The 72,089-nt window shown below is 39.9% G+C and overlaps 1 protein-coding gene and 2 long non-coding RNA genes across 3 annotated transcripts; all 3 read left to right on the top strand.

The window, feature by feature from the left end:
- The first annotated feature begins 13,202 nt into the window (after nt 1-13,202).
- Nucleotides 13,203-46,456, top strand: FAM204A (family with sequence similarity 204 member A). Its single transcript, XM_035030003.1, has 8 exons — nt 13,203-13,442; nt 18,215-18,456; nt 19,168-19,255; nt 19,614-19,644; nt 19,801-19,900; nt 30,745-30,834; nt 45,622-45,728; nt 46,076-46,456. Exons 2-8 carry the CDS (start codon nt 18,223-18,225, stop codon nt 46,125-46,127), a joined length of 702 nt encoding a protein of 233 aa, XP_034885894.1. The 5' UTR covers nt 13,203-13,442; nt 18,215-18,222; the 3' UTR covers nt 46,128-46,456.
- A 3,137-nt stretch (nt 46,457-49,593) lies between these two features.
- LOC118026926 lies at nt 49,594-60,614 on the top strand. Its single transcript, XR_004683717.1, has 3 exons — nt 49,594-50,804; nt 51,482-51,559; nt 59,320-60,614. It is a non-coding gene; the product is annotated as an uncharacterized LOC118026926 (long non-coding RNA).
- Nucleotides 60,615-65,050: 4,436 nt separating this feature from the next.
- On the top strand, nt 65,051-67,999 carry LOC118026929. Its single transcript, XR_004683719.1, has 2 exons — nt 65,051-65,102; nt 65,499-67,999. It is a non-coding gene; the product is annotated as an uncharacterized LOC118026929 (long non-coding RNA).
- The last annotated feature ends 4,090 nt before the right edge of the window (nt 68,000-72,089 follow it).

Here is a 72,089-nt window from a genome sequence, read left to right as displayed (position 1 = left end):
CCTAAAGAAAGGCCAGCTCCTTTTTCTTTGAGGGAATTCCTGCCTTTTGTAACTTATTATGCAAGTTTTTCTCTGCCTCTCAGGACGCATTCTTCAAACAATCAAAGGGATACCGAAACTGCTATATTCAAAGGAAAATCAGTTTTAATTTTATATGACAAATTTTCACAATGCTACATATAATTGCAGTACAAGGATAAGAATATAAAAATAGTGACAGGATCAGAATAAAACAATTAAAAGGAACAGAGAGAGGGCATCTAGCGTAAGTGAAAAGAGGAAAAGGTTCCGGGATGAAATTGACCAGTTTATAACTGCATGCTTTCATATAAAAACCTAAAAAACCCAAGTCTTCCCACTCGACCAATTCCCACATACATATGAATAATATTGGGACAATAAATAAATATATAAATTAATTAATTTTAAAAATCCTGTTGGGGAAAAATTAGAACACTTCAAAAATTATTTTTTGTCTCGGCATCTTTAAAGTTCCATTACCATTTATGATTATATTAAAATATAATATGTCAGATAATTGCCTTTATATCAGCAACAAAGAACCCAAAGCTATACCATACTGACATAATAACTGTCATCTACAATCTGGTTCTGGCTGTTTCCATTAAACTCCCTGTGTTTCACTTCTTTCTTGCATAAAATATGTTGCCAAATCCTGTATGTTTGTAACCTCTTTTTCATATTTTTCTTGAAATAGAAAACATGGTTTTTGTTTCTGGCTGTTGCCAGTACTTGTCACCTAGGTCATTGTACAACCTGGTCACCAGCTTCCTGGCGAGAGCCTGCACACTTCCATCAGCCCGTCTTCATGGTTTGATCTTTACTCAACTTTCCTGTTTTTTTCCAATGATGATGAAACAGGTTCAGGTTTAAGAACTTTAAGACGTTGAACCTAGTCACAGGTATCTTTGTGACTACAAAGTCCAAAGTCTTATTCTTAAACCATGTTACTCTTCCCTGAGCATGACCCAAATTTCCCTAAAGTGAATTTTCCTATCAGATACACCTATTAAGTTCTTTACACCCTCCTAAGACCAGCTGGTAGCCTTCCTTTACCAAGAAACTCACCTGCCATACCTATCTGTTATCATTGTCTCCTACTTATTGCAATACAACACTTTGTTCTAATCTCAAAATAGCACTTACCATTGTCTGCTTTATATTAAGGTTATTTACATCTGTCTGTCTCCCTGCTCGCTTTTGGATTCTTGGATGGCAGAGACCATGTCTTATCTGTCTTATGTAATTATCCTTCCCTTTTATCCTAAAACAGTCAGTATTTCCCACAGTGCTTTGCATCTAATAGATATTAAATCAGTGTTGGATAAATTAAATTAAAACTCCATTTTAAAATATAAGAAAGTTGGGTTCTGTGTTTTTGAAAGAAATTTCAGTGTTTTCTTTCAGTTCCAATGGCAATTTTTATGAAAAAATAGCAATTATTAACTAAATGTTCCTGTATAGAATTTTTCTCAACAAGACTATATTTTGTATTCATTCTGAATGTATTCTGTATAGGTAAGGAAAAATTTATGCTATGTTTACTCATTATTCCTCATTTAAATATTTACCAAGGACCCAATATATAGCACTGTAGGGCATGCAGCAGTTAAGGTGGTGCCAAGTAAAAAGTATCAGTCCTTGATCTGAAAGACAATAACCTAAGATGAATAAACTCTAACAACTATAATAAGATTCCATGAAAAACACAAGGCTGTTTAAGAACATATGCACCTGTCTGGGGGCGCCTGGGTGTCTCAGTCGTTAAGCATCTGCCTGAGGCTCAGGTTGTGATCCTAGGGTCCTGGGATCCAGCCCCGCATCGGGCTCCCTGCTCAGTGGGGAGTCTGCTTCTTCCTCTTCCACTCCGCCTGCTTGTGTTCCCTCTCTCGCTGTATCTCTCTCTGTCAAATAAATAAATAAGATCTTAAAAAAAAAAAAAAAAGAACATATGCACCTGTCTGAATTAGATATGCTTCCACTTCCAGTCATGGCCAAGTAAGCTCTGTCAGACCAATCTTTCCACTGAGACTCTGGAAGAAGCAAGATGACTTCTTGAAGACACTAGAGAGTGAACAAAAGCAGTCATACTGGAGAGGATGGTTACTTGGAACAAAAAGATTTCAGGAGAAGTTTAAGTTTGTTTTACAGCTCTTATTCTGAGGGGAGGCTGAAGTCAGCACTGTGTAGGAAATTTAGATATTGGACAGAAATCTGGTCTTACCGGGGAAAGGGTTTGGGTCAATCACAGCTACTAGAAAGTAAAAGGGAATCTTGAAAAGAAAAGAGATAGAGAAGGTGAGCCTAAATTCTACATATAACTTATGCTGAAATCTCTGGATGACCCTTGAACTATGCAAGTGAAGGGCAGACTCCAAGCAGCCCAGCTAACCTAAAATAAGTGAGCTTGTATTTGGGCTTCCACCTACTATGGGGAGACAGAGCTTGTACACTGGGCTAAGCCATTAAACTGCCTGTTAAAAAAAAATGGCATTCTTTGGAGGCACATAATATAATCTAGAATTTCTACAACATATCATTCACAATTTCCAGGATGAGATCCCAAATTCCTTATTATATTAAAAAGAAATGGGAAACCAGCCATTTCAAGAGTGGAACTTAATCCTGGGATGACCCATGTTTGAATAAAGAAATAAGAATTTTAAAATAGTTATGTTGAAGGACTAAAAGGAAAATATAGTGAATGAAAACATGGGAAGCATCATTCAAGAGATAAATAAAAATTTTGGAACTGAAAAATAAAATACATAAAATAAAAAATGTGCTGTATGGTTTAAGAACAGCATGGATATAACTTAAAAGAGAATCAGATGACCTGAAGATACACCATTATAAATGATATAATCTGAAGAACAGAAGAAAAAATTTGTAATAAATGATCAGAGCCTCAGGGTCCTGTAGACCAATAACAAAATGAGGAGTGGAATGAGAGAATGGATGAGGAAAGACTATTTGAAGAAATAATGGCTGAAAGCTCTCCAAATTTGGTTAAGGATATAAATTTTCTAGTTCAAGAAGGTCCAGCCAGCTCCAAGCAAAATATGCAAAATATAAACTGCATGTCTAGAAATATTATAGTCAAACTGTTGAAAACCAAAGATAAAGAGACAATCTTGCAAGCAGCTGAGAAAAGTGACACATTTCATACTGGGTAGGTTGATGGACCTCTAACCTCTCATCAGAAACAACAGAAGCTAAAAGCAGTGGAACAACATTTTTTAAAATAATGAAAGAAAAAAATCTAGCAATCCTTTAAAACTGAAAATGAATTCTACTTACACCTTGCATGTGGAAAGCTGGAAAGAGCATCATTTATACCATAAAATAAGAAAGTGCTCAGGAGACTAAGTTTTCAGGGGAAACAAGTAGCTGGAGATCTAAGGAATGACAGAAGCCATTAGGGAGAGATGAGCACTGGCTCACTTGAATAAGGAACAGAGAAAAGCACAGAAGTAAGGGACAAAGTGTGGAAGAAATAAAACATAACTAAAAAGAGAGTAGATTTAAATCTGACCACGTAAATAATTACATTAAATATAAATACTCCAATTACAATTAAAAGAAAGAGATTGATAGGATAAAGAAGAAAGAACTAGTATATATTGTCTACAAGAAACACTTTAAATGTAAATGCATCAGTGTTTTAAGAATAAAATAATGGTAAAAGATGCCATGAAAATACTAGTAAAAAACAAACAAACAAAAAAACTGGAGTGGCTATATAAATATCAAACAAAGTAGACTTCATAATGGAGAATTTTGCCAAGAATAAAGGTAGCTGTTACATAACGACAAAGAGGTCAAATGACAAAGAAGTCATAAAAACTCATATATGCACCTAAAACTAGCTTCAAATACTAGAAGCAAATTGATATAAATGAAAGGAGAAATAGATATATCCAAATTAATAGTTGGAGATGTCAACATTCCTCTTCAATAATCAATTGAACAAGTAGACAGAAAATCAGTAAAGAAGTAGAAAACCTAAATATCACTATCCACTAACTTGATCTAATTGACATTTATGGAACAATCCACACAACAGCAAAATCCACATTCTTTTCAAGTGCATGATCAAAATTTTAAAATTGCATTTCTATTTAGTAGAAATGAACAGTTGGAAATTGAAATTAGAAACAATACCATGTACAATATAGCACAAAAACCGTGAAATACTTGAGCAAAATCAGAAATATGTACATGACTTATAGGCTGAAAATCACAAAATATTCATGAGAGAAATTAAAGCAAACATAAGTAAATCAGGAGATAAACTGCTCATGGGTTTGAAGACTCAGTAATGTTAGGATGTCAGTTCTCTCGAAATTGATCAATAGATTCAATACATTCCTGATCAAAACCTCAGCAGTATATATATTTTTAATACGAGTTGAAAAACTGATTCTAAAACTTGTATGAAAAAGCAAACAACTAGAATAGCCAAAATAATTTTTGGGGAAAAAAAGAATATTGTTGAAAGACTCACATTACCCAATTTCAAAACTCACTGTAAAACCACTGTTATTAAGAGAGTGTGTTATAGAAAAAGTCTATACATATAGACCAGTTGGGACAGAACTGAGGGTCCAGAACAGAGATGTACATAAATGTGGTCAATTTGATTTTCAAAAAAGGTGCAAATGCAATTCAGTGGATGAAGTAGTTTCAACAAATTGCCCAAAAATCAACCTTGATTGATTTTTTGGACCATGTAAATAATTAACTTAAAATGGATCACAGGTCTAAAATCTAAAACTGTACAGGTCTCTAGAATAAAACAGAGGAAAAATATCTTTGTGACCTTGGGTAAGGCAAATATTTCTTAGACATAACACAAAAAGCACAAGCCATGAAAGAAAATATCAACAAAGTGAACTGTATTAAAATGGAGAACATTTGCTCTTTAAAAGACACTGTTAGGAAAATCAAAACACGAGTGACAGACATCACTATCATTAGGAAAATTAAAATTAATACCACAATGAGATACCACTATACACCTATTTGAGTGGCTAAATTCTTTTTACTGTCCCTGACAAGAATGTAGAACAAGTGGAACTTCTATACATGGCTGATGCGAAGGAACAATGGCACAATCACTTTGGAAAACAACTGGCAGTTTCTTATATAGTTAAACTTAATCTTACCATACAACCCAGCAATCCCACTCCTAGGTATTGACTTAGGAAAAAGGAAAACCTTTGTTCATACAAGAACCTATATGCGAGTGTTTTAGCATCTTTGTTTATAGCTCATAATTGCTAAAGATGGAAAACAAACATCCTTCATCTGGTGAATGAATAAAAAAACTACGTTATAGCTACACAAGGGAACACTACTCAGCAATACAAAGGAACAAAGTGCTGATGCATTCAAAATGAATGATCCTCAAATTCATAATGGCATGTGAAATAGGCCAGAGAAAAGACTACATACTATTTGATTTCACTTACATGACTTCATTCTGAAAAAGGCAAAACTATGAGGACAGAAAGCATCTCAGTGGTTTCCAGGACCGAGGGTGAGAGGGTGGTTTCCTGCAAAGGGGCATAAGGGAACTTGGAGTGATGGCAATATTCTGTATATTGATTGTGGCAGTGGTTACATGATTATATGTAATCTCACAGATTGTACACTATAAGGGGTGAATATCATTGCATGTAAATTCTACCTCAATGAACCTGACTTAAAAAAAAAAAAAGAATGGGAGGTCACCTGGGTGCCGCAGTCAATTAAGCATCCAACTCTTGGTTTTGGCTCGACTTTGATCTCAGAGTCATGAGATAGAGCCCTGAGTAGAGCTCCGTGCTCAGCGGGGAATCTGCTTGAGATCTTCTCTCCCCCTCTCCACCCTGCCCCTCCCCACTGCATGAACTCTCTCTCTCTCTCTCTAAAATAAATAAATCTTTAAAAAAATGGAGGTGAAATAAAGGTATTTTCAGAAAAAAGAAAACTAAGAAAATCCAGTGCCAGCAAAACTACACTATAAGACATACTAAAGGAAATTCTTTAGAATAAAGGTAAAGGAAAGCAGATTAAACTCAGGACCACAGGATGAGATGAGGAACACTGGAAATAGCAAATATGTGGGAAAATATAAACGACTATTTTTTTGCTTTTTATTCTTTTATTTTTTAAAATTTTTAAAAAGTTTTTATTTGACAGAGAGAGAGAGAGAGAGAGCACAAGCGGGGGAGTGGCAGGCAGAGGGAGAGGGAGAAGCAGGCTCCCTGCTGAACAGAGAACCTGATCAGGGCTCCATCCCAGGACCCTGGGATCATGACGTGAGCCGAAGGCAGACGCCTAACCAACTGAGCCACCCAGGCACCCCTGCTCTTTAACTTTTAAAATATATATATCATTTAAAGTAAAACAAAACACTGTATTGTGGTATTTACAATATATTGGGATAACATTAAAGATGTGTCAAGAACAATAAATGATACTGTCCAGTTTCAAGATTTCTCCATTTTACATGAACTGTTAAAATATTAGTCTTAAATAATCTGTGAAATGTTAAGGATGGATACTGTAATTCTTATAGTGACTACTAAAATATAAGACAAAGAGGTAAACGTAAAAAGCCAATATATAAATGAAAGTGAAATTCTAGAATGGACTAAGAACATGTCTATTATGCAAGACCATAGAGTGGAATGTGCTTTTTAACTGGAATAAGACAGGTAAACTCAGCCAAAGTTTAAAAATAGAATGCACTTCAAAACAATTTCCAAGATAGAACTTTACAAGGGTAAGATTTTATGAGGCAGATCATTTAGGATGTCTTCAATTTAGCAAATACATAGTTTCAAGTATTTATTTCCAAAGAATTATAGGAAACTCAGAATCATTATTTCACTGGAGACAGTAGCCTAAATGTTGATTAGATTCCCAGGCCTTAGAAGATAATGTCACATTGCAATAAAATCAAACAAAATAAATAATAATGCCGAATAAGAAATGACTCTTTCTTACTCTGATTAGTGGAAGCTTTGGAAGACATTCTTTTTTTTTTTTTTTTTTTTTAAGATTTTATTTATTTGAGAGAGAGATAGGCAGAGAGGCAGGTAGAGGGAGAGGAGAAGCAGGTTTCCCGCTGAGCAGGGAACCTGATGTGGGGCTCGATCCCAGGACCCTAGGATCATGACCTGAGCCGAAGGAAGACGCTCAAACCAACTGAGCCACCCAGGCACCCCTGGAAGACATTCTAAAAAGTTCTTTTGGACACATTCAGGTGAGATTCTACTTCTTTATTTAGTTATTTCACTTTAAACTTACAGCTTTCTTTTTCTTTGCAAGCACATCATCATCTTATGCTTGGCAGTTGGAATTAGTGTGGTGGGTAGTGGTGTTTAATAGGTCACAAAAAAGATGATGGAGAGCAAGACACCAAAGTTACTAGGCTACAACTGGAAAGAGGTTTCTAGGTAGTGTACCTGTATCTGTGAGGAAGAGATTAGTTGACATGGAATTTCCAGACTCTGGACTGTAAGGATCAAAGGAGAAGCAGAGATCACTTTTTACATTTTCTCTGCACCAGGAGGAAAATGTGTTGGGTTGCTCTGGAAGCAGACCACTAGGAGGCCACCTACATGACCAGTACTCTCCTGGAACAGCTTTGTTATTCTTTTTATTTATTTATTTTTAAAGATTTTATTATTTATTTTTAGAGTTATCCTTAAGAGTAAATTGAGGATGTGGTGTTGACGGTGGAAAGGAAGCGAAGTGGCATACAAAAGCTTGTTTGCGGGGGGTATTTGAAAGACTGATTTAACTAAAATTGTTTTATGGGAGTTCATAGTTCATAGTAAAGGAGGTATCCCTGAAGGTTGGGTTGAATTTATAAAACTGCAGAATATGAATTTTGGAGAGCAGGGAGCAAAAATAAGGTCAAAGGCGTGCAAGCAAGAATGAAAGGAAATGAATGGATGAATGAATGAATGAGTGAATGATGAAAATATTAGACTTGATGCTCAATATGCCCCCATCCTCCATGACCATTGCCTTTGTCCAGATGCTGATCACTTATTCCATCATGGTCTTTCAGCTGCGTGCCTTTCATGTTGGCTCAACTACCTCCAAATTCATCTTTCCTATTCACAAGACTGTGAATTTTAATTTCCCTGAAGAATCTGCATCATCATATCCTTGGTCAGAATTCTCTAATTCCCTCACTGTATTAAGACAGAACTTGTCTGTTTGCCTGACAGAAGACTCCCATAGTCTGACCCAACCTGGTTTTGTTTTACCTAAACAAGGTAACATGTAATTCTCCTATGTCACTTTCGCCATTTCTCTTCATTCCATGTAGTGACATTTTCGCTTCTGTCATCCATTCATCCTCTCCACAAACATTTACTGAGCACTCACTACTTGACAAGGACTATGCCTTCAAAGGAGCTCACAATCTATCAGGTAGACTGACCTATGACAACTAATTGTATCTCAATGGAATAAAGCCCTAGTTGTGCTATGTATCAAGTATTATGAAGACATAGAGAAGAAAAGCATGAACTTCATGAGTCAAGGAAGGTTTAACTTAGGAGGTAATATTTGATCTTGGTTTTGAAGGATGAAAAGATGTTCCACAGGTATAAAAGAGAAAGGGTGGCACCTGGGTGATGCAGTCAGTTAAGCGTCCAACTCTTGGTTGGGCTCAGGTCATGATCTAAGGGTTGAGAGATCAAGCCCCATGTCAGGTTCTATGCTCAAAGCAGGGTCTGCCTAAGACTCTCTCTTCCTCTCCCCCTCCCTGCCAGGGTCTCTCTCTCTCTCTCTCAAATAAATAAATAAATTTTTAAAAGAGAAAGCTATCCCAGTCAGAGGAAATAGCATGTGCTGAATCCCACCTAGCTTACATTTCCATTCTATTGGACTTCTATAGTTTCTACTTACATCATGCACCTCACAATTTTAGTACTTATGGTGTAAAATGTATAATTTATAATCACATTAGATGTCTCAGACTACAAACTTCTTGACCAGCCAGTTCATATACTTCATTTGTATTCTCCTTGAACCTTAGCTATGTGGTATCACTGGGTACATAGTAAGGACCACAAAGATGTTGACAGGTTAACCTGGTAATCTATCAACATTTATGGATTCCTTATTTTTTTGTGCAGGGGTTCCAACAAAACTTTATTAGGACACTAAAATTTGGATTTCATATAATTTTCAGCAATAATGAACTATTGTTCTTTTGATTTTTAAAAGACTTAATTTTTTTAGAGCAGCTTTAGGTTCAGAGCAAAATTGAGGGAAGGTACAGAGATTCTTCCACATATACTTTGTCCCCACACATGCACAGCCTCCCCTATAATCCATATTGAGTGGTACATTAGTTACAATTGATAAACCTACATTGATACATCATCATCACCCAAAGTCCATACTTTACATTACAGTTCACTCTTGGTGTTGTATATTCCAAGAGTTTAGACAAATGTACAGTGAGATGTGTATCTATTATTATGGCATCATACAGCACATTTTCAGTGCCCTAAAAATCCTGTGTTCTGCCTGTTCAGTCCTCCTCCCTCCAACACACACACACACACACACACACACACAAACTCACTCCTTAGTTTTTATGTGTAAGGGAAGGAAACTAGTATTTATTGTAGTAAACTGTTGACTACATGCTAGGTTCTGTGTTAAAAGCTTTACACATGTTCCTTCATTTAGAGAGATTAATCAGGCAGTGGGCTGTTTTGGAAGATGAAGTTATTGGGGAAAGGGAGACAAACATAGACCTCAATGTAGCAAACCAGAAATGATGGAAGAGGATCTCTCTAATGGAATTTGATCACTTGCTATGTACTAAGGCGGATGGAAAGAGAAGACGTATTTTGCACCTGAAGCCTCTCTTTCATAAGCTCCCACCAAGTACGTATCCCACTCGGTAGCAATGATGTCTATACTTTGCTGACTGTGCTAAGCTGGGATTCATTAGAAACTTCACCTTAAAAGGAGCCGTGTGTGACAATGAAAAGAGCATGAGCTTCAGAGTCCAGTGAAACTCCCCACCCCGGTTTTCCATGTTACTAGCTGTGTCACATTAGGCAAGTTTCTTAAACCCTTGAAGCCTTAATTTCCTTGTCTGTAAAACAGATACAATAGTAACTACCTCATAAAATTATGTTATCAGTTGCAAAATACCTAGCGTACAGAAATGCTCTAAAAACCTTCCTCTCTGGCCCTCCCCCTCTTCCTACGTTCAACCGATTAAAACTGAAGAAGTTGAAAGTACCAGATATGACCAATAAGTAAAAAGTGCTTTTCTTTGGCAACATCCTTTATTACAGAAATTTTGTTTCCTCAAGTGTCAACTCTTGCTGATGTCATAGTGTTAGCTGTTCAACATACTCTTGGAAGGCTAGCACTGTTTATAGATGATTCAGTTTGCAAATTTAGAAAGCAAATCCAGGTGGAGAAATTGTCACACGTTTTCTAAAATTCAGAACTCCTTTGTTTCTATTCTTTTGTATTAAGTCACTAGACTACTTTTTCTTTAAGGCAGAGCATGAAGCATTTTGTACAGACCGAAATTAACTACTCTCTTTCTCAGTTTCAGCCAGAAGGACATTTATTATATGTTCTACAAAGTCATATTCAGCTTTCCAAACTGAGAAATATTTAAGGGATTTCATTATATTTGGGGAAATTTTCATCATCAGAGATTTAACAGCTACCAAGAAAGAACTCCACAATTAATCTTTTATAACATGAGTGTGACTTGTAATCTCCACACTAAGAAAAAAAATTACTAAGTATAGGGGAAAACTCTTCATAAACTATAATATTTCTTGGCAAAGAAAAACTGCTTTATGATTTTTAAGATATGTTTGAGGATTTAAATGAAACGTACATGTTTGAAATTAGGGCCAGATGCAACACAATTCAAGTCCAATTCACTAGCTGCATCACATTTACTGTGATTTAGTAAAAGGTATTCAATAATTCAATAATTCTATGTTTCATAGAAATCTCACAAATACAAGTATTTCATTCATAAAGGGCATGGTTTGGCAGGTTTCCAGGGCAGGAATTTGCTGGAGGAGAGGTAAATTTATTGATTAAAATAAATCAAATGACTGACATTTCCCCCAGAAAACTGGCAAAACAATGATATTCGGAGACTGGAAGTCTTACAACCAGAACCAGAAGAAAATTTCGAGCTATTTACATTTATTTACATTTATTATAGGAATCCTATAATATGATAGAGCAAACAATCAGACATTTGAGAATTCTCAAATTTTAAAATACATATTTTTGGAGTAGGACATTCCAAAACCTTTAATATGAAGTCTGGTGTTTGTAGCTCTTTGGATTAGTTATAATTATATTCCTCCTCTGTCCTTTGTACCTTTATATGCACTGAATAATGAGTACTCTGATGGAATATGTGCAGAAACAGTTCTTAAACAGGTCAACATCACTCAGCTCCTACCCTGTGTCTCAGTGCTTCCCCCTCTGTGCTCTCTTTTCCACTCTGGTCACACTTCCACCAACAGCATTTGTTATGAACTGAATGTTTATGTACCCCCAAATTGCTGTGTTGAAACTCTAACCCACAGTGTGGCTACATTCGGACATGGGGCCTCTAAGGAATTAATTAAGGTTATATGGGGTCATAAGGGTGGGGCCCTGATGCTCTAGGATTAGTGTCCTTATGAGAAGAGGCACCACATAGCTTTCTCCTGTGCACACGCGTCCTTTCTCTACAAACACATCAGGAAGAGATCCTGTGAGCACACAGCAAGATGACTCCTGCCTACAAGCCAAGAGAAGAGGCTCCCGAATGAAACCTACCTGCCAGCACCTTGATCTTAGACTTTCCAATCTTTAGAACTGCGTGAAATTAATTTCTGTTGTTTAAGCCACCCCGCCTGTGGTATTTTGTTATGGTAGCGTGAGCAGACTAAGACAGTAATTAAGAGGCCCAAATGCACCAGCCATAGTAGCACTTTTATACACATCCTTTCTTTAACTGCCTGACTTGTTAAAGATCTGGATTGGGGGAAAACGTTATTGACACCTGGACACAATTGGCCAGGAGAGTTGCACACAGATCCTGAAATCACTCAGACCTGCTTCTATTCTAGAATCAGAGAAGGTCAGCAGGAGAAGGGCTTGAGCGACCCAAGCTTGTCAATTCAGGTTTTATTATGATTCTGGGGTTACAGGAAACTATGCCATACACCTGGCGTATCCTTCTGGAAGACACTGGGAGTGAGGTAACAGATAGTTACCTAGAAAGCTTAAACATCTAAATCATGATATATTAGAGCGCAACGCAAAATTCTTATACATTTTTAAAGTGCTTCAAAGAAAGGCGTTATAGATAATGTTAACAACAGTAACAAATGGCTAAGACTTAAAATTACTGTGGGCTAGATAATGTGTTAAGGACTTTATGTGTATTTTCTTTCATCATCCTCATGAAAACAGGAACGTCGTCTTATCATCATTACAGAGCACTATTTCGGAAAGTGGAAGCATTTCTAAAATAGCCCGCGCTCTCATCACTATCACATTATTCTGCTTTGTATTCTTCACAGCACCTTCTTCTTTCTTTTTTTCCTTACTTATTTTCTGTGCTCCCCCAACCCCCTCCTCGGGGCCTGAACCAGTGGCTGTCACGGAAAAGGGGCTCAATAAGCCTTTAGTCAAGGCCACACATCTGGTCAGGGTAGCAGATGGAAAGCACCAGGAGAGCAGGAGTTGGGACTGTTTTCCGCCAAGCAGAGGCTGGCAGGGTGCCTGCTCAATCAGAAGGAAAAAAGAAAGGAAGGAGGAAGGGAGGAAAGAGGGAGCGAGGGGGGAGAGGCTGAATGAATGGAAATGTTCCCTTAAGCGCCTAGAGAGCATCTACCGCAAACCTCCCTCCTAGGAGGAATGAACTCAGTTCAAGGTCTAAGCCAGCAGTTTCCTCATTCCCAAAACCAGCGAGCAGCAGGGAATGGGGAAAAGAACAAAGCCTTTAAAAACGTCCAGAAGAAAGGGAGGAACGGTGAGAGAAAAGAAGCAGAAAGAAACGAATCCGGCGCTGTAAACAGATCTGAAAGCGAGCTGAGCCCGGCCGGTTGCCATGACGACCCGAGGCCAGAACGGCCCCAGTCCATTGGCTGAGATGCCGGAGCCAATGGGAAGGCGCGGTGTTGGCGGGGTCTTAAGATGGCTGCCGGGCGGCCGGCTCCTGCCGGGTGAGTACCGCGGATTGCGGGGCTGCTTCCCGGCCGCCGCGAGCTCCGATTTGACGGGTCCGGGAGGCCCGGGTGCGGGGAGCCAGCGAGCAGGTGCGGGCGGCCTCACAACCTGACGGCCGCGCCAGCGAAGCCCCCGGCCGGGCCCACGGGAGCGTTCGTGGGGCTGGCCTCCGCTTTGCTTGGAAGGTACGTAGCGCCTTCCCGAGCCTGTTGGTGGGAGAGGGGTTCTCCGTCCCGCCCCGGCCAAAGTGAGAGGGTGAAGAGGCTTTCTATCGGGGAAACAGGCTCCTGTTTACAACTGCTGTAGCCCGGGGAAGAGCTGCAGTTAGTGGGAATGTCAGCGGGCTAGACGTCCTGCACCCGAATCTGCGGCGCTCAGTTGTGTCCCCGGGACGGGATTCTTCCCGTTTGGGGATCGGAGGGTGGCACTGCCGCCGGCGAGCCTGCCGAGCTCCGGGTCCTGCAGCCCAGCAGGAAGAGGTGTACCTTTTAGAGCCGCCCTTTTGCAGTCTTGAACCTTGTAAGTATTCTCACAGCGGCATCCGACTTAAAATGAGCCTCGAAATGTTATTGGTTAACTGTAAATCTTTCCATGCAGGGTCTTGGGACGTATTTTCCAGGCCTTGACGAAACAAATAGTGTCTTTTTATTGGAACATATGCATACATACAACTTCCTGCCAAATACATGGTTTGGGTAATCAGACAGGGAACTTAAATTCGAAGTCAGGCCTCTGATTCAGTTGTACTTTATCTTTTTGAGAAAAGACAACATATTTCATGAATGGGACCTTTACATTAGCGTTCATGAGATGTGCTTAATAAGCATTTTAGTAAAGTAATTCCGAGTCATGGAAACGGACTATTGTGTAAATTATTTAACATGATGGTGGGTGGTGGTTTATGATTATTACGCAAGTTAAGATTAAATTCAGATCGGACAAAATTCAGGTTTCTGTGATTATTCTAATTGAATACAAAATATGGGAAATAAGACAGCTTTGTATGGTGAAAATAGAATTGAAATTCTGGAATATTAGAGACGGGAGACATTTACCCATTAAACTGCTCAGATTGGGTTTTGGTTATAAGCAGTCGCCTGATCTTCCAGAAAATGTGACATTATTACCCAGACCTCTGAATGTGATTTTTATGTACACATTTTAGTATAGCATGTTACATAAGTTTCTGCTTTGAAAGAGCAAGACAGATTTTTTTCTTAAGCAAATTTTAACAAAATTACAGGCTAGAGTCATTCTTTAGACCCACTCTCAAATCTTTGTCTCCACGAATATATTACTACTTAAATTGCATCCTCTAAAAGTTTCTCAGTTGAAGCCCTAGAGTTCTGCTTTTGTAAAATAAGCATATCGCAATGCCTTAGGCAAGTCAGTTACCTCACCTGTGAAAGGGGTTTCGATAGTAATTTCTAGTGGAAGGGTTGTTGTAGGGATTAATGGTAAAAGAATTTCTGTCACATTGTTTGTATGTGACATTGTTTATATGCCATACACATCATTGAGTTGCTTTGTTTTTCTTTCTGGTTCTGTTTCTTCTCTGTAACTGGGGTCTCCTTTGCTTTCTCTAGAGCACCTTTCAGGTGTTTTGTCTGACATGCAGTCTTACTGAAAACTGGAAATCTTGGCCGTGGTGGCGGGGTTGAGGAGAGAAGCCTTATCCACTGGGGTATCAGGGTTTAATCAGTATTGCATCTGACTGGTATATCACATCTCTTGAGAATGGCTGAATAATTTTCACATTTAAAGGGTAATTTGGAATGATTTGCTTTAGAATAAAGGCATGGGGTGAGAGACATTTCAAAGAATTAGAGAATCATCTTTAAGAGCAGCCAAAACAGGAGTAAGCACCAGGCCTAACCTAGTACCAGTTGGTACCATAGTACAATTGGAAATGTATGAGTGACATGTATATACTATGAATTCAAAGACAGTGTTTTCAAACATGAGCCCAAAGCAAGTCACAGAGCAGCCACTCCATATTGGCTGGTTTACAGTTGAGCTGCTGCTCACGTGGGCAGCTCCACTTTGCAGTCTTCTCGGTGAGTTATCTGTGTTCATCAGTGGCCATGGAGTTGCCCTTGTATATATTATGTATTTTTGCAGTCACAGGAGAATGGCACACCACTTTAAAGATGTTCAGGAACTGAGTTCAGAAACGTGTTATTTGAGTTTTGCCTTATTTTATGGATTTGGATGTAGAATCTAATTTCTAAAATTTATTTTAGTTCTTCTTTTTTCTGTGGGCATGCACAAGAAATTATCGTACCAGCCAATGTCATACTGAAGACAGGTCCAAAATGTGATCAAAAAATGCTTGAGAGCTGATGGGGAAAGGCAACTTCAGGGCACCCGAACGTGCTCCCCAGAGTGAAGCACGTTTGGGTGCCCAAAGCAGAGACACACCCTGTAGGGATGCTGGAAGCAGTGTGCTCCCGTGGGAGAACTGTGCTTGTCAGAGAGGCACATGCCTTTCATTAGCAGCCACAACTGAAGTCTGGGCCGAGTGGTACTTACTTGGCTGCTGATGGACAGACGCTTGCCATGCGTGTAGAGTGTTGGCTCCATGAGGTTAGATATTTTTGCCTGTCCTCATGTCTTAAAGAGTGCCCGGCACGCAGGGGCCTTGCACAAGATGCTATGGACAGGGAAAAGAAACAGTGGTTTCAAACATAGAACCCCAGTTTTGCTAAGAATGCTGAATCTGAAATTTGTTACTGTCCTTAAGTTCTGAAATAGATACGAGCCTAAAGGTATATAATGTGTCAGTGGCAAAGTCATGTTGGAGCTTATTATCATTCCCCCTCCATTTACTCCTCAGAACAGTTAAAATAGTTTTACTGATGGCATAACATCTGTTTTTCAGTATTGGCATATTTCACATGATGTCTTTTGTGCTAACAAAGTATCTAAAGGTTACCCATTCCAACTGTTAAAATCCTCAGACCAGGTTTAGGGGTGGATCCAGGTTTTATGGGGCTTGGAGCTTATATAATTTGGGGTCTCCTCTTTAAGAAAAGGAATGCAAATTCTAAATAGAGAATTAGGTATAATGCTTTGGAAAGATTTGTGCAAGAGGAGCCTTGACACTTAGGCTCCATTATCTTCCTGCCTTTGGTTTTATTCCTCCATTCAGAAAACCAGACACCAGAAACTTAATGTTAGACTGTGGAAATCAGGGAGGTAAATGAGTTGCATCAATTGCTAAGTGAATGCACCTCAACCTTAGAAACTTCAAAACTACCCTGTGAATGCTGCTACCCGTAATAGAAATTATAAAAACATAATATGTGGCCATAGAAATACTAATAGCAAAAAGAGCTCAGCATCGATCAAGCCCCTAGAACCTCCTAAACATTGTGGTGAGTGTTTTCATAGCTTATCTCATTTAATTCTCAGAATAACCCTGTACACAATATGACTATCCTTGTATTACAGCAGAAAAAGCTGAGGGTCAGAGGTGGTAAAAATGATTTCCTCCCACTGCTAGTATATGGTGGGGTCAGGATTACAACTGGAGCAGTGAGATGTCAGAGCCCTTCTTCTTAACAAGCCAAAAGAGTATTTTGGTGAGGTTGTTTCGGAGGGCTAACAACTGTGGAAGCTGGACCTAAACTGCCAAAAATCAGATCTGATTCTTTGGACCTGGGAGGAGGTTCCTAAAGGTTATCTGGAATCCGTTATTCAGATTAATGCAAAATCCCGTGGCATCTTTGTCTCAGAGACAATGGTGGTGGTTTTCTTATTAGGTTAATCACAATAGGGGCCAGAAAACTCCGCAAAAACAGTTTCCATCCTTGCATTTTATTCCTTCAGGGTTGATGGTAAATCATGAGCAGTACAATCAACTTCTCTTTTTTAGGCATCTTTTTGTTTTAAAGATTTTATTTATTTATTTGACAGAGAGAGACAGAGAGAGAGGGGACACAAGCAGGGAGAGTGGGAGAGGGAGAAGCAGGCTTCCCGCTGAGCAGGGAGCCCGACGCGGGGCTTGATCCCAGGACCTTGGGATCATGACTTGAGCCAAAGGCAGCTGCTTAACCGACTGAGCTACCCAGGCGCCCCTTTTTAGGCATCTTTTGAATGAAGTGGTTTTGACTCAATATGTATGCCATGTGATTAATAGTGAAAATGTACTCAATTATCATAATTTTAGCAAATGATTATAACTCCAGTTTTTAAAAATAATTTTTGATAAACTTAACAGTAGTTAATATTCTTTCTACCAAGGGGCCATATAGCTAATGACAGATATTATTCTGAACTTTAACCTTAGTTTCCTAAACACAATATTGGTATTCAAAAAAGCTGTATGTTTTTGTTCAATTGTTAGGATTAACATTTAATACTCCATTTCTTATTATTTTAGCAAACAGTGTAAAATTTAAAACTAGGACATTCTTTTTACTGCCACGCTTTCCTCAAACTACTTGCACAGCCTAAAAATTTTCCTTTGAATAATTGTTTTCCTACTCCTTGGACAATAAGTCCCTTGAAAGTTCAATTCAATACCAGTGAAACATCTGACTCTCTTTTTTAATTGTGATAGCTTGAAATACAATATTATAAATCTTAAATTGTGTGAGATATATATTGTTAGGCTCTTAACATTCTTGAGCAATGAATGCTTTTACTGAATTTATTTTTTTTTTTAGACAAAATTATCTGTATATTAGAGAATCTAGGTCCTATCTTTCTTTAAGTCATTCACCTGTAGGTATGTCTTATAACAGACTTGCTTAAACTACTTTGTACTTTTTGAAAAATTTTATACAAAGATTTTAATTCTTTTAATATGGAAGGTACATCCCATTTTAGATTAAAAGAAAAAAGTCTAGATGGACTGTTCCCAAACCATTGGGATAATTACTAGACTCTTGGGGTTTTAAATTTCTTTCCGTGTCCACTTTATATGTCTGAATTCATCTTTTTTTCCCTTTAGAAGAAAAGATGTGGAGTGGGCTGCTACCTCCTGGCCTAAATGAAAGCGATATTGAGTTGAATTCTGAAGATGAAGCCCCATTAGAGAACTCTGGATTTAACTTACAGGAAGATAAAGAAGATGGGGCCATTACAGAAACAGAGGTCTCAGATTTCCCAACTGATGGACCAAAGCCTGGAGTAGAGGCAAATGTAAATGCATATGAAGAATGCCCCTCTGGAATTCCCTTAACTATGTGGCATGTAGGTTTTCTCTGATGTGTTCTTATTAAAGCCTGTGTGCGTGTGTGTTTGTGCATGCTCCTGTGTCTGCCATGGTCAGAATGCTTGTTCTTGGGAAGTAATAGGGAAGATTGACTCAATACTCTGGGTCCGTGGTCAACCCATTGGGCACTCAGATGCTTGCTTTCATCTTTGTGTTGTTTTTTATAAAGAGAGGAAGAAAAACATTTGATAGGATTAGCTACTTTGCTTAACATAATACATTAATTTGATCTCTTTGTCGTCTGTATGAGTCACTGAATTTTACTCTCAGATAATCAGATTGACTTATGTCGAAATAAATGAAGGTAAAAACTCAGGTTGTGAAAGAGTCTTAGAAAATAGAGTATCTCAAGAAGAACTGAACTACTTTTGTTAAATTTGTATTTTTTTTTTTTTAATTTATTTATTCATGAAAGTCAGAGAGAGAGAGAGGCAGAGGCAGAGGGAGAGAAGCAGGCTCCCCGCCTAGCAGGGAACCCGATGCGGGACTCGATCCCAGGACCCTGGGATCATGACCTGAGCCGAAGGCAGACGCTCAACCATCTGAGCCACCCAGGCGCCCCTAAATTTGTATTTTTATAAATGCTAGAGTATATTTTTATTACTTAACATGTTATTTTTTGAATGTATGCTTTGCTTCAAAATATATTTACTACTTTTTCTCTATCTTTTTTTTTTACTTTTATATAGAAATTTCAAGAATTGCATAAAAAACATTCTGAACAGAAAACCTCAACTTCAGGATTCAGAGGGAAAAAAAGAAAACGCTCCAGGAAAGGTGTTTTGTTTTGTTTTGTTTTTTTAAAGATTTTATTTATTTATTTGAGAGAGAGAATGAGAGAGAGAGAGAGAGAGAGCATGAGAAGGGGGAGGGTCAGAGGGAGAAGCAGACTCCCTGCCGAGCAGGGAGCCTGATGCAGGACTCGATCCCGGGACTCCAGGATCATGACCTGAGCCAAAGACAGTGGCTTAACCAACTGAGCCACCCAGGCGCCCAAGGTGTGTTGTTTTAATTCAAGTTGTCAATAGTGCTGATGTTAAATTGTCACTAATTGAGCTCAACAGTTTTTAATAAGCATTAATTTTGAAATAACAAATGAATACTCAGGTATTGACACTTTGTGAATTCTTTTCAGGTAAATTGAAGAATGAAGAAGATTCTCATAGGTAGGTGGAATTTAAAATATTTGTTCCAGACAATATTGTAAAACTTGTACCAATAGTTGAACTACTTATCTCTGAAACATAAGAACTAGTTTTTGTGATTTGTAATTGTAATAACCAATTAAAAACACTAAGAATAAGTTATCGTCTGTCTTGCAGTGAACAGACCTCAAGTGAAACCCAGTGGAAGGAGCTTACTCAGTATTTTGGAATCAATGATAGGTTTGACCCCCCTGTTAAAAAGAAAAAAATTGACAAGGTAAGATCTTTTTTTATCGCATCTTATATTAGCCAGTAGAAAATGTTTGTAATTAGCCTTACCTAAGGTGTTCTCCTCATTAATTAATTCAGTGAAAAAGTTAAAATGTGTACTGTATGTGAAACAAGATGCTAGGTAAACAAGTAAATATATAGTTACAAATCATTAAAAAAATGGCATTAAGGAAATGAACAGGATGTTGTGAAGAAATTAAAATGGAGGCCTCACTTTAGTTTAGGTGGTCAGGGAGGGCCTTTCTTGGAAGATGCCACTTCAATGAGACCTGAAGGATGGGAAGGAACCATCTATATACAGAATGCTCGTGTAGAGGTACTAACCTGGGTAAAGGTCCTGGGGAAAAGGAAAATGAGTTATCATGGGACATTTGAGTAACTGTAAGAATGTCAGCCTGGCTGGAATGGAGTCAACAAGGAGGAGAGTGGGCCAGGATAGGATCAGAGAGGCAGGCAGCCAGGGACCAAACTATGAAGGACCTGAAGAATAAGGAATTGGGTTTTAGTTACAATGTAGTTGAGAGTCATTCAAGGGTTTTAAGTTAAGGGAATGATATGATCGAAGTTATGTTTATAAAGATTGCTCTTGTGTGGAGAATGGGCGAAAAAACAGCAGCAAAAGTAGACAAGAAGAGAACAGTTAAGAGACTCTTCTAGGCTCAAGAGGTGGGGACTTGAACAAGAATGATGCTGCTGAAGATGGAGAAAAGTGGATGGATCTGGGGTCTATTGTAGGAGGAGAATGGATAGTATTTGCCTCTGATGCTTTGTGAAGTGATGGAGAGGATTTGGGGAATGAGGAGGGGAAGAGAACCATTCCGGGTTTTACCTTCAGCAGTGGTGTGAATAGTGATGCTAGGTACGAAGATGGGAAGGCTGGGGGGGTGGTGGGGGAGAAGATTTAGAGTGGGTCTGTCCAAAGTTCATTTGGGGCATGCGTGATCTCAGTGGGCAGGAGTAGAGAGATAGTTGGTAAAATGAGGCAGGAACCTAGAGGAGAATCTGAGCTGGAGATGTCATCAGTCTATAGATGATGTGAATATTTAGTAGAGTCTTGAATGAATTTGAGTAACTTACATATTAACATCAGGGAGTGTAGACTCCAGGAGCATGAAAATTGAGCACTGAGTGGTAGGGCTAGAGGCTCAGGAGCCTGCCTGGTTGAAGCCCAAGTATATTGTATCCTGCCTGTGTAGACAGATTCCTCCTTCAGGGATCATTTCTGTAGACTGCTGTGTGTACATAGAGACCATTCTGATTAATCAATATTTCTTGTGAAACAAACCTCAGATATTAAACCCATCATCGGGTATTACTGTGTCTTCGAGGGCATGTGCATTAAGGAACTGACAGAGTAGAATTTTGCATGTGAACCTTTTGATTCCAGTTTTGCTAAGAATTGTTGTCATTTAGTTCCTAGAGCACTGGGGAATTGGAACCAGCACCACTTTCTTTTCTTTTCTTTTTTTTTTTTTAAACATTTATTTAAGAGAGAGCACATATATGCCTGGGGGGAGGGGCAGAGGGAGAGAGAGAATCTCAAGCAGACTTCCCACTGAGTGAGGAGCCTGATATGGGGCTCGATCCCAGGACCCTGAGATCATGACCTGAGCCAAAATCAAGAGTTGGACCCTTAACCGACTGAACCACCCAGGTGCCCCAACTAGGATCACTTTCTGCCATGCTAATTGCTGCTACTGAGCAATCTCTGTTTTACAAATGTTCAACAGGTGCAGAAATGCTTACATTCTTAACAAAAAAAGATCACTGGTAGAGTTGAAACTAAAACCCAGGCTTTATGACACCACGCTCTGTTCTCTAGCTTCACTGCACAAGGGCCGGTCAGCACTTTAAAATGCAGTTGCTATGCTCTTGACCTCTGTGATTCTGGTGGGCTGGCAGGAGGGATCTTGTTTGAGAAGGGTGCTCTGGACTGCAAAAACCTGTTCTAACGCATGAAGGGGAGTGGGCTGGTCTCTGGCCAACCTGCTGTAGAGTCCCCACTGCTGATTACATTGTTGTTTTGAGGGAAGGAATGGCTAAATATCAGTTCTTATAGGAAATTTTTTTTAAGTTTTACTCATGAATTAGGTGGTCTTTGATCTTCCATTATTTATAGTATTTGTTGTGTTTTCTCAGAACTGTTGACTTCAGAATGTCTAAACTGTTTCTTGGTGAAGTTGTTAACCATTCCAAAAAGTAAAAAAATTTGAACGATTTTTTACAATCTCTGAATTAGAATTTTCTTTTTACCCTACGTATATGAAATTGTACCTTCTTGATACTGGCCAGATATGGCTAATTCTTATTCATTGTCTAAAACTTGAGATTTGTATGGAGTAACCTTAGTAAAGGTTAGAATGACATGTGAAATCTTTTAAACAACTCAGTTTTATGAACTAGTGTTCTGTTTCACATAATACATTAGATGGACTCTAGGAAAAGAAATTTAAGTCAAACATTTTAAAAACAAGATTTCTGTTTAAGGGAAGTCCTCTCTAAATCCTTTTGTGATTACGCAATCTATTTTATGAGTTTGGATTTTCTTAACAGTAGACATTGCTCTGTACGAATGACAGCTGACTAAGAAAGTTATGGCATTTTTCTAAACAAGGAAACTGGTGCTGGCCAGGCTTGCCTCTGCCCAGGATTTTGCCAGCACTTACTATTCTATAAATAAATGCAAGCATAAAAGGAAAAGAAGTGTTTAGTGAGGCCATATTGTGTCATATTCTCTTGGTAGTTCAGCATGAGTGCACGCCCACAGATTTGCGCTTCTCCTTTGGTTTGGGATCACTGTCTCCCTGTTTTACATGCACCCCTCTTGCTGTCATGCTAAAATCTACTGTGAATCCAACAGAGTAAATAGACATTAAAGAATGTCTACATTGGAGGCACCAAGATAAAAGCTAAGAATAAATGTAAGTCCAGCCGATAGTAGTTACTGCTCAAGAAATCCAGAGAGGATCATGAAAATCTGTGATGCGGTTTTGACAAAATTCACATGGATTTCTAGTCCATTATTTTATTTCTCTGGAGCAGAGGCTCATCTGTTACCATAGCTGAGAGAGCCCTTTTATTCTGTATTCTCTCAGTCCTCAAGAATGGTAAAACAAAACTTCTTAATCTGTGTCTGTTGTGTAGTACCCCCCACCCCCATGTTTTCTTTCCTTTTTTCTTTGCTTGCTTCCTTTCTTCCTTCCTTCTTTTTTTGGAACACTGCCAAGCTAAAATTTGCTCAACCAAGGATGTGTATTTACAATACTGCTGTCACCTGCTTTCCTGACAATGCAGAGAGGATTTTTTTTTTAAATGAAATTTTCTTAATATCCAAAGCTGTTTTAAAGTGTTCTTTGTGTTAATTACAGCTATAAGAGTGTTTCTGTAGTTCTGGGATTTATTAATAATTCTGTAATCACAACATAATTATTTTGAATCTTTGTAGGAATTTCTTTAGAACAAATTTTACTCATTAATTTCATTACAAATATCTCAAGTATTCTTTAGTTGAATCAGCTTGATTAGTCAGCAGTCATTATTGAAGTGGTTTTATATATACTTAATGTATACTTTTTGGCCTGAAAAACTAGAGTTAAGTTTTAAGAGTTTTAAGAGTAATTGCACAATGTCTTTGATAATTTTTTTAGTTGTTTATGAGAAGAAACTTTAATTGTATAGTGTAGCTTTTTTCAAATTTATTTTTTTAGTAGAATGCTTTTTCCAACCAAAATCTTACTTGGAACTCCAATACACAGATGAGATAAAAGACTGCCTGGGTAGGGGGTAGGGGGTGGTGGGGGAGGGATGTAGGGTAGTGGTCTGGAGGGGGCAGAAGTGGTGGTGGTGGAGGGGAGGGTTGGAGTGGTACCATGACTTCCCCTGGTATCAGTTACATAATTACAAAGCATTATCTTTTGATCCCCAGGTGGTGATTCAAATAATTTAAGTAGGGGCGCCTGGGTGGCTCAGTCATTAAGCGTCTGCCTTCGGCTCAGGTCATGATCCCAGGGTCCTGGGATCGAGCCCCACTCGAGATCTCTGCTCAGCGGGAAGCCTGCTTCTCCCTCTCCCACTCCCCCTGCTTGTGTTCCCTCTCTCGCTGTCTCTCTCTCTGTCAAATAAATAAATAAAATCTTTTAAAAAAAAAACCCCAAATAATTTAAGTAGGTATGATTTATACATAAAGGTAACACCGCTAATTCTTAGTTCTTTATTTTACCCCCTTCTTTATGGAGAGATTGCCTAATTCTTTTTCCCTTAAATATTAGGTTTAATTAGTCACAGCAGACTTCAGTGGATAGTTCATTTGTATTAAGCTTTAAAAATAGAATATATTATCCAAATATTTAGTAGCAAAATTTCTATAGAAATATATTGTCGGTTTGACTGAAGGAGCTTTAATCACATGTTGAAAGAGATTTTGCATATGCACATGTGGATGATTGGTCCTTCATGTTAAACCTCATACCCATACATTTCTTTGATATTTGTCTCCTTGACCCATTTGCAGCGAAACTGTTAATTAGAGGTTATTTATGGCCTCATGGGAGCCCGTTAGATACTGGCCTTGGATGTTTTTCCACCTATGGCCAAAGTGCCATCTCTAAATTTGTTTGACTGTATTGAGGTGTATATATCTTAAGCTAAATTCTGATTCCTGACAAAAAGCACACCGAGGCCCTGCAGAGTATCATCAGTCCCACTCTGTGCTATGAGAGACATCAGAGATAATTCCAGTAAAGGTACTCTTGGGTTCAACTTAAGATTTTTTAGAAGACTTAAGTAATCAGACCTTACTTCATGAGACTACTTACTGACTCAAAGTTGAATTCTTGCATCTTATTTATGCTTGGGGCTGAGGCCTTGATGAGTTATGATGAGGTCTGTAGCCATATGGAGCTAGGCCTTCTTTTGGTTTTAATGGTATCCTGATATTTAGATAAAATAATATGAACAGCTTATTTATCAGATGATGCTATATTCTAAAGTTTTGCTCAGTATTTTACATATATTTTCTTTGACCCCTACCATAAACTTGCAGAGGATGTGGTATTACTCTCTTTTTGCAGGTGAGGTAACTATAACCTGTAGAGGTTTAGGAATCACCAAGTTTCTTGGCCAGTAAGTAGAGGAGCTAGAATTTGAACCCCTGGGTCTGACCTCACCAGCCATGTTCTTTGTAAACCGTTATTAACTTACGGTTTTAAGATGACGGAAATGTTTTACCTTAAGATTTTTTTTTTCTTTTTTACTAATGTTAGCATTTTGAGTGTATTTGCAATGTTAATATCTTCTTATAGAAGCAGAAAGGTGTACATATGGAACCAGACATTTTTCAGAGCCAAAAGGAACTGTTATATTTTACTTAAATAAATTGTCCAAAAAAAAAAAAAAGAAAGAAAGAAAAAGGAAAGGGGAGAGAAAAAAACAGTTCTATCTGATGAAATTTTGTTGAATTAAAAAAAAAAACTTTTAGAAGAGCTGAAAACAAAGTTGAATATGTAAGTGGAATTTTATATCTAGGAGAGAATTTTGGTTATCAGGCCTGTCGTCTCATTTCCTTGAAGGAAACTGAGGCTTTGCTCTTCCTTTAAGGAAATCTCATTTGCTGGGAGCCGTGACCACCTCTCCTGACTTCTGTTCCAGTGCTCTTTCTACTCTATTGTGCCAGTGCTCTGAATGGCTGGGGGAATGGGAGTTGGGTTGATGGTGAAGAGATAGATTTGTAGTTTTAGCTGACTTTTTTTTTTTTTTTAAGATTTTATTTATTTATTTGACAAAGATAGAGAGGGAGAGCACAAGCAGGTGGAGCGTCAGGCAGACGGAGAGGGAGAAGCAGGCTTCCCGCTGAGGAAGGAGCCCAATGTAGGGCTCGATCCCAGGACCTTGGGATCATGACCTGAGCCAAAGGCAGCCGTTTAACTGACTGAGCCACCCAGGCGCCCCTAGCTGACTTCTTTTTAAGTGAAAATTACACTTACAAGCTCAGCAGTTCATATAAGTTTCTAGAAGAGGGGAATATTTTTGTTTTCTACCTTTGGGACATTAACTATAAACGGTAGCTCCATGATAACCAAAGGTAAGTTCGCAAGTCGATGCAGCAAAATGACCTGATAAGCAGACCACTGGTTTATTTAGGGTATTGGTGGTAAAAATAGAGTGGATTCCTTTTTACTCATCTGTGATTACTCTGTCCTGGAGTGAAGTAGTACAGCACCCAGGTCTAACTAATCTTAGGAAACCTACATAATTGGAGGGAAACATATAGAGCTGTTAATGTGGAATCAGCTGGCAGGCCCGAGAATGGATGCCATTAGTGACCAGGTTGCTGAAATGAAAGGTTGGGACAGATTAAGTCTGGGTTGATGTAACTGGCTCCCCCAGAATTGGTGGTTCAGGGAAAATTGAAGTTTGCTGTTAGTATTTTATTTTCATATGTGTTTGAGGAGATACCTAATATTCTGTGCCGAAGGAGAGCCCATTTATTATCATTTCTAAAAATGCTTTATTTCTATTGTAAAAACAAATAATAAAGTTCTAGAGACAAGGACTGTGCTAAGCTCTGGGAGTCCAAGATGGAGAAGATACTCTCCATGGCCTCAAAGAAATGCATATTCCAGTAGTGGGAAAGATTTATACATCAAGAAGTACAAGAAAATGTGGCTCTTGTTTAATCATAGGGGTACTATTACCCCAATATTACTGTTGTGGAATTCTCTTGGGAACTTGTCAAAGCAGTGGTTAGGTAATGAATGTTCCTCATTTGGGTGGGACCCTTTCAGTATTAATGCAACCATGGATTACTGCACTGTGACTGTTAACTCAATAACAGAGGCTGACTGAGTGCCTCCTGTGTGAGAAGACTGGGCTAGGTGCTGGGACACACCAGGCCAGTGACGTACAGGTCTGCCCTTGGTGAGCCTGGAACCCAGGAGGTGAGACAGACCAACAGGTGCTGAAGAGAGTCATGGAGTGCAGTGACAGCACAGCATGAGGAGAGCAGTGTAGAAGGCACTTTGGTACTGGGCATGGGGCAGAATGAAGCAGGGTCAGTGGGTGTATACTGGTGAGTGAACCTGCAGAGGTAGGGAAGGTAACATTTGACATGGGACGTACAAGGATGGTTAAGATTTTTTCCAGTAGAAACACATCAGATGCACAGGGGACAATAAGAGAATGGTAAATGTGACCAGAGATTGGGAAGTACAGCACTGCCCAAGATGGGGCTGAGAAAGCATTGTGGGAACCTATTGTGAAGGGATTTGGGTGCGATTCAAAAGGAATAAAGAAATGATCATGTTTTCAAGCTGGCTAATGACATGGTATCTCTACTTCAGAAAGATAGAAAACTAGTTTGGAGAAGGTTATCATCTTCCAAACAGGAGATGATGAGGCCTTGAAGAAGCCCAGAAAGGAGACATGAGACACCCTACAAAAAGAGTTAAAATAAGAACAAAGGATTGGAGGCATTGAAGACCACTCAGGATTCTGTCTGGGGTGACTAAGTGGGTGGTCAGCTCTGAAGGGGAAGCAGGGCAGGAAGTGATGAGCTTATTTTTAGGCACAACAAGAAGTTGGAGACCCTACCTTTTTGCAAGGCTTCAGTATGAAGATAACTAGCAAATAGCTGGAGATAGAGATCTTGGTATAGTTGAGAGGTCAGATGTTTCGAATTAGATAGAGATCTATAAAGCAGCTTATAAGAGGTAATTGAAGCCCTAGGACTGAGTACATTACTGAGAAGAAGGAAGAGTGAGATGTGAAATTGGTAGAAACAAGTGCTTGGGAATAGCCAAAACAAGGTAAGATGTGGGAGGAAGTTGAAGGTATCGCTTAGGTCAGTGGTTCTCAAACTTCCGGCCTGCTTAGCATCAGCGCATTGCTGGCTCTCGACCCCAGTTTCTGATTCAGAGCATGTGTATTTCTCACAAGTTTTCAGGTAGTGCTCATGCTGCTGGTCCAGACTTAAACTTTGAGAACTCCTGGCTTAGAGTTTGAAAAGGTTAATCATGGGCGGCAGGCCAGAGAGGGAGGCTAGGAGAATCCAGGAAGGGACTGAAGGACTCTGAGAATAAATACAGTGGTGCCAGGGCAGGGTTACAAATGAAGACAGCGCAGGTTCACTGGCTATGAAACTTGGGATAAGTCAAAGGACAGAATCTTGAGTTCAGAGAGAATTCCAGATTTTAAAAAGCTTTGGAACTGGAGCTTTCAGGTAATGTCTATTGCATGGCCCAGAGCAAGCCTTTTCAAAGTATTGGTCTTCCAAGAGATACAGAGCTTGTATCTGAATATAGTTCAGTGTACTACTTCCTGATTTGAGAAAGTCTTGTTGTCCTTCTCCCCTAAAAAAAAAAAAAAAAAAGGTCAAAGTTGTGTATAGTCATGTAGCTGGGTATAGTCACATAGTTGATTTGCATTCTGGCACAAGCTCAGTTCATAGACTGGCTCCGTTCACAGACCTGAACAGGTGCACAGACCACACTTGGAGTGTCACTGGCCTAGAGTATGGACTCTGGGGTGGGGTATTAGTTAGAGGTCCCTGAGGATGAAGGATGTTGGGAAAGTGAGTCCAGGATATTTTTTGGACGGTGAGAAGAGTTCTTCAGAAATACAAAAAATAATTTTTTTTTTAAGATTTTATTTATTTGAGAGAGAGTGAGCAAGAGAGAAAGCACAAACTGGGGGAGAGGCAGTGGGAAAGGGAGAAGCAGATTCCCTGCTGAGTGGGGAGCCTGACGTGGGGCTCGATCCCAGGACCCCGGGATCATGACCTGAACCAAAGGCAGATGCTTAACTGACTGAGCCACCCGGGCGCCCCCAAAAAAGAATTTCTGGACACTGATTGGTGATCACAGGACCAGAATGGGAAGAGGACAGGAGAGCCACATGGCCTAGGATCAGAGACTAAGGCCTACTGAATGATGGTCTCAAGCTACAGTTGGGAGCAAGGATGATAAGTGTGTCATCCTATCTAGTCCTTAGGTGGGATGAGGGATTGTGAGAAGGGATGATCTTCACTCAACAGGGACACTAGTGATAACCTTACTGGTCTGTGTTCTGTAATCTTTTTGAGCAGATTATGTGTGGGCATTTTTTTTTCTTTTCAAATTTTTATTTAAATTCTTTAGTTAACATGTAGTATAATATTGATTTCAGGAGTAGAATTTAGTGATTCATCACTTACATATAACATCCAGTGCTCATCATAACAAGTGCCCTCCTCCTTAAGACCCATCACCCATTTAGCCCATCCCCTACCCACCTCCCTCCATCAACCCTCAGCTTGTTCTCTATCATTAAGAGTCTTTTATGGTTTGTTTCCCTCTTTGTTTCACACCCCTCCGCCCAATCCCATATGTTCATCTGTTTTGTTGTTGTTGTTTCTAAGTTTTATTTACCTGAGAGAGAGGGTGTGAGTGAGCAGGGGTTGTTGGGAGAGAATCCCAAGCAGATTCCCCGCCCAGCGAGGAGCCTGACATGGGGCTCGATCTTAAGACCTCAAGATCATGACTTGAGCCAAAATCCAGAGTTGGATGCTCAACTCACTGTATCACCCAGGTGCTCCTCATGTGTTTTCTTAAATTCCACATATGAATGAAATCATATGGTATTTGTCTTACTTTGACTTATAATACACTGTGGCTCCATCCACATCATTGCAAATGGCAAGATTTCATTCTTTTTGATGGCTGACTAGTATTCCGTGTGTGTGTGTGTGTGTGTGTGTAAGTGTGTAAATAGGCATTTTTAAGCCTTGTTTCCACAGAGGCTGCTCAAGAACAAAATTTCTCTTGGTTAATGGGTATAATCAAGCAGTGCACTGACAGGCAGAGGCATTCTTAGGGTCCCTTTTACTAGATGAGGGAGAAATTGGGAACTGAAAACACGGAGGACACACTGGCTAAGCCATTGTTAGGGCAAAACTTTCTTGTGAGAAGCATACATTAGACCATTTAAATATTTTTTTTTATTTTCTGTGGTAACTATTTCCATAAGCTAACCTCAATTATTTAAGTCTAAGCATCTTTCCATAAATGTATGATGAATCCTACCTCATCTGTTTGGTAATCGCATGAAAATTTTAATTATGATTTCCTGAAGCATCTTTACCTAGTAAATAAAAACATTTCCATAGGAAAATAAAATTTGTTCTCTTATGTAACATTCTTCCCCTATTTAATATCCAACTTAATACCCGTCATCAAAGACTAGAGGGGCTGTTGAAGGAGGGCCTCAAGCTACAGGAAGGGGCAGTAGAGAAAGGAGGCAGAGGAAAACAGTGGTTGAGAGCACGGGCTCTGGGCAAACCCAGAGTCCTGTGATGGCATTACCCCTTCCAGACTCTGACCTTGGCCACGTTAGTGAGTCTGAGGCCTTGGTTTCCTCATGTTCAAAAACAGGATAACAGTATTTTGTGAAGTTGTTAGGATAAATGAGCTTTCTTATAGTAGTAAGTTAGGGTCTACTACATAATAAGCATGCCATCATTTTAACTGTTGTTATCATTAATATTATATTGTTATTAAGGGAAAGCCTAGTCCTTGAAGTTGTTATCATTAATATTATATTGTTATTAAGGGAAAGTCTGTATTGGCATCTCCTTTATCTTAGTTCAAGAAGTTATCTGACCTTGAGTAAGCCATTTGGTATCTCTGTGTGGCCTTCTCATCAGTAAATTGGAGTGGTACCAACTACCACAGGGGTCATCGTGAAAAATAAATGATTTACGTATATAACGTGTTCGGTGTAGACCTGTGACATAGTCTTTGCCAGCAAATGTTTGCCTTTTTTTCCTGCTTTTAAGCTTTAGGTTTCTTTGCTTTCTAGTCAGGCCTTGAAAAGAGCATAGACCAGGCTGTGGAAGAGTGGAACATTGAGAAGGCTGAGGAACTCAGCAACCAGCTAGCTACTCGAGAGGTGAGTCAACTGTAGTATTTCCAAGTTTTCTAAAATGAATGTACATTCTTTTTGTGACCATGAGTTAAGTTTGGTATTCAAATATTTGATCTTAGCTTTATTTGTTTGTTTGTTTTTTAAGTAGGCTCCATGCCCAGTGTGGAGCCCAGTGTGGGGCTTGAACCTCACCACCCTGAGATCAAGACCTGAGCTGAGATCAAGAGTCGGATGCTTAACCGACTGAGCCACCCAGGCGCCCCTCAAATATTAGCTCTTAGATTTTCCTTTCTGCCCATTTTCTTCCCTCTCATGCTGCCATTTATTTTGAAGTGCTGGGTTTTATTTTTGTCTTTAATGTTTTTAAATTATTCTGGTCTAAAACTTACGGTGGAAATAATCCATGATTGATATTCAACCCTAGATTTCACCTAGTTCAGAGAGTTTTTTTGCCAGTTATGATTAAAAGACCAGCTTTCTTTTTCTGTTTGCATCTTTAATTCGGTTTAACTCTCCCTGAAGGCAGCTGTGTGTTCTAATGTCACATCTCAAGGTTTTCCTTGCCCTCCCTTCCCCACATGCTTTCTTACTGCATATTCTAAACTTTTCCCTCAGCCCTAAATAATGTTCAGCTTTTTAAAACTTATAGTCTACAATATAAAACTAATAGATACATTGAATATTCTTTTTCCAAGTACACAAGTCTTTCAGAAGATTCTGACTTGCACCTTTTGGGGGGGGGGTGGATATTTCTCCCATTGCTGCTGGGTGTCACTAGGCAAAGTCACACGTAGAATAAAGAGCTCATATCGGCATTGTTGTGTTGTTGTTGTTCTTGTGTTTTGTGATTCCTTTTTGTCCGTTTTAGGGAACAAGTTCTACCATAGCTTTCTTAGTGTATCCCTATGTTCTTCACCTTACTCTTAAACTAGACTCCCCGGGGTTTAATTACATGGAGACACTGTCAGTCATCTGTGTAAACAGCTGGCCACGTGCCGTGTTCTTTCTTACTCACTTGCAGGTGAGCTTTTGTTTTAAACTGAGACTAGTGACGAACTTAACTATTTCAGTATATTCTTCTGTGGAAGCACCATTTTGCTCTTCATCTACCGATGACAAAAAAATCCACTATTGATTGCTGTTTGTTGGTTTGTTTCCTATTTTTGGGTGCTGTCCATAAGTATCTTGGGAGGTGTATGTTTTTATGTAGGGAAATCAGCAAGTCCAGAAGTGAGGCTTCGGGATTCAGAAGTTATCTTTTTTCCCACAAGCCTTTAAGGTCAGTTGTCACAGTAAATACTTCTGTTTGTAACATGTCTGTGTATGTGTACTTATTTATTAAATGGCTAATCTACAGGAAATTATGAAGCTTGGAGCTTAAGTTTGGGCCTTAGGCAAGAAGCAGCACAAACGGCAGTTTCAAAAAGTGACATTAAAAAACAATTAATGTTTACTTTTTTCTTGTAAGATTCATTCTTCCCTTCCCAGCTTATGATATTTCTTATGCTTTAAGTTTGACATTTGTTCTCTTTCATCTTTAAAGTAGCCATATTTTGATTTTATTGATTATAACATTCATTGGATATAATAGCATTTTATCACTCTGTTTTCAAATAGAATGATTTAGGTGTTACATTTTTTTAAAGATTTATTTGGTGAGAAAGAGAGCACACGTGCGCATAGGTGTGCAAGCGCGGCACGGGGGAGCCGGGGGAGAGGGAGAGGGAGAGAGAATCTTAAGCAGATTCTGCAGAGTCCCACGTGGGGCTTGATCTCATGACCTTAAGATCATGACCTGAGTCAAAACCAAGTTGGACACTTAATGACTGTGCCACTCAGGCACCCCTAATATTACATTTTAATAAAATGAATTTGATAGTATGTTGAATGGTACCACAACCTCGATAGGATTTAAGTATCGGTTGGCAGTTATTATAGTGGCTTCTTTAGCTTGGTATTTACCTGGCACTTATCTCTACAATAATCAGCTTTGTGTTAAAGACCAGCTTTAAAATTCTCTTCAACAGGGCGCCTGGGTGGCTCAGTTGGTTAAGCGACTGCCTTCGGCTCAGGTCATGATCCTGGAGTCCCAGGATCGAGTCCCACATCGGGCTCCCTGCTCAGCAGGGGGTCTGCTTCTCCCTCTGCCCTCTTCCCTCTCATGCTCTCTGTCTCTCATTCTCTCTCTCTCAAATAAATAAATAAAATCTTTAAAAAAAAAAAATTCTCTTCAACAGTAGAGCACTTAATGTTTATTGGTACTATTTTGGTACCTGGAACTTACTTTTCCATAGAACTGTTGTTAGAGGTAGTGGTTAAGTTTCTTGGGTAACCTCCAAGTATACACAGTATAGCAAATTATATCAGTATATCTCATCTTCAAATTTTGGGGAGTTGACCCTGAAATGTCAGAGAAGGGTGGGGAGGGACATGCTTTGGAGCTGGAAGAGAGTCCATTGAGTAAAGTAGATATGGCTGCAAGGATGGGGAGGGGTGGGCACATAGGACATATGATGGAGGTAGCGGCTGAAGGGATAAGTGGGCTTTCAGAATCTGAAAGGTGCATAGGGCAGCAACAGCAGTCATTAGTTTTGGTCACATCTAAATAGGCAGGTGTGGAAGCTTTTGGCAGCTTTCTTGAATATCCACCTCATTTGGATCAGAAGCAAAACTTTCTGGAGAACCGGTCCTTAAATGTACCACTTAGGTCCATGTTGTGCCACATATTTGAGCAGGTGTCTCTTGAATTCCTTTAAAAATTGTGGGTATTTGTGACTGTTTGCTCTCCAGTAAATGCTGTACCATTAGCATGTGGCTGATCTCTGAGATGACTGTATAGTCCAGGAAAGCGAAGGATAGAAGCATAATAAAACCAGCAGGGCCTTAGGGTTTGGCTTCCTGATTGTTTTCAGTAACACTGTAGACTTCTTTGTCTTTACTTCTCCCTCAAGGATCATGGGACTCCACAAACTGATGTTCCCATGTCATTGTTTATCCATTCTTCCTTTTGGAAGACCTGAGAGTTGTGTATTTTGTAATCTCTACCATATAACAAGGTGACTATGATTCAGCCAGAGGCTCCAGGTCAGTAAGTTTTCTCAGACGTTGGTTTAGTAACAAGAAAGAATAATGCAAGGCTTAGTCTGCAGCATTAAAATGTGGGCTCCACATGACCCATCCATGGCTGGCTGTTTTTCCTTTTGTCTTTTTCTGTTGATTAGCACCCCCATCTGAGGCAAGGGGAATTCGGAGAGAAGCATTTACTTTACTGCAGACTCTGTGTGTTTTCTAGGTAAAGTTAGTAATGCTGAAATTTTAAGAGTTGCATACATTTGATTTAAAAAAAAAGTTTTATTTTGAAATAATTTTAGACTTTCAGAAAGTTGCAAAGATTTTCTGTTTACCTTCACCTAGGTGCCCACGATGTTAACATTTAACATTTACTTTGCCATTCATTCTAATTTATATACCTCATTTGGAGTTGCCACATGTCTCACTGATTTCCTTTAAAGCAGAAAGAAGAGTTTCTTTTTCCAGGTCTAAGACATTGCATTTTGTTGTCAAGTCTCTTTATTCTTCTTTAATCTGGAAAGTTCTTCAGTCTGTCTTTATTTCTCAGCACGTTAGCGTTTTTGAGGAGTAAAGGCTAGTTATTTTGTAGGATGTCCTTCAGTTTTGGTTTGTCTGCTATTTCGTCATGTATTTTTGGCAGGAATATCACAAAAATGATGCTGTGTCCTTCTCAATGCAAGATATCAGGAGGCACATGATTTCTGTTCTTCCCATTTATTAATGATGTTACTTTTGAGTTTTTGGTTTAAGGCAATGTCCCCAGGTTTCTCCACACTATTATAATGTTACTGTTTTCCCGTATGTAATTAATAAGTATCTCATGGAGAGATGGGAGATAATTTGAGACTATGTAAATATTCTCTCTGTCGTTATACTTTACCCACTAGTTTTAGCATCCACTGCTGATTCTTTTACTGTTTGCGACAGTTCTTATTGTGGTGGTTGCCAAACTAGATTTGTAAAATATTATTTAATTGTACTTTTCATCTTTACCTGGCAAACCAGACCTAAAATTTGTCTTAAATGAGATATTGGATTATATAATCTTTTATGTATATGTTAAATCTTGCAGTAAAACCTGGACAGTTGAGAATTGGATATAGTTTTTTAAAATGATGCACTGGGAGGGGATGGGGTCATTGTGGCCTTGTGCTCACCAGCAGTTGTATGTAACTCCATCCTTACCTGCTTCATCAGGAATCACTCATGAGCTTTCCTTCCTCTGCCATTGGAAGCTGCATGTCAGAATGTACAGAAGTAGCTCCTTACCAGCCTCAGAGATGTGTGTTTTCTTTGAGGATATTAGGTTTCTTTTTTTATGTTTTGTTACACTGCTGTTGTAGAAATGTGAATTGCATGGCACTGACTAGGTATTTTCCATTTTAAAGAGTGTTATTTCCTATTACCTTTATGATGAATGAGATTGCTTCATCTATCTGGATTATCTTTCCATCTATTGCAGTAACCTTTCTGATTACTAATTTAATTAAGTAGGCAACACTTAGGTTGAATGTCACATTTTGGAAAGAGAATTTTTCTCTAGGCATCTTCACGTTAGTCCGCTGTAGATAAATGAAACCCCCTTGGTTTGGCATTACCTTTATGATGAATGAGATTGCTTCAGAAATAAAGGATATTTTCATCACTTGCAAGGATAGTAAACATTTTTCTCAAGTTTTTTTTTTTTTTTTTTTTTTTTTTTTACTTCCGTACGAATATAATGCCTGATTGTAGTAAAATAAATTAAACTTATTTAGTGTGGGGTTAAAGAACTCTGATTAAAAGAAAAAATAAAATGTATTCTATCCTTTTCCTTGTATAAATGGCAAAACATCCGGAAAGTGTTTGCTGTTCAGACACAGACTTTGGAAAGATACTGATGCCGTGTTCATTAAACACCCGTGAAGAATAACTAAAGTAATCAAGATGGAATTCTTGAATAAATAGTTTAGTTTGAGATTTAATTTTTCGTATTTATCCCCTTGGTGCCAATCACCATGGATATGAGAGATGAGATTTTGAGAAGTAAGTAATTGTGAGTTTGGGGCAGAAACCCTTTATGAATTAACTGTATACGTGCCTGGTAGGTGTCCTTTTGGAAATCAGGTATATTGGTTTTTAATCAGTTCTGTTTTCTTTTTTCAAGAAGCAGTGACTGGGACCTGCTGATAAAGCCTTTGCTCAGAGGCACAGATCCCAGAGTTCTTAAAGCCTTTTCCAACCATAATAAGTGAAACTAATTTTTGATGTTTAACATTTATAAGCCTGTGAAACCAATAGGGCAGCATCAGTATTGAAAAAAATGAAGCCAAAAGTAGAACCATGCCTGCGAATGAGCCTTGAAAATAGTTCCTCAAAAAACAAAAACAAAAACAGTGGTATGCTGTTTGTCCATGCACTATCGTTGTGGCATAGCAAATACACATTTTTCCAGAGCCACATTCCCTTAAGTTAATGATCACATCTAGGATATATATTTTCTGGTTTGAGGGAACAGATCAAATTCATATGTTTGAAGCCTAGATTCTGCTAACATCTTTGGTTTTTGCCATGTAGTAACGTAGTCGCCTTGGGACTGTCCCTCCTGTTGATTAAATACTTCTTTGTCGTTAACAATCTTGGAGGAGAGAGAGTGGAAAAATATACTTGGGTTTGTGTCATATTGATGAAACTGTTCTAATTAAAAAAAAAAAAGTTGTTTTTGAAAAAATATATCAGTTTTACATACACACAAAGTATCTGAGCATATTTGTGGCTTGTTAACCTAAGGCCTGAATTGGAAGTACATTCCATTCATTGGTAGTGATCCTTAAAAACTCCATCCTTTGGTACTGGTCTTTTCTGACACATTATCGTTTTTATAATCCAGATTATACCAATTAATAGAAGTCAGCAGAAGCATGTTTTAAAATTAAGTGCTAAAAGCCTAAATTTAATTAAGTAGGCAACACTTAGGTTGAATGTCACATTTTGGAAAGAGAATTTTTCTCTAGGCATCTTCACGTTAGTCCGCTGTAGATAAATGAAACCCCCTTGGTTTGGCAGCAGTTGAGTTTCTACAACATGGAATGAATCACATCTACATTAACTAGATATATTGCTCAGGTTGATTTCAGTTCTAACTGTACAGTGTCAGAGTAGAAATGAATGGGAAAGAGAGGTTGCCTGTGAATTTTGTTTGAACTTTGTATAGCTAAAAGCCCTTAAAAATTATTTTTTCTGTAAATGACTCTAGTAGGATGGTCTTTGGCAGCACCAACTAAACTTCATTCTTTGAAAACATCAGTACTTCATGTTGTAACATGATAATTATTTTGTGTAACCTAGAAAGAGCATTCATTACATTGGCAGTATGAATTAAACTGAGAAATAAATTTTAATTTTGTTAAATTAAATAAGACGACTTAAATTTTCGGATTCTGAAACATAGGTAAAGTTAATAATGGTGAAATGTGGATAGTTTGTTAATATTTAAATAACAAAGGTGGGAATGGCCTTTTTAAAAAAACTAATGTTTGAATTGATTGAGTTGTGTTCTTCCCTAGGTAAATAAATGAAATGCTGTCTAATTTGGAGAGATTATTAATTTGTAGCCTAAGCTCTGTTTCTAGAGCAGTTTCCTAAAAAATCTGAAGGCGTTCTCATTGAAGAGGGGCAAATATACATTGGAAGAGATAGTTGCTGCATTTTAGGTTCACATCTAAGAAGTGGTCCTTTCTCAGAAATGCCGTGAGTGCTCCCGCACTTGCTCTCGCATTCAGAATTTTTCCAGTGCACTGCATTGTTCGGCTTTGGTTTCTCTGAGAGGACTCTGGCTACAATTCACTCTTTTCATTTTGGGTTTTAGTTTTATGTTGATATACATGTGGTGCTGTCTTAATGGAATAAGAGCTTGAGTCACCCCCCCCCCCCCCGATAATACAATTTTGGCAGATTTACCGTCAGAGTACCTGGAACATTATCATGTGTAGGGTTCAGAATTGATATATTTGTTTAAATTTTTGAAATAGAGATTCTGTCAAACTTGATAAGTTTAAAGTTAGTTTCGTCAGTGCTATTTTGAAAGCTCTAATATGTTTGCATTACATACCAAAAAAAAAAAAAAGATGAATTGAAAGACATATTACAATGAAGCAAATCTTGTCATTCTGAGCTCTTTTATTCTGTAATCCAGAGAGCAAAATTATTTTCTTTTCATTTTCATGAATACTTTTTTTGGGGTAGAAATATCTTAACAACCACGTTTACAAAGGTAAAACAGTTCATTCAGATGTGAAACTGAATGTATATTCCAATTAGCTATTACAAGAATTTATCATTGGAACGTGTGACTCTAAGAAGGATGGCAGGTACATTGTTTTCTTAATTATTGCAATCTCTTGCCACTGAAGATTGGGTGTACAAAATAAAATGCGTTAAATTACATATATATATAGAGAGACTCTAAAATGTCCATTTCAACATTTCATTTTTATGGGAAGGATATTATTTTTGTTGCTAGTACCAGGGGGTGTAGGTGGAGAATACATTATTTCATACAAAGTCATCTAATGCCTGCAAAATATTTTTTATGTCTTTGAAATGTTACTGCTCTGCCTTCTGTCCCTTACTTTTTCTTTTGGGTTGGTTGGTTGGTTGGTTTTCTCTTTCCAGTTAGACAGGAGAGTTTAGGACCAGTTTCTTTGTGGTGTATTTCACTGATTCGCAGCGGAAAGGACTCTAGGACACCGAGGAGAGCAAAGCCCTCCCTCCCTGAGCAGCCTTCTGCAGCAGCAGCGTGCTCGGCCACCTGGGCAAGTTGGGCCTTCTCTGCTGTGGGGGGCTGTTTGTTAAGGATCATCTAGAACTGACTGACTTTCATTAACTTCGGTCATTTCTCAGTGGTTTTTTAATTTAAACGTTCTTCTGTGTATCATTGTGTACTCTGAGGGTAGTCCGGGGGGCTTTTAAACGGTGGTTTTAATTCTTTGAAGCCTTGTTCTTCTTAGTTCTTAGAAGTAATTTCAGGAATTTCATATAGATGAACCGTTAGCAGAGTGTATGGGTAATAAGCTGTGTCTATCCAGGTAAGGGAAGGTCTAGCTATTTGAATTCCTTTACATTGAGTTTAAAGATATATTCATTCCCATAAAAAATTGTGTATAGCCTTGAAGTTGGAGCATGTTAACATGAGAAAAATAAAAATGGGGCCGAGTGGTGGGTTTTCCTCTCAGGTTTTAGGTGTGCCTACTTAGATCTCCTTGCTTTGAGGATGTCTTCTTTTAACCTTTTCAGTATGATTGGGTGATCACCTAGAATGGTGTTCCTTATGCTCTCTTTTAATTATGTTTATCTGTGCTTTTAACAAACCTTAAGAAAAGATTTCAGATGTTACAAGTCTAATTAAAGAGACAGACAAAGCACAGTTTATACTGTAGATTTTTTCTACAGTTCAATTAATCAGCATGTTTTCTCTTTTAATTAAAACCATTTTAGTAAATTAAAGCCCACAGCAAAACACATATATAATTTGTTTGTAATTAGCTCTTAATTGGTGGTAGTTGAAGCTTAGCACCCTTGGTTTCTTTCTTCATGATTGCCATTTTATTAGCAGCCAGTCATTAATTAATCTTTTTCTAATTAGCTTATAAAACTGTTGATGGCACATTATTGTAAATGTGATTTTAAGTTCAAAGCTTGTTAATAAGCTTTCTTACTTAGAAGAACAGAGATAAAGAAATTGCTGAAAACAGTACTACAGTTCTTTAAAAAAAACTGTCTTTCTTATGGGGACTGTGTAAAGCATCTAACAGCTTATGGTTAATTTTTTAATGCTTTTTTCCCCTTATGAATGGGATAAGTTGCTTGAATATAAATGTCTATATCCAGGAGTAATTTCAACAGTATAACATCTTTTCGCCCTCCTTTGGATTACTGTAATCTACATATGATTTGAAGCCTTAATAGTCCTCATTAAAACAGGTGTGATATAAACTATTTCAGTGTGAAATCAAAGTTGAGTATAGGAATCAAAGTATATCTTCTTACACCTCATGGACCAAACACAGATTATTTTTCTAAATTGCAGGGTGTATCATATATGAGTGTCTATATGTATACACACACACAATATATGTATGATATGGGTATATATAAATATCTCTGTGATGTGTTTGAAAAACAGGATTTGTTGGGGTATGCTTTGAAGTATAAAAACTACTTGGCTTTAACTCCTAGACAGTTGAGGTATAAAAATAAGTAATAGGTGTTTGTACAGTTGTACACACACAGATAGATGGAGCACACGAATGTGTAAACCTGTGAATGCACATTTTAAGGTGACAGGGAAATTAGTCTGTTTCTATAACAGAAAATGACTTGACGTAGAAGTTGACCGGAGAGAGCATGGCCCGTTTGCCGTCAGCACAGCTTTGGCATCTCAGGTGTGACCATGGACAGGACCCAGTCCCAATGCAGACACCCCACATTTACTACAGCACGTCACCACATGACATTGGGGTTTGAGTGAAACATTAGCCACGTCATATTCTTGATTGAAATATACTACTAATTTCATAAAACTCCCTAGCTGCATGTGTTCTGAGCTATTTATCAATATTAGTGCAGAGTTTTGGAAGTTCTAAACACAAAGCGTCATCAGTCATTGGAAGAGTTTTTTCTTATTTGCTTTTTGAACTTTCCATGTTATTTCAACTTTGGCTGTTTCTGTGCTTGTTTTTAGAAGGCGTTTTATGATGCCATGCGAGAGACACTAGAAAGGGATAGCTGACAAGGAAAAAATTAAAAATTGGATAAAAAGTAAATGAATAATGTCATATTACCAAAAAGATGAGAGGCTAATTTGTGCCGACTTTTTGCTAATTTTGTTCAAGCCTCAAAATGAGGAGCTGTCACCCGTTCTGTGTAGCACCGATGACAGTGCCAATGATCCATGAAATAAGCTGCCGCTGGCTTTGTTCTGATAAGAATGAACAAATCTGCACAATGTTCGGCTCCCAGAATCTCATTTTCATACTTGCATGCAGGCTAAAAGAAATAAGCTGTTTGCAGGCTTGATTAATCAGACATTGGAGGGGTTTTTGTCTCTTTGATCTCTTTCGTCTCCTAGGTAACTTGCTTGACATTAATGTTGAGCTTGAGTAAAGACAATCAGGAATTGTCGACCAAACTGATATAAAAATTAAAGACCTTAACACTTTAAGTACTCCAGTAATGGTTCCGCTTTACTTCAGAAAACATCTGTTTTCATTTAATTAAAGAACAAAAGAGAATGGCATAAATATTTTTCATAGAGACCTATTATTCCGTAAAAAGTTAAAGTATGATAATTGGTATTTTTAAATAAGTGCCTTGAAAGTGTTCAGAAGGGAAGAAAACTTCATAAATCTGTTACAAGCTAGTAATTTGGAGATGAGTAAAATATTTTATGACATGGGTAAGAAGTGTACAGTTACGCTAGATTAAGCTGTTTGAATCAGATGCTTCAAATGATTATCGGCAAACTTTAGAATGGCGCAGGTTTAGCAAGAAAAACCACCTTTATTGTGAAAGTTTGTCTTTTAGAAATCTCTACTATGTTACAAGATGCGCCATTATATCTGTTTTACAACCCAATATGATTTACACAGGCTAAACCTGTAAAATTGAAAGGAATTAAAAAAATGTCGCCGTGCATTTGCTTGAGGTTATGCAGACGCTTTTACAAATCTTCCAAGTGGCTGTAAAGATGAATGCCCCAAGGGTCCAGCCAGGGCCCTGCTTTTCCAACCAGCTAAAGCCCTTATCTTAAATCCAAGCAAAGTACCATTAATCTTTTTGAAAGACCTTTTATGGCTTTTAATATATCCCAAATTAGAACATTTTACACCCTTGGTTCCTGAAATATGGTGATAAAAAGCCTTTAGAGCTTAATTTTCCTTACCGCTTGCTCTGACCAATTTGCAGTTCTTTGTGATAATGTTTAGACACCTTAATTAAAATGCAGCAAAATATTGGATGTTCTATATGGAAAATGCTGATACTTTGGCTACACATACAAGAAATTCTGTATATATTTTTATTCATTTTAAACATTTTCTTTCCACATTGTGTTGCTGTAGTTATCTGATGACCTGAAACATTTTTTTTTTTTTTTTAAATATGAAAACCATTGACCAAGCTTTTGTGATGTTTACTTTGGGCATGAAGATGCATTTTTCATTTTACAGAAGTGAAAGGGAGATTCTTGTTGGCCTGTATTATTTGTAATACTGAGACATAGCACGATAATTCTTTTATCTTTGGGAACTCGGGTTAGTCATCTTGCCTGGGAAAATGAGTTTCTTCTCAACTGTCTCTTCCATAGATCTTATTATCCTTTCATATTTCCAAATATTTCTGTTCTTTGTTCTTTCTCCACAGGAATAAGTGAAACACATTTTAAGCATGTGAAGGACCCAAAATTGATAATGACTTTTCATCATCATTACAAGCTAAAAGATTCTTTCTGTAAAATACATAGGCCAGGCTTGTTGAATGTTTATCAGTTGAAGAACATTCCATTTAACCTAACCCAAGGCAAAATACGGTTGGAAAATATACCTTTTATACGAACAGGTCTGTTTGAAAGTATTACCTATATGTACCCAGCCATTTATTATATTTACTTAGTCCCCAGAAATGATGAAGCCCTCTCGTGTAAATATGTGTTTTATATGTTTTAATGAATTATTTTTAATAAATTTATACTATGTCTTAGGGAACGTATGCTCTAAATCCTTACTCTGATGTTGATTTTGCTGGCCTGGCCTTAACGTTGCCAGAAAATAAAAGCTTTTACTTTCTTAGGGTATGTGACCATGTTGAGATGATGAGTCCCATTTAAATCAAACACATTGAGGTACTCTTTGGCTTATCCCCAATCCAGAAAACCCATGTTGGGAAATTTCAATAAGTTAAAAATGTAAGCTACCTCTTAATTTACAATAGTTTTAGAAAATAATTTTTTCACATGCTTAATGGTACATGGCAGATATGGTTCAGACCATTTTTCTTTTATCCTCCGAGTATAGGCTCAATTTAAATATAAGATAAACTCGCCAAATGGGACTTTTGTTGGGAGGTAGACTTGGCAAAACTATATCATATATCAAATTCGCATTTGATACATAATACATGGGAATATAGCTAAATAGAAAAACACAGAGTTCTGCACTTTACCTTTTGGAGGGTAAGGGCCAGGGAAGATGCTAAATACAGGGATGTGGAGAGACATGGCATACATCTTAACACAGGTAGCAAGGTGGGTTTTATGACAGTGGACAGTTTATTAGGTGCATCTGCCACTCCTCTGGGGAGCCCACAGCACCCCATGTTCCCAGCCGCCTTGCCCTAGGCGGAACTGTATAAATAGCCGTGACCAGAGGACTGCGGGCAGAAATGATGTGTGTCACTTCTGGACTAAAGCGTTGAAGAGCCGTAGTGAGACCCTCCAGCCTTCGCTTCCTCTGCTGCAGCAGACTTGAAAGTCACATGTTGAGATGCCGGTGCCACAAGATGGAGGCGAGCCCAGCCAGGCCACGGCGGAGTAGAAGTGAAACAAGAAATAAAAGTTCAGCCAGTGGGATTTGGGAATTTGTTTGGGAGGTGCGGTTTTGGCTAGCCTAACCTGACAGGCGCTGACCTGATTTTGTTGTTTATGACAAATGGGTAGTTTTTCCGTGGAATCCATCTTAATGATAGATTAGCCACAGTGTCTTTCTGGTTGCATTTTCTCTTTAGGTGGTGACGCTCCAGCCCTTTGATTCTTACCCTTTTCTTAGTTGACTTATCTGAACTTTTATTTTTATTTATTTATTTATTTATTTATTTATTTATTTATTAAGATTTTATTTATTTATTCATGAGAGAGAGAGAGAAGCAGGCTCCCAAGGAGCAGGGAGCCCGATGTGGGACTCGATCCCAGGACCCTGGGATCATGACCTGAGCCGAAGGCAGACGCTTAACCATCTGAGCCACTTTTCTAGGATGAAGAACTGGAAACAAAAAGACAGCCAACCAAAGGAAGGAGGCCAGGATTGAAACAGTCAAACAGTTAATGTCACTAGCAGCCCCTTCTGCCTAGCCCCCAATGTGAAAATCAGCTTGGTTTTGTTCAGTGCTGTACTTCTGGCGCCCCGAACAGTGCCTGGCCAGACAGTGCCTTTGTGCCCTCATGGTATTTGCTGAGTGAATGTTGTCCTGTGAAAAGAGATGATGAAGGTAGTGGTGCTGGTCCTATTGGTGTGAATTTTGGGACTCTGAGGTCAGTCTGCGTTCTCAAGGGCACTCCTCAGTTACAATGGAGCCCTCTTTGGTCAGTGGCTTTCCTATTGGTGTTGACCCGTTCAGCATTCCGGTTTGATTGTTGGGTTGCTTCCATTCTTTATGTATATTCTTACCTGGACTGGAAAATGAAATCGGTGTGTGCTGTCCTTCATAAACCCCAAGCAGTGCTTGATTCCTACTTGTTTGTTTCATCCTAAAGGAAACTGTTCTCCAGAATAAGCTGAAAGAAATGTCAAGCATGTCAGACCTCACTTTCCTAAATAGGCTTCTCATACATGTGCTCTTAACCTGCCCACGATGCCTCACTGTTGGCCAGCAGGTCCCTAAAACTCGGGCTTTACCACATTGACCTGACAGTGACTTCCAGCTTCTTTCTTCTCTTCCATGTCTGTTGTCCACTCATGTGCATTAGGGTGAGTCCAGGGATAGAAAGGGCAAGGAACACCAGAAGGAGATTTTTAGCCTTTGTTGTCCAACCTGGGTTCATAACAGATATTTTTGAGCTATCCATATGGGCAGGTATTTTGAAAATCAGAGCCTCTAAAACTAGAAGATCCCCCTGCTTGTCCTGGAGACACTTGCTGAGGAAGTTTCGCTGCCAGAGAGCTGTGTAGAGCAGAGTGTGCAAACTGTAGGTTATGGCCGAGAGGCTGAAGGGCTGGAGAAGTACAGAAACAAGGACTGTTTTAGGTTAACTTAGAGAAGACTTCGGGTGGGGGTGGGGGGGGGTGGGTAGGAGGCTTTGTTTTGATCGGACCTTACAAGACTGGGGCAGATGAGTGTCAGGCTGAGCAGGAACAGAGGGGCCCACAGAGGGAACACAGGTACTGTGGTCCTCGTGCCCAGCCTTCTCGCTTCTTAGCACCCCCTATATTCTGTTTTCTATCAGTGAATTAAAAGCTGTTGCCCATCATACGAAGTGCGTTTATGAAGCAGTAATTAGCTTTCCCATGTTTTATTAATCACATCTATGACTGCCAATCAGAGCTTCTGATCAGCATGAGATAACTGATGTGACCATACTGAGTTGCTATAATTCTAGCCCAGAGCAAAGAAACTTGAGGTCTCTGTCAGTTTGCGCAGCCTTATCAGGGGTAAATTCCTGTTTGGCCTACTGAAATGCTGGAATAGCTGGAAGATCTTCATCATATCCTTGTGGACCCTCAAGGGCCCTTGGTTTGGGAAGGATTTCCATCCAGGAGGCTGGTACAACCAGGGTATAGGGTCTGTGGGAGGTAAGGGAAATATGGGCCACATCTGTGCATTTGTTTACTTTGCTTCTTCAAGGGGGCCTGAGCATAAAAATTTCTAATTTGTAGCTACGGCTTTCATACCCACAAGTTCTCAAGTATTTGTATGACTGTAATTCTTGTATTAGCTGGAATATTTCTTTTCACTTTTTGTTTGTTTGTTTTTCTCCTTTGTAATTCATAGCTTGGTGTAAAAATTGCCAAGGCGGTTGCCTGCCACAACTTTGTAAAAGCCAAAAAGGACGCTGAAAATTCACAGGTTGCCCGAAAAAAGAAGAAACTTGCATGGGGGTAAGTTTGGAGACGAAAAGGACACTGAAAATTCACAGGTTGCCCGTAAAAAGAAGAAACTTGCATGGGGGTAATTCTAGGAACTTCATAGGGATTACAGAACTCCTGGAATGCATCATATGAATCCAGTTTGTGTGTGATTGTTACTCATTTTATTCTTTGTGTCTTTGCTGCATGTTTGTCATATTATAAATATTGGAGGCATTTCTTCATCCTTTTTGATATTTATTTTGTCATCGATGGAGTATGTGAAAATGTTTTAAGTTTATTTTACTGTGGCACTTTTAGTAAGCATGTTTAGGAAAGTATTTCAAAATAAATTGAGATTTCTATGTTCTTTATTTTAGGTTTGAAGCAAAGAAGAGATGGGAAACCAAGAGCAACATGGGATATATGTAACTTGCCAGAGTTCCTCAAGACACTTGAGTCTTGACTTGGGTTTTTGCTTGAGTCTTCAACTGCTCAATTTACTGAAAAGATTTACCTGCTTATGTTAACTATGTCAGGAAACTGATAGATCGGAAAAATAAGCATAAAATTTGGGAGTTGATTATTAAATCTTTTCAGTCTTTTTCTAAAGAGTTCATTCTATTGAAGTGAATGAGATGGAGCATTCTGTTATTTGTACAAGAACTCTAGGCATACATAGGAAAAAAGATAGGACTTTATTTGTTTATTTACTTATTTATTGAATCCTCCAGTATAAAATCAGTTTTACTTTTCATCCATTTGGTGTAGCATAGCCAGTGAGTTCCTTGTTCTTTCTTATCTGTACCCAGTGTAACTGCACTTATTCTGGAATCGTGTTTTTAAGATTGGCATTTGTTTATAATGGATTAGTCTTAACTGCAAGAAAGTTTCGATACTGTCTTTACAAGTGACTTTAATTATCTTTTTTTTTTTTTTAAAGATTTTATTTATTTATTTGAGAGAGAGAGAATGAGAGACAGCATGAGAGGGAGGAGGGTCAGAGGGAGAAGCAGACTCCCTGCCGAGCAGGGAGCCCGATTCGGGACTCGATCCTGGGACTCCAGGATCATGACCTGAGCCGAAGGCAGTCGCTTAACCAACTGAGCACCCAGACGCCCGACTTTAATTATCTTAATGTTATAAAAGTAATTATTGGTTCTTTATTGGAGGCAGTAGAATTTGATATTTCATAGTCAAATAATGAAAGCAATTGATTAATTTTTGTATACCTTCAGATAAAATATTACAATTTTAAAAAGGTCAGAGTGTAGTATTTGGATGATGATTTAAATTCAGTTCTGCCTGGAAATGTCTTCCTAAATATGTCTCTCAACCTTATCACTCTTTAAATTATGAGATGGTTCTTAGAAGAGAAGATGGCATAATTGTACTAGACAGTTACAACTCTGGATGGTATAACTTGGAACCTTCCAAGGACATAGTTTGATTGTTTTTACTCCTCTTCCCCATTACTTCCTTTTTCTTTCTTTCTTTTTTTTTTTTTTAAAGATTTTATTTATTAGAGAGAGAACGTGACCTGGAGGAAGAGCAGAGGGAGAGGGAGCGAGATCACAAGCAGACTCCCCGCTGAGCACAGAGCCTGATGCGGGGCTTGATCCTAGGACCCTGAGATCATGACCTGAGCCTAAATCAAGAGTCAGATGCTTAACTGACTGAGCCACCTAGGTGCCCCTCCCCATTACTTCTTAAAAGATTGAATGAATTAATGAGGATAAGGTGGATTGGTGCCACAGGAAGTAGTTTTCATTAGATGTGTGTTTCATAGACCTAACTAGAAGTGGCTTTGAGAAATCATATAAGAAGCTGGCAAATAAGACTGGATGTTTGGTGGTTTGACATCTGCCTGCACAGTGCTTAGCAGAGGTGAAGAGCTGCTTATCGCTGCTTTCATCAGTTCACCTCCCTTCCTCAGCCTTCGTCAGAGGTTTGCTAGCTTGCTGGTATAAACTTTCTCTGGGTTGATAATATAAATTCAGGAACATTAGAAAATGAGCCATGATTATTATTTGATTATTGTTTTATTATTATTTTGTTATTTTTAGACTTAAAATTTTAACAAAATTTTACTAATTTATGGTAGCATATTTAATGTTTTTCCTCTGTTCTGGAATAAGTAAATAACTAGTTGCTATTTAAGAGAACAAAAATAATATCTTGCTTCCACTTAGGTGAGAAGAGCCAGTATAGAAAAAGCAAGATTTTAGGAGATTGGGTATCTCCTTAGAGAATTCATCATAAAAAGGTGTCCAGACCAAATATTGGAAAATCTTAATATTTTATGATTTAATATCCCCTGTTGTGTTTCCCTACAACATTTCATTTCAGACTCCTAGTAGGGGAATACAAACTTACCGAATAGAAACCTTTTCCCTAGAAAATCCACCATGGGAGAAGTATCCACTGCACAATCCGGTGGTTTTGTCTGAAGCATTAAACATGTTGTCGTGGCGCAGGTGGGTAGTGTAGGTATTCTCACGCACAGGGCCCGCAGACGGACATCTCCCTGCAAGCTACGTCTCGTTTTCTTTCTTTTCCCGTATCTACTTCGAGCACTTAGTGACCCCTGCAGGCAATGCTTCGCCTCTCTGCTCATGCTGAGGCCTTGCCAGAGTGGCCTCTTGAGGGGCTGATTTGGGAGCCCGTGACCCGAAGTGCAGCCGTAGAAGCCCTTCTTCAGCCTGTCCGGTGCTGGTGGTCATGCTGCCCTCCTTGGGGCTCTGATACAGATGGGAGCATTTTAAGCCTGTGGTGGGCATTACGGTGGGATCGAGTGTAGCAGCGGACTCATTGGATGAGGGGGGCTGCATCTCCTAAGTCTTCATTTCTGGGGGGCCTGGGTTGCGAAAAGCTCCAAAATATGGTACAGCAGGAAGGGGGGGGCGAGGGAGGGGACTGGGGGAGAGGAAGGGACTGGTTGTCTGCGATGAACCCGGCTGGCATGTCGTTGCGACCGGATTTATTTTACCAGCTTTAATTTGAAGTAGACATTTTGCTCAGTAAAGCAATAAAATGGGAACATTATTCTTAGAGCACCCATGTTGCCCAAAAAGTGTAGTCATTTGTCTTCTCCATCTGCTCACAGCAAAATGAGGATTCTTTTTGGAACAGTAATAACTTCAGTTCCTGAAGCTTCGGCATGTGCATTTACTACTGCTCAAATGCCTGAATTAGACGAGGGATGTAAATGTCAGTTATTGTTAACTGAGATTAATACGTTTCAGGCCATCATTGTGGCATTAATGTAACTGTGAGTTACTGTTTCAGTACTTCAGGCTAAAACAACTTACTAAGGACAGTAATTTTGAGCTTTATAGCACTGGTTCTGAGAAGGAAGGTTGGTAGTGCGTTCTTGTTGGGAGCCCTCAGGATGTTTCTGATTTTCAGCAGAACATTCTATTTCTTTCACCAAAAGGAGAGTTTGAATGTATAATCTCAGGTTTGCTATAATTAGTTCTGATGACAGAGTTAAATACCTTGGCCAAAACTATATAAATCAGTAGTTAAACAGGTTTCTGCAACTGATCATAAATCTCAAACTCCATATGTTAAGCACATTTATTTTTTTAGAGAGACAGCTAAGGGAGGGGCAGGCCAGGGATGGGAATAAAATGTTATCTGAACTTTGAGTAACAGCCTGGAACCTCATATTTAAAATCTACTGATTTCCTTGCTACCTTTCGTCTAAAATGTTCCTTTTCAGTATTTTAATAACCTCGCTTCTTGTTTAAGCCAAGTTTGAATTTAATTCTTTTTTTTTTTTTTTTTAAGATTTTATTTATTTGACAGAGAGAGAGCACAGATAGGCAGAGAGGCAGGCAGAGGGAGAGGGAGAAGCAGGCTTTCTGCTGAGCAGGGAGCCTGACGTGGGGCTCGATCCCAGGACCCTGGGACCATGACTTGAGCCGAAGGCAGCCGCTTAACCGACTGAGCCACCCAGGCACCTTGAATTTAATTGTTAAACTATCAAGTTTAATTTCCAAAATGTCCAAATTTCTATTTGCTAGGTAAAGATACCTCTTTTTTAGAAATGTTTTGTCCTGCTACACTATAAAAAAAATATTTTATGAGGTCGATATTTATTTATTTATTTATTTTTGAGGTCGATATTTAAATAAGATGCCAATTGCGTGTGTTTTTTTATGAGATAAGGTTTTGGGGAAGCAAGGTAATGTTATGTCAGACTGCATTTTGGAAAATTAACTTAGTGTGAAACCCAGTAGTCAAATTCAGAACCAACTGAAACAATTCAAGTTTTTCCATGTTGGCAGAAGTCGCTTTTATTTTTAGTGTCTGGCAGAGCAACAAATGCTTTGCATGTCAATTTAGTATTTTTTCGAGCCAACTGTTTATTCATTGGCTTTAAATTTACACTCTACTAAAGTCTTAGTCCTGACTTTCATGAAACAAATAGTAATATTTGGACAAAATATGTACACGGAAATCTTTTTCCAAAACCAAATGTAGATTGGTATTCGTGGCATCAGTGCCTTTTAACATGGTAATGGATCTAAAAGTACTTTGAAAGTCTAAGGCATTTAGAAACCCAAGGCAATGCATTTCAAGGAATTAATTTTTATTATGAAGTAATCAGCATCTTTCTAGGTTTTCAGATTTAAATTAGTGAGAGACTTTCTGCTAGGAAGTGGAATATATGTTAGAGTAAATTTCAATGAACTATCAAAAGATTATTTTATCAGCGTGTATCTATGCATGACCTCTGTAGCCTACTGAGACAATAAGGCCCATTTTCCACTTTGAGGTTGGGATGCTCTCTATATCTATAGATTTTGATAAAATGAGCAGAACTGCCTTCTTCAGTCTTTATAATTGTATCCCTCTTCCACACTGCTCACCTTGAAACACACACACACTCTCTCTCTCTCTCTCTCTCTCTCTCAATGTTGGAGCTGTCATCAGCCCCGAGACTTAGTGGGGAGGTGGTTGGTGACTGCAGTCGAGAACATGGTGGTATGTAGCCGATCAAGATGGCCATGAAGAGACTGAGAAAGGAGCCTCCAAACCATTGTGCTCTAATGTGAAAATGAAGTGTGTTGTTTCTTCAGCAGTATCTCCTTCTACTCACTTGTGAGTATTCCAGATTCACTTCGCTAGAATTTCTTCAGATACAGGGGTGCCATCAGAATAGCTTCCTGTAGCACTGGCTTTTGTGATCTTGATCCCCAGAACACAAGTACAGGCTTTTCTGAGGTGGCAGGGCCAGCGGGCGGGGCCCTCTCCATTAAATGCCGTGCAGTATGCTGTGTTTTTAGATGGGCTTGTAAAATCAAGAATTAGCTAAGGGATACTTCTTTTTTTATTAGTATTAGTAACAAAGTTTAGATTTAAGTAGAGAAGGTATAAAGATATTCCTAGTGAGAGGGCATTTTAAAAAAATATTTTATTTATTTATTTATTTATTAGAGAGGGAACAAGCAGGGGGAGCAGCAGAGGGAGAGGGAGAAGCAGCGCCCCCCCCCCCCCGTCCCCCGCTGAGCAAGGAGCCTGACGCGGGGCTCGATCCCAGGACTCCGGGAATATGACCTGAGCCGAACCAACTGAACCACCCAGGTGCCCTGTGAGATGGCATTTTTAAAACATTGAATTTGGGTACCTGCCTTTTATGTCCAGAACAAGTGTCTTAAGGAGGCACAGAATAGAAGGGAATGGAAGGAGAGAAGAGGGTAGTGCCCAAAAGAAGCCTTAGCTCCTGGGTGCTCCTCTGCCAGGTTTCCAATTGTGCCTATTCCCTGGCATTGTTCTAGAAGCCCCAGCCCTTACCTCCTCTGGGTCCCATGGAACATCTCTTGCTGAATTGCTGCTGGGGGCCTGCCATGTGACAGGTATGGAATGAGGTCATCTTTTCCCACCTCTAATTTCTGAAGGGTGTGTCTGTCCAGTTATTACTTGTTCATTGAACTTAAAGGTTTAGAAACCAACAGCTATAGTACAAGCTGTAATTATTGATGCCTGTTTCATATTCATCTCTAAGTTCTGGCATTTGATCAAGAAGTTAATATATCACTTCATCTTCAGGCTGAATGTGCCTCTGCTATAAACATTTTATTGTTTGATGGATAGTGTATAATTATGACTGCCCAGAATAAAAAGTTTTCATTTGTAATGTGGTGATACTAGAAGAAGTAATTAAGAATGTCACAAGGAATAGTCAAACAATGAAGCCTTGGATTGCTGTGAATTTCTCCCTGCATGACATCTGAGAAACATTTACTGAGCACCTACTATATGTCAGATAGCACACTAACTCTTGTGGTTCCACAGATGAGTCAGCACTGTCTGATGGGAAATGTAGGTAACCCGTGTTTTGGACAACTTGATTTTTAGGTGGGATATTAGAAAATCAGTGACTTTTTCTTTGCCAAATACGAAGGAATCATTTACATGTAATAAATTAAGTAACGTACAAAAATGAGTCACATGGATGGGTGGGCCTTCGCTCCCCCAGGCTGGAGTTTCCTAGCTGGGCAGCTAGCTACAGTCTCACTAGCTTAGTGACTGATCCACGCGTGTGCACCTCACAGTGAGTGGGGTTGACACCCTGACTTTATTTCCCAGACTTGCTACAGAGGTGAGGGTCGTTGACGTGGTCGGATTCAGGAATGAATGCAGCTGTTTTTGCACAATACTTGGTAATTTCTTAGACTATATCAACATGTCCTCTGTGTTAGAATGGCTGTATCATAGTGTCTGTCCATGTAAGGGTGACGTTAACTACTGCAACAAATAGGCCCCCAAAATATGATGCCTCAACACCATAGAAGTTTACTTCTCGGTCATGGGACAAAGGAAGTTCTGTCAGTGTGGCCACTCAGAGACCCAAACCGACGGCAACTCTCTCACCTTCTTTCCCTAGTAACCCTGGTGTCACCATCTCAGTGAACCGGAAGGGAAAAGAGCATGGGAGGGCACTCATGGGAAGTTTGGGGCCTGGCCTGGAAGTGGAACCCATTACTTGTCATTTTGCACTGGCAGGAGCTTCGTTAGTTCACCACACTTAACCACAACGGAGGCTATGAAGTGTAGACTGGCTGTTTCCCAAGAAGAAGAGGAGAGAGATTTTAGCAAATACCTAGCAGTGTTTGCCACCTTGCCTCAGTCACATCAGACCTTAACTTGGAGGCATAGCTAAGTTCTGCTGAGGCATGATGTTGAATAGCGCTGACCACTATTTGTGATTTGATGTAGGCATTCTTACTTGGCTGTGTTGACAGAGCTGACCAAGATGGCCACTCAGTTACCAGGTAATGTGCATGGTAGAGGTCCCAAGGATCTAGTGTGATGTATAGGTGCTGAAATAGAATTATATGCTCAGTGAGGGCTCAAATGAGAATGTAGTTGCCACCCACGGAAAGTCAATCGAGGCTTCATGGCAGAGGCGATGTTTAGTAGAAGTCAAAACGGGTAATTGGGACTTCAGCTGGGACACACAGTTGAAGCATGAGGATCCCAGGCAGGAGGAGCAGCATGGCACAGTGGGGGCAGAGCGAGGGGTTCAGCAGCAGCAGGGTAGGATGGAGTTTGGAGGTTGAGCAGCTGAGTGACGACGCTGGAGAGGGTGGCTGGAACCCACTTGCACAGTTTGTGAGACAGGCTAGGAAGGTTGGACTGAGTGTAGGGAGTGAGGGGACATTGACCCATATTAAGCAAGAAATGTGCAAACTCACGTAGAAGAATGGTGGGTTGGAAGGCAAAACAAAACTGGCCGGTTAGGTGGTTTCAGTAGCCCGGGGAAGAGATGAAGAGAACCTAAACCAGGGCTGTGGGCATTGAGAGCAGGAACCCCGGAGGTGTTCAGGCAGCAGACCTGACAAGACGCGGTGACTGCATGGGGTGGGAGGGGCGCGGGGAGGGTTGGGTGCCTCTGGATGGTGATGTGGAGTGAAGAGGGTAGTTGGAGAGCTGGTAATGTAGGTCATATTTAGCAATTTAGTCCCATTTAGTCATGCCAAGCCCAACATTTTGTAGTAAGTCATCTTTAGTGATGTAGATTGTGGAACCCCACTGTGTCGAGGTACCTGTGGATGCTGCTGAGCCACCAGGCAAGATAACAGGGTGGGAGGCAGCCCTTCGAGACAGCATCAGAGGGCTGTGGGGAGCTTGGCCAAGATCAAGGCGTGATCACAATAGACAGTGACTTTGTTCCAGTTTCCTAGAAGGGATGTCTCATGTGTCTTGTGGAAGTTATTTTTAAAGGTGTGTGCTTCTGGAAGAACCTGTAAGGGAGGGAGGGAAGCTGATGTGGAAGGGGAAGAGCCAGTTGAGCCTTAGATCTGTGAAACCCCTCCCCCCACCCCTTGCAGCAAAAGAGCCAGCCTCTCCTGCCCTCACTGGGTCAGTCAGGGGCTGTGGGCTGCCCTTGGGGTGGAGGGCCATGACTTCCCTGGGCAAGGTGGCCTCCCTCGTGGTGAGCAATCCTCCAGAAAGGGGGACCTGTTAGCAGCCTAAATAGCAGCTGGGGATGGGTACACTGATGCAGTAATGGGGAGATAATGGGAGTGTGACTACGTGTGCCAGGTACATGCACAGACAATCCCGGTCGTGGCTTGGGTCCAGGTCTCCAAGCGGTGTGGGGTGGTGGACAGGAAGCCTGGAGGATGTAAATAATCCACACCTCGCCTGATGTCATGAGTAAATGTGAATTGATATGACTGATTGTGCTACATGGAAGCCTGCTGGATTTGAAATCCTAAGTGTTGGGAGCGTTGATTCCAAGAATGAACTAAACCCTTTAATTTTAATAACCATCTCTGAGATAGTATGAAAACTAGCGAGCTGTTTAAAGATTTAAAAAACTCATGATCAACCTACAACCGTGTATACAGCAGATGCTGTTCAGACAGTGGAAAAGGAGTAAAAATTAAACCTACTACTACAGGATATGTGCTTAAATATATAGATAAATAGATATCTATAGATAGATACATAAATACAGATATAAACAGAGAGAGGAGTAACTTCTGAAATAAGGTCCATGGAATCTTGTCCCATAAAGGAAAACAGATTTGTGTGGTCAAATATGGGAAATATTGCATGCTGTTGTCTCAGTGTACTTCATCAGCACATTAAGGGCTCTGAGAAATCAGTAAACTTCTGCTGATAGCACAGTGCTTATTAGTTTTTGTTTAAAAATATGTGGGTTTTTTTTTTTTTTTTGTCACCTAACCATTTATTAATAATCCACACATTTAGTTGCAACACCCTGGGAAATACAGATCTAACTGTATAATAGCTATGGAATGGTAACATTTTAGACTAACAGCTCTCTTGCTCTGGGAACTTTGGGAAGAGCCTGTGTGCGTTCCCAACTCTGTGTTTGTGCTGAACTCCTCCCATCCCCATCTAGCCTAACCCATCCTTTATTTGAGGCTCACCTTAATTTCTCATATTCCCAAGGTTTCCTTGACCTCTTCCTCCAAGGCATGGAAATCACATCCTTGGAACCCTTGTATTATGTAGGTTTCCAAGTCCAACCCAGACCTACTGAATTACTATGTGGTTTGGAACTTTTGTTTTAAACCTCTCAGGTGATCCTCATGCCCAGCAGTTAGCTGGGCACAAAATTTCAGGCCAACATTTTGTGTGGATGAAAGGATGGATGGATGGATGGATGGATGGATGGATGGATGGATGGATGCATGGATGCATGGATGGATGGCTGGATGGATGGGTAAATACATGCATACCTGATCCTTCCTGCTAAACCATTTGAAATCCTGTCTAGATGTTCTTATTAAATCCTCATGACTGAGAACAGAAACCTTGGAACTTTTGTTCCAAGGAAATGTTCTACTGAATATTTTTTAAAACTCTGAGAATTCAGTGTTGTCTATGCTCCTGCCTTAAAGAAATGCCTTAATTCTTCATATATCACAGAAAAGTCTAGCAGGTTGAGAAGCTAACATGTTCTCATTACTCTTTCCATACAATGCTCCTGGAAGCACATTACACCTATTTTTATAGATGAGGAAACGGAGCTGCTGGGACCTTTAAGAAGAGAACTTGAAAGCCATACATTTAGCATAAACGATCAGGATTAGACCCAGGCCAGGCCTTTGCTCTTTCTCCCCATTCCAGTGCTTCTCAAAGTGTGAGCAGGCACCACCTACAAGCAGAAGAATCACTTGTTAAACATGTAAATTACAGGGGGTGGGACCTGGGGTTCTGCATTTTAATAAGCTGTGATTAATGCATACTAACATTGAAGAATCATTGTCTTAGAGTAGCACCTCCTTGCTCTAGGGGGAAGCTGGAATGGGAAAGAACAACAAGCCATTGAAACTTGCACGTCTTGTCACAAACCATAGGGAGGGAGGTGTACCATGTAGTATAAATTCTGAGTCTAAAATTCCATTAATATAAATGGTCATAACCCCCAACTGGCCGGCTCTACTCAGTAAATCACTTTCATTTAAAAAAAAAAAAATGTACTGGCAAAAAAGGCTCCGTGTCAAAGAACTCAATTGGAATCCTTGCTTGGTACTTGCATCCTTGCCAACAGTGCTCAAAAATAAAAAAGAAAAAGAGAATCCAAAGTCCCTGTACATAAAAGTTCCGTTCCCCATGGTGGAGGGCTTAATTAAAGTCCTCAGATGTTTCTCTGCACCTTGGAAGGCATTTTTATGAAATCCACCAATTACCAGAAGTGACTCCAACAATTCTTGAGGTCAGAAGCTGTGTAAATTGGGCGGCTCCATCAGGAACAAGCTGCCTTCTTGTCGGGATTCAATGTCCTCGATGCTTTACCTCTAGCCTCGTGGCAGTAAGGACCGCCCCGGGCACTAGAGCATTCTCCAAAGTTAAGGACACGTCACCGTCTGGAAGAAATGGGTTTTCCCCCATTTTCTTTCCTGATTCTTTATAATATATATTTTTTTAAGATTTTATTTATTTGACAGAGAGAGACACAGCAAGAGAGGGAACACAGCAGGGGGAGTGGGAGAGGGAGAAGCAGGCTTCCCGCAAAGCAGGGAGCCCGATGCGGGGCTCGATCCCAGGACCTGGAATCATGACCTGAGCTGAAGGCAGACGCTTAACGACTGAGCCACCCAGGCGCCCCTCTTTCCTGATTCTTTAAATAAATATGTGTTGAGAGCCTGGGATGTGCCCGGCACTATTGTAAGCTCTGAGGAGGATATGGCGCTAGGGGAGAAAAAAAGACAAATCCCGAACTTCATGGATATCCTATTCCTGTGGGGAAGACAGAAAATAAGTTAATTACATGGTATCACAGTGGTCCCCAGAGTCGGGTGCTTGACCAGGAGCACCTGGGAAATGTAGAAATCGCAAGTTCTCAAGTTCCAGGCCAGACCCAAGTCAAAAACTGTTGTAACAAACACTCCAGGTGACTCTTCCACACTCACGTTTGAGAACCGCTGGGCTCTGTAATGGTGAAAAGTTATGGAGAAAAAGAGAGGGTCCAGGGAGGTGTTGCTGAGACATGCAAATGTTCAAATAGTGAAGTGGTTACACACTGGACTCTTGGAGAAACCCAGATTCAAATTCCAGCTCTGCCACTGTGAATCATGTAGCCTCAAGTGGGTTACTTAACCTCTCTGCATCTTGGGTTCTCCTGCAAAGTGAGAGATCATAATAGTACCCATCTGATAGGGCTGTGGGGTACTGAGATCCTGACACACAGCAAATAATGTCCTTGTGGGGAGTCAGTTCTCTGGGGTCTCTTGTATTTCTGCACATCTTGCAAGCAAGCAGTAACTACCCTTTGTTCCAAACTATCTTTGCAAGGACGTTTGTATATAAACAGCCTTGGAAGATTGAGACAGTGCCTCCCTCTGGGGCAAAGAGCAGCCATGTTTACTGTCAGTATAATAAAGCAGACATCTCCCTCTGGAGCTCAGGCAGCCATGCTTAACTCCCATTATAAAAGATTCAGTTCCCTAAGCTCAGAGTTCCTCTCTTTTAATGTGAGCCATGCAGTGAGCAGGTGGCATCTGGCCCTCTTCATATCACACTGTAGGAATTGGCACAAACAATGCCAGGACAATGGCTTGCTGCTCCTGAGATAGAAACTGTCCCTTTGTCTCTGCATCTAATCTCTTCCACCAGCAGCCGCCAAACAGTGGCAGGCTCACTTGCTAACTCGAAGTAGGGTGAAGTCTCAGCTTGTTCTCAGTTCATGATAATACCATATAAGTGTTTATGTAGGTGTGTGTTGGTATCAGTTATTACTCCCTGTGGTGTGCCAATTTTCTGGAAGAAACAAACGTACCTGGTGGATCCAGCCTTCAGAGAGTTTCCCAGTGACCCAAAGAGGTTAAATATTTACGTAACGTTGACACGAAAGACAGCGAAGCTTGGGTTTGAATCTAGGCTCTGGACTCTGACTAGCTACGGGAACTGTCTAAGTCTCAATATCTTATTTGGAAAGTGGTGTTAATGATGCTTACTTTGTGAAGTTGTGAACATTAAGATCATGCATGCAGAGAATTTAGCAGAAGACCTGGCATGCAGTAAACAGTTACCGTTAGCTGGTATTACTGTATTAATTTTGTGGGTAGAATATGGTCAGAGCATTTTCTATTCTTTCCCTGGATCTTTAGGGAAATAAGACCCAATCCTGTACTAGAATGCAGGTAGAAGCTGTTTTAGTTGAAACTACTCAAGCCTTTGGATTCTGTCCAAAGAATTCCCCAAAGCTGAGTTCCTATAGGTGAGGTGGATAAAGAACTGAACTTAGAGTCAAAAGGCTCTCAGTTCATATATAATCTGAAGTTTAGTATGATAATATACTAATTTGAAATTTATATGATTGTGAAAATTATATTAATGTTCATAAAATTCTTAGCATACACTATGTTCAATTAATGTTATTCAGTCCCCTAGACCTCAACACCATGATTTAAGGGACTGTGCCCTTTTCAGACTGTATCCCTAGGACCTTTCACACTGATAGGTACAGGGCTCGATAAATATTTGTTGACTGAATTCGTGAGCAAAAGGACCTACTAACTAGTTAAAAAATTCTTACTTTCTTCTGTCTTCTTTGGAAACATTTTTGTTTTAAAGCATTGTCACTATATTTGTCTGAAACCAAAAAAATCTTGACAAAGCCCCATTTCCTCATCTTCTCTGCCACTGGTTTTTAACTTTCTGGAGGCTACAGACAGACCCTGTCTCTGAAAGGATACATGTGTAAACATGCACACTGCATTTTGACATGTTTCCAGTCATTCCAAGCCCTCTTGAACTCTCTCCACCTAGAGGACCCTGCTTAAACACTCCTGTTCTAGGGTACCCAGCCCTCTGAGGTGGGTACAGAATCACATCCTGTCTATCTGTCCAAATCAGCAAGCTATCATGGACAATCTACAACATAGTAGCTTTTCCTTTTTCTCTTCAAGGCCACACAAGACCTACTTCCAATCTACTTAAGATTTAGGGGTACAAAGAGTTAAAGCAATTCAGGTATTTTGGGTTCCTTACAATAGACTTGTGGTTTTTGAGATAAGCTAATGGAAATGTTATTTCTAAAAAAGTAATTCAGTCTTACTGATCATGCTTCTAATCCTGATAATTCTAAACATACTTTCTATAACCATATTTCTCCTCCCCTTCCATTCTCTAGTTGTGAGAAAACCCACCCAATGGTCAAAGCTTTACCAAGCTTCTCATGGCCCTAGGGAACTGAGCAGTCAAGACCCTTCTGGAAGCAGAAAGGAGGATAAGGCAAGAAAAGACTTTCTAAAACTAAATCATGTCAAGTGCCTTGCTTGACCTCAGAAAACTACTTAACCAGGTTGGTAATTGATTGACAGGGGAACTCAAAGGGGGAAATGGGGAATGTATGAAAACGCTTAAGTAAAACTGCCCAAAGGAAGAACCTGAAAAGTTCAGCCATAGATTTTCTGAGAAGATTTAAAGTGTAGGCATTAGTGTATTCAAGAATTAGGCAGTGAGTTTTCCCCATTTGGAAGCTAAAAAAGGAATGATCTCCTGCCCAAGACAAAGAAGAAAATGATTTGGGCCCAGAGGGAACTGTCACTCACATATACACTGTCCAGGGGGCCATAGAAGGATTATAGCCGCCATTTTGGCTTCTCTAAAGTGAAGCAGCAAAACAATGTCTAGTGGTTGCTAGGCAACCATTAGCCCATTGCTGCCCTTTTCCATTAAACATTATCTGCCTTCTTAGATTGTTTTAATTTATTTTTTAAACAGGAAAGGTAGTGCAACAGAGAATTACCAGTGCGACCTAACAATAAAAATGCATTTGAGGTGAAGGCTTTGCAAAGGTTAGATCACTCTTGGGTGGGATGTTAAAGATAGTGACAGTTGTGTGAAACCGCCTCCCCCCCCAAATTTCACTGTTTGATCTCATGTTTCCTGTTGCCAAAAATAATAAACTGGAGACATAATGATAATCTCTGACCATTATGAAACTTAAGGCCAGAAATGTTTATATTGATCTAGTTTGAATAATTTTCTTTGTGCTCTGCTATGACCTACCCCACTCTAGTTCTTGTCCTAAAGCAAGTCTATCAGCAAAGACTGGTTGTCAAAGGTGGTGAAATGAAGTTCTGGCTCTGACCAGCTTTGCAGATAGTTAAAATCCTATTATTCACAGTCCTTGAGCATAGACACATGGAAATAACACCTGTTTGTGAAAGGGACACTTTCTGGGACATAAAACTGAAAAGTACCTGGAAGGAGAAAATATGAGTCTTTACTCAAAATCCATTTGCATTCAAGTTTTAGAGCTACATTTATAACTTTCCCAAGAGGATGAGAGGTGCCCAGCAAAAGGGTGTAAAATCAGGATTAGGAAAAGTTAACTGCTAGCCTGTCATGCACCATGCACAAACATGTGTTTTTTTGTTTTTTTGTAAAGATTTTATTTACCTACTTGACAGAGACACAGCAAGCGAGGGAACACAAGCAGGGGGAGTGGGAGAGGGAGAAGCAGGCTTCCCGCGGAGCAGGGATCCTGATGCGGGGCTTGATCCCAAGACCCTGGGATCAATACCTGAGCCAAAGGCAGGCGCTTAACGACTGCGCCACCAAGGCGCCCCCAAACATGTGTGTTTAAATTCCAGTGGGTTCACTGTCTGTCTCAGAGGACCTCTCTGGGAAAGGATTCAGGGAAAGAAGATAGGTTGATTCCATGGACTGGGCTCAAACACTTACAGCCACACATACAAAGTTAGCTCTCTCACTCCCACAAACACCCAAGATAAAGGAGATGGGAGCGGTTGTATGGCCTGGGAGGATGGAATATGTGAACAACTAGGTTCCAAGCCTGGTTCTCCTGCTCACCAGTTGTGAAGACCCTGGGCAACTTTCCTGTGTTCTTTATCTGTAAGTGAAGGTAGGATAACCACTTCATCAGGGCTGTTAAGAGAACCAAACAATGTGGTGGATGGTAAATGGCAGCTACCGATTTGATTATTACTTTACTCTGGCTGTTACCATCACCTCCACTACTAGTACTATTCCTGTGTAGTGGAGAAACACTGTTTCAGGTTGCCCCTTTCAGACATCTTCTCTTCCTCCAGGCTGCCTTTGGTGTTCCAAGGTAACTTCATCTGGACAGCAAGAATGTATAAATATATCAATATATCTGCATAATATTGCTCAGGACCGTTTAACAGGAGGGACTCCATACCCATCAGATACCTGGCCTTTGGAGAGTTGACACCTTTGGACAAAGATGGACCAACAACGTGATGCCTGCCAAGCTGTGGGACCCTGGCTTGACAGGTGTTGGTCTGACTGCCAGTGCATATGCTCACCTCTGCTGAGATACAGCCACCGTGCTTTGACATGGGGCTAAGCACTTCATAGGCATTATCATTTAATTGTACAGCTCTGTGAAATAGATACTATTATCCTTATTTTACACATATGGACACTTAAGTGCAGAGAAGTTCTAGAACTGGCCAAGACCAAGCCAGGGTAAACGGCAAAGCCAAAGCCCAAAGTCCTGCAAGTGCTGTATTGACATACTGGCCATGGTCTTGATGAGGTGGGACAGCTGGGGACAGGAGAAAAGAAGGCCTGTGCAAGTCACACATCCTCACGGAATTTTTAAGCCTCCCCATCTTCTTCTAATTGGTCTAGGAGGTACAGGGCTGAAGAGGACCTAACCAGTGCAAATAATGGCAGCTGACAGCAGAATCATAAATATAACCTGAATTCCCAGACAACCAACAGGCACGTCCTTGTTCAGGTTATTAGCTCAAAAAGAACAGCTGACAGGAGACGTTTACATGAGATGTGCATTTAAGCTTTGTGGTTGGCTGGGGATAGAAAGTAGGTAAATAAATGACAGTGATTAGGAGAAGTAGGAAAACTGGAATCAGAGGATTTTGATGTCTAGATCCAGCAAAATGAAAATAAATTCATTTATTCACTCAATATGTATTCAGTATTATGTGCCAGTATATGCCAGGCACTGCATAATACTAGCAAGTTATTTTATGGATATTGACACACGGACTGTCAAGTTTATATGGAGAGGCAAAAGACCCAGAATAGCCAACATGATATTGAAGGAGAAGAACAAAGTTGGAGGACTGACCCTACCTGACTTCAAGACTTAACTATAAAGCTACAGTAATCAAGACAGTGTGGTACTGGTGAAAGAATAGATCAGTGGAACAGAAAAAAGAGCCCAGAAATAGACCCATATAAATATAGTCAACCGATCTTTGACAAAGGAGCAAAAAGCAATACAACGGAGCAAGGATAGTCTCTTCAACAAGTGGTGCTAGATATCCACCAAAATAAAAATATGGATATCCACACAAAATAAAAAAATGAATCTGGGCACAGACCTTATTACACCCTTCACAAAAATGAACTCAAAGTGGACCATAGGTTTAAATGTAAAATTCTAAACTATAGAATTCCTAGAAGATACAGGAGAAAACCTAGATGACCTTGGGTATGGTGACGCCATTTTGAATACAACACCAGGCATGAACCATGAAAGAAATGATAAAATGGACTTTACTAAAATTAAAGATCTCTGCTCTGAGGAAGACAATATCAAGAGAATTAGAAGACAAGCCATAAGTTGGTAGAAAGTATTTATAAAAGACACATCTGATGAAGGAAAATTATCCAAAATATACAAAGAACTCTTAAAATTCAATAAGAAAACAAATGACCTGATTAAAAAATAGGCCAAAGTTCTTAACAGACACTTCATCAAAGGAGATACATAGATGGCCAATAAGCATAGGAAAAGATGCTCCACATTTTATGTCCTCAGGGAAATGCAAATTAAAACAACAATGAGACACCACTACATACCTATTAGAATGGCCAAAATCCAGAACATAGACACCACCAAATGCTGATGAAGATGTAGAGCAACAGAAACTCTCATTCTTCACTGGTGGGAATGCAAAATGGTACAGCTACTTTGGAAGACAGTTTGGTGGTTTCTTACGAGCTAAACATACTCTTCCCATATGATGTAGCAATTGTGCTCCTCAATTTTTACTCAAAGGAGGTGAAACCTGAAGTCCACTAAAACCTACACATGGATGTTTATTCACAATTGCCCCAAATTGGAAGCAAACAAGATGTCCTTCAGTAGGTGAATGGACAAATAAACTCTGGTACATGCAGACAATGGAGTATTATTTAGCACTAAAAAGAAATGAGTTATCAAGCCACAAAAGGACATGGAAGAAACTTAAAAAGCATATTACTAAGTGAAAGAAGGCTATGTATGATTCCAATGTCTATATGACATTGTGGAAAAGGCAAAACTATAGTGAGAATAAAATGATCAGTGGTTACCAGGGCGGTGTGGCGGGGCGGGGGTGGAGGGGTGGGGAGGGAAGGAGGGATGAATAGTCAGAGCACAGAGGAGATTTAGGACAGCAAAACTATTCTCTAGGATATAATAATGGTGGATACATGCTATTACACATTTGTCTAAACCCACAGAACACCAGGAGTGAACCCGAATGTAACCTACGGACTCTGGGCAATGATGTGTCACCATAGGTCCATTAATTATAACAAAGGTCCCACTCTGGCGGGGGGTGTTGGTAATGGGGGAGGCTGTGCATGTGTGGGGGCAGGAAAATCTTTGTGGGAAGAGATTTTGGGAAATCTCTGTACCTTCCTCTCAGTTTTGTTGTAAACCTAAAACTGCTCTAAAAAAGTTTTTATTTAAAAAAAGAAGAAGAAGAAGAAGAAAACCAAAGGATGCAGCCTTCCTTGTTGCAGACAGACACCTCCCTCTTGTAGCTTGCAGTCCAGGGCACGAGAAAAAGAGTCGCCTACCTAGATAAAAAGTATAGCTGGCTAAGTGGTATAAAGGAGTTTGAAGTTCCAGGAGGGAATCTGATATGGAGATGTGACCTGATCGAGGAGGACCAGGGAGGCTTCCCTGAGGAATGAGAATAGAGCTCAGCTCTAAAGGCAGAGGGAGTCAGAACAAGAGGGCATGGAAAGGAACTCTGCCCAGAGGGAACAGCCTCTGCTATGCTCACTTACAGGCACGAGAGAGGGTTGTGGGTGGAGGACAGAAAGTCAGGAGGGATGAGGTCTGAGATGAGCCTAGAGGGACAGGGGTAGAATAAGTCAGGTCCAACTGCACAGCAGGAGAGAGACCCAAGCACTTCCCTAATCACTAACATCTGTCAAGCCTACTCAGTTCCCGGGCTCTGAGATCGCAGGGCTGCTAACTGCAGTGGGCTGACATCTGGACCTCCCTGTCCCTGCTTCCTGCAGCCATGTGCTCTGCCATGTTCTCAGGTTCTGGGGGCATTTCTGGTGGCCTGCCATTCTGCACACCTGCCACCTATTCTTAGCTGCATCATTTAGTTATAGCCTGTGTTTTCCTCTGTGGTTGAAGAGGCATTACTTGGGGCTCTTATATCTGCTATGATCCCCTGCTGCCCCAAAGGGGACTATGGTTCTGGAAGTGGCTACACCGGGTAGGACAGCGATCCTCAGGAATGCCACAACTTGACTGCTGGCCATCCAAAGAACTTGCCCTTCAAAACTCAGAATGAGTAGGCTCCGCATGGCCTCCCCTGCACGCTGGGAGGATGACAGTTCACTGGCCTTTGGCATCAAGCAGACATGTGATACCATAAGAGAGCAGCAAAACCAGTTCTCTGGTTTATATAAATCAGGCTCTTATAAGTTTAGTCAACACGAGTCAACTTCCCCACCTAGAAATACTTCTGAGACTTTGGCAAGGCCAGATAACTGCAATCTCAGAGCCTGGACATTGAGTAGGCTTGACAGATGTTAGTGATTACGGAAGTGCTTGGGTCTCTCTCCTGCTGTGCAGTTGGGCCTGACTTATTCTACCTCTGTCCCTCTCTAGGCTCACCTAGCATGGTGAAACCCCATGCTGGAACATCACTCCATCACAATCATGTATGTATTTTTCTTATCCTCAATTATTTATTATTTATTTATTTATTTAAATTCACTTTTTTTTTTAAAGATTTTATTTATTTATTTGAGAGAGAGAGAATGAGAGACAGAGGGTCAGAGGGAGAAGCAGACCCCCTGCTGAGCAGAGAGCCCGATGCGGGACTCGATCCCGGGACTCCAGGATCATGACCCGAGCCGAAGGCAGTCGTTTAACCAACTGAGCCACCCAGGCGCCCTTAAATTCACTTTAGTTAACATGTACTGTATCATCAACTATTTAGAAGGATTTACTCGAAGAAACTCCAGGGTGGTTATTTTATAAGCATGATTCCAGTTGACAATTCATTAGCAAAATGAGCAACTACTTATTTGCAAATATAAAAACTATCAATTTAGAACGCCTGGGGCATCCTGCGCTGCGTCATCGACATCTGCATGAAGCTGGAGGAGGAGGGCAAGTACCTCATCCTCAAGGACCCCAACAAGCAGGTCATCCGCGTCTACAACCTGCCCCACGGCACATTCAGCTCTGATGAGGACGATGAAGATGAAGAGGAGAAGGAGGAGGAGGAAGAGGAAGAAACTTAAACCAGAAGGTGATGTGAAGCTAGAGTTTGTGATTCCACTGAGCCTAGAAGGGCTTTGGAAGCTCAGTGGAAAGCTTGCCTGAATCTTGCTGTCTAAAGTTTGACGGTGGAATAAAGTATAACTATGTAGTCTCTTAAAAAACAAACAAACTATCCATTTGGTCACTATTGTGAACCGCACAGCTTACGGATATAGAGCCATCACATTAGAGTGGGGCTTTTCATTCAGTTCCAATTTTTAATAAAAAAGTCATTGTTATGGAAAATGTCTAAACACAAATCCGCTTCATTTTTTGGTTTATGAGAACTTTGAAATTGGCCCATTGTCCTAAGTATCTCATTAAATAATAGTTTGTTAGGAAAGGATAAAGCTTTTCTGATTAGACAGTTTTAGGGGAATTGCAGTCCAGCTTTTAAATCTCAATAAGTCCATCCTGAAGCCTGAGAATCTGGCATTGGAGATCAATATTTAAGGGGCTCCTGGAAATGGTAGATGATTGGAGCTGCCAACAACAGTCAGCCTCCTCTCAGAGCATCCCTGCTTACATGCTGTTTGCAGCGTCAGAGCTCCCAGCAACTACTTGGCCGGTGGTCACACTCAGAAGGAGCCCACACTCCTCTGTCTGATTGCACAAACTAGTGCTGCTGCCCAGGCAAGGTCCACGGTGCATGATGCTGCAGGCTGAGGCCACCCCCAAGACTGCCCAGGCCACCGAGAGTTTTCCTGCATGGCCAGACTTCAGGTAAGTCTCCAGAGTCCTGGTCTGGCCCTCACTGTGCAGATCCAGTTGTCTGGCCTTACCAAAGTCTCAGAAGTATTCCCAGGTGGAGAAGTTGACTCCTGTTGGCTAAACTTGTAAGAGCCTGATTTATGTAAACAGGATGTTAATTTATTAATTTACATCAAGAAACAAAACTACCCAGGGAACTGGACTCTTGTACTCAGCACTCAGCAGAGTCTCTTCTGGTAAGAAAATGACCCAGGAAGCCAAAACCACAACCTGCCATCTTTAGCCTTGATGACATCCTTCTCTATACTTCTACAGCTGGCCCCTACTATCCACCCACCCCCTTCTGATGGGCACCATCTTCCTTTTGCTATGTCAATACCTTCCATCAGGTTCCTGTCCTCTAGGCCTTTCTGAAGTGACTTTGGGTATCTACGTTCCAACCTTTTAAGTGTAGAGTTAATTCCCTGAAACTGACCTATTTTCAGGTTCCTGGTGGTGGTGGTGAGGTGGGTACTCACTGATGTCCTGTTGTACCTCTTCCAATTTACAAACTGTAGTAAAATCTCTTGTCTTTAAAGAAAAATGAAACTACTTTGGGACTCTTTAGCAAAAGAGTCTGTGACTTAAAAGAGAAAGAAAATTAGTTATCCTCAGACTTTTTCAGGCAACGCTTTAGGTCATAAGAAAGTGGGATAACAGAGGAACATATTTAAGATACTCAAGTTAAGAAAATGTGAGCCAAGGATTTTAATCCACCAAAACTGATCTTCAAGTATAAAGACATGAATGAACTAAATTGTCAGAAACTCCGGGAATATTGTTCCCAGGAGCTCTTCCCAAGGAATCTAGTAAAAAATAAACTTCAGACTGGGGAGACATTGATGTAAGAAATTGAAAATAAATTGCATCAAGGAAGTTTATAATATGTAATAGCTATGTGATCTGACAATGCACATATGAGGCAAAAATCGGGAGGATAGGAACAAGAATTGCATAAGCAAGAGCAAATCCCAGCAAGGGATTAGGGAAAATCAAATCCTTAATCCCAAAGTCACACCCACTAGGATGACTATAATCAAAAAAAAAAAAAAGAAGGAAAATAGGTGTTGGTGAGTATGTGAAGATATTGGAACCCTCATACATTTCTGAATTTCTGAGTGGGAGCATAAAATGATGCAGCCACCGGGGAAGACAGTTTTGTGGTTTCCCCAAAGAATTAAACAGGGCGCTGGCATATGACCCTATGTGATTCTACCTCTATGTGGATACTCAAGAGAATTGAAAACAGGTGTTCACACAATGTTCATTGCAGTATTATTCATAACAGCCAAAAGTTGGGAACAACCCAAATGTCCATCAACCTAATGAGTTGATCAGCCAAATGTGATATAACGATACAAAGAAATATTCAGTCATAAGAAGGAACAAAGTACTAATACACAAGACAACATGGATGAACCTTGAAAGCATCATGTTAAATGAAAAAGGTTAGATACAAAAGATCACGTACTGTGTGATTCTATTCGTATGAAATGTCCAGAACAGGCAAATTCGTAGCGACAGAAAGTAGATTAGTAATTGCAAAGTGGGGAGGGGGGTGGGATGGAGGATGGGGAGTAACTGGTACAGGGTTTCTTTTGGGGGTGATGATAATGTTTTGGAATTAGGTAGTGGTGGTGGTCATACAACTCTGTGAATTTACTAAAATCCACTGAACTGTACACTTTTAAGTGGTGCTTTTTACTTATGTGAGTTATATCTCAATTTGAAAAACAGAGTAAATGCTGGAAGGCCATAAATACGACGGCTGAGCTTACATTTACTCGGCTATTAGTACTCTTATTCAGACCAGTGTTTTGCAGATGTGGTCCATGAGCTACCTGTATAGAATCACCTGAGGTAACTGGTCAAAGTGCATTTTCCCTGAGGTCCCATTCTGGACCTCAAACAGAATCTCTTAGAATAGGCGCAACAGAATTTGCATTTTTAATGAGCCCTTGGGTAATTCTTTCACACAAAAAATGTTTGAAAACTCTGCCTTATCATTAGGGTTTTTGTTTTTTGTGGCATGTGTGTGTGTTTAAATCTTTTAGTGCATGAGATGCAACTTGGGCTATAAGCCCCTAATAGGAAAAACAACTATTAATTGCAGACCAAAGGTATCATTCTGGGATCTCCTTATATCATCATTCTAGCAATTTCCTTTTCCTTCCTCCTACATTGAGCTCTTATTACCTGTACCCCACATCTTCTTTCTTAATCTCTTGTTGTGGTGGAACACATCTTTCAGACATTCTTGAGAAAGAGGGCAGAGGAGATACAATTTATTGAGAGCTGGCCTGATCGAAAATGCCTTATTCTACCCTCTAATTGATAAATAGGCTGAATTTGGAATTTTAGGTTAGAATTAATATTCCTTCTGAATTTTGAAGATCTTGTTCCATTTTCTATCTTCCAGTAATTCTGTTGAGAAATCTGAAGATGTCACGATTCCTGATTTTTGTGTGTGTAACCTGTTTTTCTTTTCTTTTCCTTTCTTTTCTTTTCTTTTTTTCTTTTCTTTTCTTTTCTTTTTTATTCTCTCTGGAAGCTTATAATCTCTTTTGTCTCCTGTGTTCTGAAAGCTCATGTTGATGTGCCTTTGCAAGGTCTTTTTTCATTTTTGTCCTGGGTATTTAGTGGGCCCTTTTAATATACAAACTGATATTTGACAATTATGGGAAACATTCTTGAAATATTTAATTGATTTCCCCCCCCCTTCTTTTACAAGAAAATTCACCTATCTTTCTAGAATCCCTTGTGTTTTTTTTAAATCTATTTTTTCAGGTAATATTTTCAGTTTCATCTTCCAAATTTTCAATTGAGGGGTTCATTTCTGCTATTTTTTAAATTCTTAGAGCTCTTTTTATCATCCTCAGAATTTTTCCTTTTTATACTAATCTGTTCTTGTTTCACGGCTGTGATATTTTCTTTCTCAGAGACATAATGGCATATGTCTGTTTCCACCAAATTGCTTTATGTTTGTTTGTTTTAGTTTCTATGTTTTGCGTTATCATCCTTGGTTGTCTAGTTATATTTCAGAGTGGAGGGATGAGATGCTTACTTAACGTGCTGAGAGTATGAAGGGAGCTCAACCACCGTGGCCTTATCTATGGTAGGATGGCCTCACTGGGCTATGACTTGATGACAATATTTTAGGTTTTTCCTTTCAGATTGGTCACATTCCCAAAGATGCTATTCTCTCCTTGGAGGTTGAAGGCTAGGCTACAAACTTTCTGGGACCTAAATGAGAAAATGGGCAGGGATCTCAACTCCCAGCATGTCTACCTCCTCTTAGCGCCCTGGTTTTGCTGTTTTTCCCTCCCTCAACCATATCTGGTATCAATCAGTACCAAGACACTGTCTTCTCCAGAGAGAGGGTGGGGAAGGCTATCAGTGTAAAAGCTGAATGCCTATAAACAGATGTTCAATCAGTCCTCATTTACCCAACCTCCCTACACCTTCTTGACCAGAGGTAATTGGGGCCATTGTAATTCCTTATCCTTTGTGCAGTGAGTTGGTCCTGGCTGTTCCTATTGGCCCCTTAGGATTCAGTCATCTCAGGTTTACTCCATCCTTTCTGGTTTCTATTAATTTTGTTGCTAATGACTCCTTTTTCATGTTACTGTCCTTGTATTTATATGCCTTTTTAAAAAGTGATTTTACTATTATTTGGTCAAAAAGATGAAAGTAGATAAGTTCCATCCAGCATCTTTGTCCAGGAGTCCTTCTTAGTTTTTAAAGATTTTTTAAAAATTTATTTATTTCAGAGAGAGAGAGCACAGAGGGAGAGAGAGAAGGAGAAGCAGACTCCCTGCTGAGCAGAGAGCCCAAGGCAGGGCTCAATCCCAGAACCCTGGGATCATGACCTGGAGCCAAAGGCAGATGCTTAACCGACTGAGCCACCCAGGCACCCCTAGATGTAAAAACTTCTTGGTTTTTAAAATCCACTTTGCTGCAGTGTGATATATGTACAGTAAACTGCACCTATTTAAAATGTGTAATTTGGGGCACCTGGGTGGCTCAGTTGGTTTAAGCATCAGACTCTTGATTTTGCCTCAGGTCATGATCTCAGGGTTGTGAGATTGAGCCCCATGTTGGGCTCCTTGCTAGGTGTGGAGCCTGCTTAAGATTCTCTCTCTTTCCTCTCCCTCTTCCCCCAACCATGCTGCTCACGCTCTCTCTCTAAAAAATTAAATTAAATTAAAAAAAGAAGAAAAATGTGTAATTCATTAATTTTAATAGAAGCATATACCTATGAAATCTCTACCACAATTAAGATATAAAACATTTCCATCATCTCCAAAATATTTCTTGTGCCCCATTTTCCATCCAGACCCCCCTCCAGCATCCCAGGGAACCACTGATTTGCTTCTCCTACTGAAGATTAGTTTGTATTTTCTATAATTTTATATAAATGGAATCATACATTATATACTCTTTTCTCGGGGGGGGGGAGGTCTGGCTTCTTTCACTCAGCATAATGATTTTGACATTCATACTTGTAGTTGACTTTAGCAGTAGTTCATTCCTTTATATTACCAAGCAGTATTCCACTGTGTGGGTAAAGGACACCTTGTTTATCCATTCTTCTGCCTGAGGACATTTGGCTCTTTCCAATTTGGGGCAGTTGTGATAAAGTCTGCTATGAGAATTCATGCACATGTCTTGAACCTTTGCTTGGACTCTTCTGTGAGTTTTTCACTGAGCTATTTCAACCTCTTACTGAGTCTCTGTCTCTAGTCTTTCTCTGTGCCCATACAGCCTACATATTACTCCCAGAACATTCTTCCGAAGGCACAGTCCTGATGATATCACACCTTTAATGGTGTCTCATAGTCTATAGGTAAGTCAAAACTCTTTATTGCCAATAACATCTTTACATATCACTCATAACCCACCCCTTGGCACTTTCCTCTGACCACACCAAACCCCACTGCCTTCTGGAAGTACCCTCCACACTCCTGGACCCTTGGACCTTCCCCCTATTCTTCCAGGAGGGTCTTCCCCACCGCTGTCCATCTGATGCTCTGCAGCCATGACAGGTGTGGAAGAAGGGCTGTTGCTTCCTGAAATTCAAATTGGCTCTCTCTCCCTCCTTTAATTTTCCACCACCCTTTTGTACTTCTCATGAACTCACGGTTCTTCCCACAGTGGTGGCACCCTACCTTGTTGAGTCACAGGTGAGTGCATTCGTAACCTGTGTGTAGGACACAGCAGAATGTAGTTTATCCCACATCGTTGGAAGTGAAACAAAACATGTAAGTGAATTATCCAGGTAACTTAAGTGCAGTTAACATTGAAAATATTAAACATTTCATGGAAATATTTCCAGAATGAGTTACAAATGCCTCTACCTTCTTAACCAGATTTAACTGAACATAATTGAGACATTGTGATGGGTTGGGGTAATCACTATAAACATCATTTACAGATTTGTGCTGTGGTATGGGGATGTCCACGGGGCAGCTGCGTGTAGTTTTCACCCCTTCGCTAAATGACCCCATATGGCGATACTTTTGTACTTTTATTTCCTTTCTCCATTAGGCTGTCATTTCTTACAACGCTGTGTCCACTTACTGCCTTATGTTACTCATAATTACCAATGTATGGCCTGCAGGATAAAGAAA

Source organism: Mirounga leonina, unplaced genomic scaffold (genome assembly GCF_011800145.1).
Source record: "Mirounga leonina isolate KUSES-001 unplaced genomic scaffold, KU_Mleo_1.0 Mir_114, whole genome shotgun sequence".
Taxonomy (NCBI): domain Eukaryota; kingdom Metazoa; phylum Chordata; class Mammalia; order Carnivora; family Phocidae; genus Mirounga; species Mirounga leonina.
Note: the sequence above shows the minus strand (reverse complement) of the source record. Positions and strands in the feature narration are given on the sequence as shown.

Coding starts and splice junctions, on each gene's coding strand:
- FAM204A (XM_035030003.1), top strand. CDS start 18,223: ATGTGGAGTGGGCTGCTACCTCCTGGCCTAAATGAAAGCGATATTGAG. Junction 19,256..19,613: donor AAGAAAACGCTCCAGGAAAG/GTGTTTTGTTTT, acceptor AATTCTTTTCAG/GTAAATTGAAGAATGAAGAA. Junction 45,729..46,075: donor AAGAAGAAACTTGCATGGGG/GTAAGTTTGGAG, acceptor TCTTTATTTTAG/GTTTGAAGCAAAGAAGAGAT.